Source organism: Vanellus vanellus (genome assembly GCF_965231255.1).
Source record: "Vanellus vanellus genome assembly, chromosome: 6".
In the NCBI taxonomy this organism is placed as follows: domain Eukaryota; kingdom Metazoa; phylum Chordata; class Aves; order Charadriiformes; family Charadriidae; genus Vanellus; species Vanellus vanellus.
The window spans coordinates 22,302,200-22,374,288 of record NC_138911.1 but is presented as its reverse complement, the minus strand read 5'-3'; the positions used below and the strand labels follow the sequence as shown (position 1 = coordinate 22,374,288).

The 72,089-nt window shown below is 44.1% G+C and overlaps 1 protein-coding gene across 3 annotated transcripts; it reads left to right on the top strand.

The window, feature by feature from the left end:
- Positions 1–15,006: 15,006 nt before the first annotated feature.
- Positions 15,007–65,497, top strand: PAMR1 (peptidase domain containing associated with muscle regeneration 1; the record flags this gene model as incomplete). Of its 3 annotated transcripts, none has more annotated exons than XM_082484968.1 (11): positions 15,007–15,151; positions 15,675–15,803; positions 21,907–22,021; positions 27,106–27,323; positions 34,470–34,577; positions 54,713–54,883; positions 57,521–57,733; positions 59,351–59,417; positions 61,557–61,789; positions 63,197–63,492; positions 64,961–65,497. In XM_082484968.1, exons 1-11 carry the CDS (start codon positions 15,022–15,024, stop codon positions 65,495–65,497), a joined length of 2,217 nt encoding a protein of 738 aa, XP_082341094.1. In that variant the 5' UTR covers positions 15,007–15,021. The 3 variants fall into 3 exon arrangements, 2 of the variants coding, with proteins under 2 accessions (XP_082341094.1, XP_082341093.1); XM_082484967.1 differs by having other exon boundaries at positions 54,683–54,883; XR_014269300.1 differs by lacking the exons at positions 15,007–15,151; positions 15,675–15,803; positions 21,907–22,021; ... (4 more) ...; positions 63,197–63,492; positions 64,961–65,497 and having other exon boundaries at positions 57,651–57,733; positions 61,557–61,627.
- Positions 65,498–72,089: the final 6,592 nt, after the last annotated feature.

The window sequence follows — 72,089 nt, the reverse complement described above, 5'->3', positions numbered from 1 at the left end:
GCTGGTGAGGTCCCAGTAAAAGCTGTTTGCCTGCCTTCCCTTCCCAAGCAGTCACACCGCTACACCGGCCTGGGCAGTATGAAGCGAGCCCCCTGGACACATGTAGGACTCACTCTCCTCCAGTTCCTGCTCATCTCCTGCTTGCCAAGAGGTACCGTAAGTGAGCGTGTGCGTTCCCGGCACGGCCGAATGAGTCTCTTTCCTTCAGTGTGTTCGGAGGGGTTTGATCTCATGTGCTGTCATGGGAAGCAGAGAGATCTGCAGGGATAGTAATAATAGAAAGAAGGGGCTCTGCTTTATTTATTTTTTTCTTGCCGGCATGGAGTGCATGTGGGGGGAGGTTTGCCCAGGGATGAATTCCAGGCAAACTTAAAGAGAAACAACTGGCTGTATTTGTTTGCCAATGGCCATCAAGAAAAGGGTATGCAATCACTTCGCTTACTACTGCTTTATTTTCTCAACACTCAGTGCTAAGGAAATGATGATAAAAAGAGGCATTTAAGTCTCTGAATTGTAAAGCGTAATTTGTTTAGTTTGGCAAGACAGAGACTTTCCTCTCCAGCCCTAACACCAAGAATGAAGGCAAGAGAGGAAAAAAGTGAAGGAAAAAAAGAAAACAAAAGCCACACATTGTTTCCAATCTGGGCTTTAGCTCTGCCAATATTATTCTTCCGAAGGGGAAGCCTCATTAAAGCAGAATGATCTTTTTTATACTCAAGCCTTGCTCCAGTTTCTGCTGAACCAGCATGTATGGTTTCTTCTTGATAAGGTTAAGCAAAAAGCATTTACTGTTGAGTGCAAATTTGCTGTTGTTGTGGCCACGAGCGTGGGCTGTTTCCACCTGGAGGTGGCTAGAGCTGCTTGCAGCAGCTAGCTGTCAGCATCGCAGGCTGCTTTCTCAGGAGTTGCAGCCCTAAGGACTGTGAGGTGAGGTGCCCTCAAATCACTCACACTTCAAACTGCCACAGATTGCGGCACTCCTTGCAAGGTAAGTACTGCATATCAGGGGAGCTGTTGGGTACGCGGGCCCTCTGATTGCAATGGCCATAAATAATCGGTGTCAAGGATGGTGCTTCAGAGCCCACCTCACCAGGGGCTGGGGCAGAGGGTCTGCCTCTGCAGTGCCCTTCCCTGCTGGCCCCTCAGGGCCAAAGGTGCAGGTGAAAGGTGGTGACAGGGATGTCTGCCCATCAGGCTGGCCACCAGCACCTGCAGCTGTCCTGGGGGACTAACCTCCTGCCAAAGTTTCCCCTTGGGACAGGAGCACAGAGAGCTTCTCCACACTTTTGTCCCACATGCACCAACTTGTCCCCACAGTGGCCTGTCCCTCAGCCATGTGCCACCTTGCACACTGGCCAGGCGAGATGGCGAGGTGGTACCTGCCTTGGTGGTGCAGAAATAGCCCTGCTGGTGGCAAAGCAGCCCTACGCATGGGCTGTGGCTGTCAAATGGCTAGGTGGGAAACAAATCTCTCCTGCTGCAGTGGCAGCACCTCTCTTTCATGGCAAGAAGCCAGTCTGCAGAGTGGGCAAGCGCTGGGCTGCCGGGAGCCCCCTCAGCAGCAGTGATGAGGGGAGGCAGGAGGAAGGACAATGATGGCAATGGGACATGAGGGCTGTGGGGCTGTGAGCTTGGGAGGGAGGATGCTGGTTCCCTCTGATGCCAGCTCCTCACATGTCAGGAACATTCCAAGAAGGGCCTGGGGGACACATGGAAGAGACCTGTCCCACTTGCCCCCTCTCCTTCCTCCCTGTGCCTCCCCTGCCCTGCTGCTGGTGGAGCGGCTGGCGCAGGCATTTGCCCAGCACACATCTGGCAGCATGAGGAGCGGACCAGGAGCTCTGCTCCAGCAGTGGCAGGAGGGGCACTCAGAGACAGGGGAGCGATTCTAAAGTGCGGTGGCCTTATCATGTCAGGGCAGGTTGGAAAATAGCATTTTGCCTCCTCCCCACAGATGTATCCAATTTTTATCCATATTTATCACACCCAGTTGTACAGGGCCTGCCTCAAGAGTTGGGGGCAGGGGTTGGGGACGTCTGGGAATTGATTTTGGAATAAACTTGAAGTGCAAGTGACTCATATTTCCTTAAAAATATATGTGTGTTTGTGTGTGTTTCTGCCTATCTAAACCCTTCCCAGCCTTTCTTCCCCTCCCCCTCCAGCCTGTCTAGAGAAGTGAAGGCCAGATGCACTCAGATGCATCCAGATGCATTCAATCTTAGCAAATGGGTTACTTCAGTTCACATGTTTAGGTTCCTAGCATGGACAATGGGAAAGAGCCTTGCTTTTTATTTTGGACAAAAACTGGGGTTACTCACTCCCAACCCTGAGGTCACCTCAAGGGGCTCCCAGGAGTTCCTGCAAGCCTGACAGTGCCCAGGACTTGGCTCTCCATCAGCTCAGAGGGAGCCCTCACCACTGCAGGGTCATGCAGGTGCTGCTGGCAGCACAAGCTCCCTTGGGGTCACGAATGCTCCTCTCCTTCCTGCAGGAACAGAGACGTGGTGCGGGGCAAATGAGGAGGATGGCTATGGGGCAGGGACAGAGGGCTGGCAGCCTGAGGGCATCTGCAGTCTTTGGTTAGGGCTGGACAATGCAACCTGGACTACAGCAGCTAAGCTGTAAGGAGTAAAATTTGAGGTGGAAGCTCAGGAGTTTTGCTGCTGTCTGTGTGCACTATTTCTATCTGGGCAACAACAACTGCAAGTAAACTGCCAATGTGTTCCAGGTCTCACACCGTTATAGCAAGCAAGCACTCAAGACAGGTCCAGCACCACTCCTCCATGTTTATAACACAAGCACATTCTCATGTTATGTAGTCATGAATTTCAGTACTGTATCTGCTTCTTCTCCACAGATTCCCAAATATCTTTCCCTATTGCAGAAGTCTGGCTTTGCCCCTCAGATCCCATTTGCAAAGGCTGGGCTCTCTAACATCATCGATGCTGTCACTAAGTCAAAAGTGGTACATTCATTACCTGTTCCTGTTCCTTGTCTTGCAGCACAGAGAAAACAAAATCTCTTCCTGATCACACTAGTATAATTTTTCCAGCCGGAATAAACTCCTCTATCCCAGAAAGAAATCAAGGCCTGATGTGGCAGCCCTCAGATTTAACCTTACCCTGGCTATTTTGTACTGTCACAGCCCTTCTTGGATAAAGACACAAGGCCATAGTGCTGATAATAAGATCACAAATGTCAGCTCATAATTACAGAGAAGAAACCAAAGGAAGGGGAGGTTTAGGGCAGACTTCTTCAGGTTGCTTTGGATGCCAAAACCATCCTGGCTAGTGGCACAGATGGCCTGCAATTTAAATCCAGCTATGACAAAAAGATAGAGTGAAAGGAAGCTGTGTGGTGTTTTGAGGGCAAGGGGAAGACGCATGCAGAGAACAAGGTTTAAACTGGAACTGGATCTGAAATGTGGAGGCATGAACACTTGATGCAGCTTTCTGGGCCTGTGGCCCAACCAGCCTGTCCCTAAAGGGAAAGCAGGGGATATGAGGGCATCTTGGTACATGAAAGTGGGGAAAGGAGCAGAGTTTCATCTCAGGATGTGTTGAGGATGTGTCTATTTTGCTGAACAAGGAACAAGGGCTGCTGAAATGTAGGAAGAAAGGGAATGGGAAGTTTCCAATAGGAACAAGCATCCTCTCCTGGAGCTACCTGTCAGTACTCTCCGCAGCAGTGGGTAGAGCAGGCCGGAGAGGGGCTGAAGGGAGTGCAGGTTTACTGAAAGAAGTAAATGGCGGGAATGATACAACCGGTTGGGCATCATAACTGAGGCAATGTTGGCTGAGGGGTAGTGGTATTTACTGAGGCGTTAACAGTTTTAGAAAGACCAAATTGATAGTCCTGTTTTCGGTTAAGGCTGGAAACAGAAAACCCTAGAGCTATTTGTGTTGTGCTGGTTTTGCACTAACAATTCTTCTCTCCTTCAAGCAGTAGTGTTGGGAGCGTATGTATGATTTGTTTGTCATTTGTTTGTTAAGAATAGAAGCTTACAAATGTAAAAAAGGCACTGCTGTAGGAGCACGATGTATGGCCTATCAGGAACAACATCAGGACTATTTATTTCTGAATTTATAGCTACTAAACACTATACAATAAGGGGAAACTTGAAATAGAGACCCTCCTATTTGAAAACATTAGGCAAACTGGTGACTCTCTGTTACAGGGCACTGAGGTACCCATCTGCTGTCCTGACAGGGAGTCATGTCCTGTTTCGCAGGAGCTAAGGTTCGAGATGTTGTGGAGAGGGTGCCACAACTTGTCAAAAGCATGGACTACTACCCACTGTTACTCATTCATGTGGGCACAAATAACACCACAAGCCAGAACCTGGGCAGAATTAAGAATTAAGTCCTGGGGGTGCAAGAGAAAAAAAAAATTGGTGCCCAAGTTATCTTTTCCTCCATGTTACCAGTTAGAGGAAAGGGAGCAGACAGTAATGGACAGATAATGCATATCAACTCCTGGCTACATGGCTGGTGCTGTCATGAGGGTTTTGACATTTATGACAAAAAATATTCTTTGATGAATATGGCCTGTTAGAGTGGGATGGAATCCACCTGTCTAGAAGTAGCAAGGGAATCTTTGGCAGCAGGCTGGCCAACTTGGTGAGACGGGCTTTAAACTGAAGGATTTGGGGGGTGTGGTCCAAGGTGGCAACGCTCATGCCATCTTATCCAATGGGGAAATAAGGCAGGCCAATCAGAGCAGCAACAAATGTTCCTTAGCTGACTCCCAAGAGGAGATCCAGAAGGCCAACCACCTCAAAGGTGTGTATGGCTGCGGTGGATCCTCAGTCCCCTCCAGGGAAACCTGCATTCTTGATTACCTCTCCGAAATGCCTGTACACCAACACACGCAGCATGGGGAATAAGCAGGAAGAACTAGAGAGCTGTGTGCAGTCGCAAGGCCATGATCTCATTGCAATTAAAGAGACATGGTGGGATAGCTTGCATGACTGGAATGCTGTCATGGATGGCTATGTACTTTTTAGGAAAGACAGGCCAGCAGGGTGAGGTGGTGGAGTCGCTCTTTATATGGGAGCACAACTGGAACATATCCAGCTTTGCCTAGGGGTAGATGAAGAATGTATTGAGAGTTTATGGGTAAGAATTAAGGGGCAGACTAATATGGGAGACACTGTTGCGGCTGTTTTTTACAGACCACCAGTTCAGGTAGAGGAAGTTGATGAGGCCTTCTACAGACAGCTGGAAATAGCCTCACGGTCACAGGCCCTGGTTCTCATGGGGGACTTCAAACACCATATTTGCTGAAAAGGAACACAGCCAGGCACACACAGTCCAGGAGGTTTCTACAGAGCATTGATGATAACTTTTTGATATAAGTGGTGGAGAAACCAATGAGGAGAGGTGCACCGCTGGACCTTGTGCTGACAAACAAAAAGGACTAGTTGGGGATGTGAAGGCTGGGGGTAGTCTTGGCTGCAGTGACCATGAGATGGTGGAGTTCAGGATCCTGCATGGAAGAAGCAGGGCAAAAAGTAGAATTACATCCCTGGCCTTCAGGAGAGCTACCTTTGACCTCTTCAAAGACCTGCTTGAAGGAATCCCATGGGCTAAGGCTCTAGAAGGAAGGGGGTGCAAGAGAGCTGGTTAATATTCAAGCACCACTTCTGCCAAGCTCAAGGTCGGGGCATCTCTAGGAGCAAGAAATCAGGGAAAGGAGGCAGAAGACCTGCATGGATGAGTAAGGAACTTCTGGAAAAACTCAAATGGAAGAAGGAAGTTTACAGAAGGTGGTAAAAGGGACTGGCCACACGTGAGGAATATAGGAATGTTGGCAGAGTATGCAGGGATGCAATGAGGAAGGCTAAGGCCCGCTTGGAATTGAACCTGGCAAGGGATGTCAAGGACAATAAGAAGGACTTCTTCAAGTACATCCATAGCAAAAGGAAGACGAGGGAAAATGTGGGCCAGCTGCTGAATGAAGTGAGTGCCCTGGTGACGGAGGATGCAGAGAAGGTGGAGTTACCGAATGCTGCCTTTGCTTCAGTCTTTACTGCTAAGGCTGGCCCTCAGGAATCACAGACCCTGGAGGTAAGAGAGAGAGCCTGGAGAAAGGAAGACTCTCCCCTGATCGAGGAGGATCAAGTTAGAGATCATTCAGGCAAACCTGACACCCACAAATCCATGGACCCTGATGGGATGCACCCACAAGTGCTGAGGGAGCTGGCAGGTGTTATTATGAAGCCATTCTCCATCATCTTTGAAAGGTCACGGGGAATTGAAGAGGTGACTGAGGCCTGGAGGAAAGCTAATGTCACGCCACTCTCCAAAAGGGGCAAGAAGGAGGACCTGGGAAACTACAGGCCTGTCAGCCTCACCTCCATCCCTGGAAAGGTGATGGAAAAGCTCATTCTGGATGTCATGTCTCAGCATGTAGAGGAAAAGAAGGTTATCGGGAGTGGTCAACATGGATTCACCAAGGGGAAATCATGCTTGACCAATCTGATAGCCTTCCATGATGCCATGACTGGCTGCATGGATGAAAGGAGAGCAGCGGACGTTGTCTAACTTGACTTCAGCAAGGCTTTTGACACTGTCTCCCATAACATCCTCATAGGTAAGCTTAGGAAGTGTGGGTTAGATGAGTGTTCAGTGAGGTGGATTGAGAACAGGCTGAATGGCAGAGCTCAGAGGGTTGTGATCACCAGCGCAGAATCCAGTTGGAGGCCTGTAACTAGCAGTGTTCCCCAGGGTTCAGTACTGGGTCCAGTTTTGTTCAACATATTCATCAATGACCTGGATGAGGGGATAGAGTCCACCCACAGCAAGCTTGCTGATGACACAACACTGGGAGGAGTGGCTGACACACCAGAAGGCTGTGCTACCATTCAGCGAGACCTGGACAGGCTGGAGAGTTGAGCAGAGAGAAACCTTACGAAGTTCAACAAGGGCAAGTGTAGGGTACTGCACCTGGGGAGGAATAACCCCATGCTCTGGTACAGGTTAGGGGTTGACCTGCTGGAAAGCAGCTCTGCAGAAAGGGACCTGGGAGTCCTGGTGGACAACAAGTTGACCATGAGCCAGCAATGTGCCCTTGTGGCCAAGAAGGCCAATGGTATCCTGGGGTGCATCAAGAAGAGTGTGGCCAACAGGTCAAGGGAGGTTATCCTCCCCCTCTACTCTGCCCTGGTGAAGCCTCATCTGGAGTACTGTGTCCAGTTCTGGGCTCCCCAGTTCAAGAAAGACAAGGAACTACTGGAGAGAGTCCAGCAGAGGGCTACGAAGATGATCAAGGGAATGGAACGCTTCTTTTATGAGGAAAGACTGAGAAACCTGGGTTTTCAGCCTGGACAAGAGAAGATTAAGAGGGGATCTCATCAATGTTTATAAATATCTAAAGGGTGGGTGTCGAGAGGATGGGACCAGACTCTTTTCAATGGTGCCCAGCGACAGGACAAGGGGCAACAGGCACAAATTTGAACACAATAAATTCCATCTCAACATGAGGAGAAAATTCTTAACTTTGGGGGTGACAGAGCATTGGAACAGGCTACCCAGAGAGGTTGTGGAGTCTCCTTCTCTGGAGGTATTCAAAACCCGCCTGTATGTGCTCCTGTCCAACCTGCTGCAGGTGACCCTGCTTTGGCAGGGGGGTTGGACTAGATGATCTCTGAAGGCCCCTTCTAGCCCTTACCATTCTCTGATCCTGTGATTCTGTCCTTTCCAAGCCCTACCATACTATGACTCTGTGATTCTGTGATCCTGAATCAAAGGAAAATGTCTATTGGCATTTTTTCTTATGTGAAAGATGATTTTGATTTTTAAAAAGGTAGAGATTAAGACAATGGTGGTCTTATCCAGCAGAACACAGTTGTACTTTACACTAGGCAGGTTTTCAATGCACTTCTTAAACAGAATATATTTTCTGTAGTAGTTTAGTCTGCTTTCAACACAATCCTGCATTTGGGACTTAAAAAAGACAGTCAAGTTGATGCACATTTATTAAGTGGACAGATTCAGCTTAGTATAGTAGATTTCCCCCTGTGTTCACCCACTGGTTTCGAATTTTTTAAATATAAATCCTTTTCTTCCCCCCTCCCCACCAGCCTTACCGCCGTGTGAAAGCACACACTGATGGCCAGGAAAGGATGTTATCTGACTCTGTAAGAGAAGCAGTCTAATTATTCAGCAAAGGTCTGCAACCAACAAAGCATGCACACTGAGTAAAACTAAAACAGGGATGTATTTTAGCTCCTCCTATAATTAGGCCAGCTGCTAAAAAGAGTAATAGGTACATAATTTCTAAAGAGAAGCAAGTGATTTTAGAGACAGCATTATCCCTTTCATCCTCTTAACACATCTATTAGGAAAACAGGCACCATTTGCACAATAGGGTATCTGAGGCACAAAGAGGTTAAGAATAAAGACTGGCAGTTTCCTTCATTATTACTGGTTTGGGTTACACCAATTTCCAAGAGCCCCAGTAAAAGCCTCTTAAAGGGAACACCTCTCTTCCCTTCTGAGGTCTATTACTCTGTACCTTACTGAAATCAAATGGAGAAACTTGCTATTCATCACAGTGGAGTCACAGTTTCACCCAACATGTTTCTCATTTCCAGCTGACAAATTCTAGATCTCCTGTGTGGTCAGAGCTCTTCTTGTTAATGTTAATGTCCACACACATGATACCTGTGGGGTGGCTATAGCTTGAACATCTATGCAACGACAGTAGAGCTGAGTAAGAAAGAAGTAATAAAAATAATAATAATAATTATAATAAATTGTAATAAATAATTATAATAATTGTAATAAAACAGTAATAAAAATGAGACAGACCTAAAGAAAATATTAGCTGTTAGTAGGTTTCCCCTCTGTTGGAGCTATTTTTTCTTTAAATGAGAAAGGTTCGTTTCAGAATTATTACATGGCCAAACATTCCCTAATAAGAGCCTTAAGATATTTGCTCCTTCAAACTCAAATGCTTGTTTCTTCTGCAGAAGGCAGTAATTGTTACTGAGCATCATGCTGAAAAATTAAAATGCAATCAAAAAAAATACTGAGCATCATGCTGAAAAATTAAAATGCAATCAAATAAAAAGGGGCATGTTCTTATCCGTGGAACATGAACTGGTTGAATAACCACCTCACTTGTTGCTCAGGGTGGACTCAAAGCATCAGGAGAAATGTTGCGTTGTGCTCTGCAAGGCTCCTGAGCCAAGCAGGTTTTCCCTCTAGCACTTTCCCCAGAGGTTTGCATGCCTTCCCAACACATCCAGTTCTTGCTTGGTTTCCACGTTCTTGAGTTGCTTCCACGTGTGTTTTTTATGTGGGCTTTTCTTCCATCATTAAAATCCCATAAATTAATCCACTGTTTATTTGCCTGTCCAGACACTTGTTTGTTCTTTTCAGCTAAATATTTTGCATGGGTTGTCAAGCAGCTTCTTCCTGTTTCTCCCAAAATCAGGTCAAGCCACTTTCTGGACTTTGTTTGACGTTGGGAGTTGCAGCCACTGCCTGCAAGCCAAACTGCCTGCTTTGGAGGTTTATCAAAGTCAGACCCACAAAGAACCCCACAATTATCTCTGCCACAGCTGGGCAAAGCCTGGCTTCCAGTATTTTACTCAGTCAATAAATTTCTCCCTGATCTTCTCTGCCTCATTCTCTTCTGTTTTGGGGTGATAATGGCCAAGTGTGGGTGTGGCGAGCTGCTAGTGGTTACCATTCCCCAAACACACAAGGGGGAGTGGGGTTATGCCTCTTCCTCCCTGGAGCCCAGGCTGAGCTCAGTAACACAAACAAACGTTCATTACACACGCTAGCAGCTCTGTGCATCACCCTCTTAAATTTCTGAGGGAAAGATACTTATACAAAACAAAAGGGATCCTACCATTATTAGAGGTGCATAAAGTCTCCACACAAATTTCTTTAAAGAATAGCTTCTACAAGACTTCAGAATAATAGATTTCATGATTTCTGGGAAGAAAAACCTAGAGCTTCAAAAAAATCTCAAATCCACAAACTTCTTTGTCAAGGCTATATGTATTATCCAAACTGCAGCACCTGAGAACCTGAAAGGGAATTAAATTGTCAGAAAATCAAAAGACAGTCTATTTTCATTGTCTCAGTTGAGACAAGGGCAAGAAGTGAGTGTACAGCATTTCTAGGTAGCAGGAAATGTATTTTTACAGTTCTTTAAGGGCAAAGATCTGCTGCTCCCATCTTAACACTAAATATTGCCTCAATTTATGCTACAAATACACCCATTTGATTCACCAAGAATAAGCGTGGCAACTGCTTTTTGGCCCTGTTGTGTACACAAGCTCTACATATAAAAATAAATATGCATATGCACACACACATACTCTCTACACACCAACAGATACATGTGTAATTTATGGAAGTGTAGAGTAATTTAGGTTGAAAGGGACCTCTGGAGGTCATCTGGTCCAGCCCCGTTCTCGGAGAATTTTTAACTTGGAAGTTAATGTTGTGTTGCTCGCAGCCTTACCTTGCCAGGTTTTGAATTCCTGCAAGGAGGGAGACATGCCTTAGTCACCCCAGTGCGACTTTGCCTGTGAACATCTGGATCATTTTATACATAGCAATTCCTCTTCGGCAATTTACAACTACAACCCAAATGGATATAGTTATTTTATTAATAAGTTTTAGCAATCTTGAGAGAAATTAAATTTCTAGCTTCAGTTGGGAAACACAAGAATTTGAAAGAACCTTTGCAAAAGCTCCTGAGTGTTGAGTAGTTATTCATTTCTCAGAGTTTGGGGAGTCCTCCTTCAACAAGATGTGAGACCCCCACCCCCATACCCCACAGAAACAGCTATTTTCAGTCATGTATGGTGAGATGTATCAAACTGAGTGTCATTTCTAATAAGATAATTAGGCATGTGTAATCAATTTGCTCTGGAATCTGAATCAGATACAGTTCATAGATAAATGGCTTCATTAAAAAAGAATAATAGCCATAGGTTAAGAAGTCCCAACTTGGCCAAATTGATTGACTGCTGTTCTGGGAATTAGAAGGCATGAGTTTAATTCCTGGCTCTGCTATTGTTTTGCTCTGGAACCTTGAGCAAAGCAACTTCACCTCCCTCATGCTTCAGTTTCCCGTCTGGAAAAAGGACTTTGTAGAGCACGTCAACATCTACAGGCAAAAGGCTATACAACTGCTAAACACTAAGGTTATTTTGATACAACAATTTATTATTGGAATAAAAAATTACAGAACATTACTGAATGACAGAAGCAGCTTTCTTTTTCTTTTTGGAATGATTATGGGGGTTGGGAGGGGGAATAGGGAAATAGAAAGGTTTCAGCACAAACAGCTATAGAATCATAGAATCATAGGGTTGGAAGGGACCTCTGGAGATCATCTAGTCCAACTCCCCTGCCAGAGCAGGGCCACCTTAGAGCAGGTTGCACAGGAACGCGTCCAGGCAGGTTTTGAATGTCTCCAGAGATGGAGACTCCACCACCTCCCTGGGCAGCCTGTTCCAGTGCTCCACCACCCTCAAGGTAAAGAAGTTCCTCCTCATGTTTAGGTGGAACTTCCTATACTCAAGTTTGTGCCCGTTACCTCTTGTCCTGTCACTGGGCACCACCAAAAAGAGCCTGGCCCCATCCTCCTGACACCCAACCTTTAAGTATTTATAAGCATGGATCAGGTCCCCCCTCAACCGTCTTTTTTCCAGACTAAAGAGACCCAATTCCCTCAGTCTTTCTTCATAAGAGAGGTGTTCCAGTCCCCTAATCATCTTGGTAACCCTATGCTGCACCCTCTCCAGCAGTTCCCTGTCCTTCTTGAGCTGGGGAGCCCAGAACTGGACACAGTACTCCAGGTGCGGCCTCACCAAGACAGAGTAGAGGGGGAGGATGACCTCCCTTGACCTGCTGGCCACACTCTTCTTGATGCACCCCAGGATACCATTGGCCTTCTTGGCCACAAGGGCACATTGTTAGCTCATGGTCAACTTGTTGTCCAGCAGGACTCCCAGGTCCCTTTCTGCAGAGCTGCTTTCCAGCAGGTCAACCCCTAACCTGTACCAGAGCATGGGGTTATTCCTCCCCAGGTGCAGCACCCTACACTTGCCCTTATTGAATTCATAAGATTCCTCTCCGCCCAACTCTCCAGCCTGTCCAGGTCTCTCTGTATGGCGGCACAGCCTTCTGGTGTGTCAGCCACCCCTCCCAGCTTTGTATCATCAGCAAACTTGCTGAGGGTGGACTCTATCCCCTCATCCAAGTCGTTGATGAATATATTGAACAGGACTGGACCCAGTACTGACCCCTGGGGAACACCACTCGTCACTGACCTCCAACTAGACTCTGCGTCCCTAACCACAACCCTCTGAGCTCTGTCTTGCAACCAGTTTTCTATCCACCTTACTGTCCATTCATCTAACCTACTCTTCCTAAGCTTCTCTATGAGGATGCTGTGGGAGACCGTGTCTAACGCCTTGCTGAAGTCAAGGTAGACCACATCTACCGCTCTTCCCTCATCTATCCATCCAGTCACACCATCATAGAAGGCTATCAGATTAGTCAGGCATGATTTCCCCTTGGTGAATCCATGCTGAGTACTTCTGATAGCCTTCTCTTCCTCCACATCCCTTGACATGACGGCCAGAACAAGCTGTTCCATCATCTTTCCAGGGATGGAGGTGAGGCTGACCGGCCTGTAGTTCCCCGGGTCCTCCTTCTTGCCCTTTTTGAAGACCGGAGTGACATTGGCTTTCCTCCAGTCCTCAGGCACCTCGCCTGTTCTCCAGGACCTTTCAAAGATGGTGGAGAGTGGCCCAGCAATTACCTCTGCCAGCTCCCTCAGCACTCTCGGGTGCATCCCATCAGGGCCCATGGACTTGTGAATATCTAATTGACCTAACTGGTCCCTCACTTGATCCTCCTCAACCCAGGGGAAGTCTTCCTCTTTCCCCGTTACTTTCTCCAAGGCCTGGGACTCCTGAGGGCTCGGCCGGGTAGTAAAGACCGACACAAAGAAGGCATTCAATAACTTCGCCTTCTCCGCATCCTCCGTCACCATGGCTCCTGTCTCATTCAACAGTGGGCCCACAGCTTCTCTGGTCTTCCTTTTGCCTCCAATATTCTTGAAGAAGCCCTTCCTGTTGAGCTTGACATCCCTTGCCAGGTTTAGTTCCAAGGCGGCCTTGGCTTTCCTTTTTTCATCCCTGCACACTCTGGCAGCATTCTTGTAATCTTCCCAAGGGGTTAGGCCATTCTTCCACTGAGTGTAAACTTCCTTCTTCCACTTGAGCTTGTCCAGAAGCTCGCTGCTCAACCAGGCAGGCCTCCTGCGTCCCTTGGCCGATTTCTTGCTCTTCGGGATGCACCGATCCTGAGCTTGGAGGAAGTGGTCTTTGAATACCAACCAGCTTTCTTGAGCCCCTTTGCCTTCCAGAGCTCTAGTCCACGGGATCTCCCCAAGCAGTTTCCTGAAGAGATCAAAGTTAGCCCTCCTGAAGTCTAAGGTTGTGATTTTGCTTCTTGTTGTTTTGTGTGTAGTGCCCATGATCCTAAACTCTATCTTTTCATGATCGCTACAGCCTAGCTACCTGGTTTCCAAACTCAGAGTGGCAGTGGACTCTCCCCAGTTAGTGCACCAGGCGCATGGAAAACGCTCAGTTCTGAGGAGCACAAAGGGCTAAATTTTATTTCATAGCCAAAGGGAAAAAAATGAAGAACAGCGTGGTGGTCCTTTTTTTATGGAGTCAGTAAATATCATTAGGGGAAAAAAACAAGCTTCCAGGAACCGGGCTTCATGAGGCCACAGAGAATCAAGTGAGACAGAGCAGCAAGGTTCAGTGGTAAGGAGCTCCAGTAATTGGGTTATGAGGCACAATGAAACAAAAAGCAGCAGTGTGAGAAGGGAGCCAGGTACAAACATGGACAGGAGTGTTGCACCTTAGAGATGTATGGCTTGTTGCAATGAAAAGGCAGCCCTGTTACTCGAGTTTAAAACAAAAGGAAAAAGGACATTACCTAACCATAATGAAAATAAAATAAATAAATAAATAAAAAAGGGAAGGAGAGAGGGAAGAAGAAAGAAATATCTCATTATGTTTCCTTCATATCTCATCTTTCTAGTCTAGTCTCTCTCTTTTTACCATCAAACTCCATGAAAGCAGTCATCAGGTCTGACAGCTGGTTTGGAGACATGCTGACAGCACCATGCACTCATTAGATTTCATTTTGTAGAATTTAGAAAGCATGCTGGTCATGAAAGATGGAATCTGCACTTACTGTGGCAGTCCAGAGTCACAATCTGAGGTTGTTTCCTAAAAGAGCACTTCCAGCATAGTGGAAATATGATCATATGAGGTTATGCTAAATAATAAAAAGATATGAATAATGTTACCATATTAAAAATGCAAGACAAAATGAACCTTTAAAAATAATGAAAAATCTTGTTTCCTTTGGTAGTGAAGCCGAGTGTAATACCATGTGCTTCTGAGTGAAAATAGGGAGTGAAACCGGCTAAAACCCAGCCTCAAAATTGGCTTTTTCTGGTGGACACCCTAGTCTTCAATAGCAAATTCACAAACAGAAATACGACCAAAACATGATATTATAGTTCAAATAATCTATACTGTATACAAGGCTGTAAATCACTCCTGCAATCTGAATAAGAGTTTCTCATGTGACATCGTCCTCTGTGGTTTTTTCAAACTATTTTTCTCACCACAGAAGTGGGAAGGCCTTGCAGAGAAAAGACTGAAGTGGACATATTCCTTCCCTCCGGTCTGTTTGCCTCCTCTGGCTGGCACTCCCCAACTGCCTGTGTGTCCTTTAGACACCCAAACTGAGTTGATGTTTCAGCCACACGCCACCATGTTGTTTGGGATTTCCTGGGCTGAAGGCTTTGGCCAGCCTCACGCCATATATGACCTGACAAATCAGGATCCTGTCAATCCTCGGCAGATAATGGATTATCTCTGCATGTCCCCCTCTCTGTTCCCCACTTGCAGAGTACACAGTGATCAATGAAAACTGCCCAGGCGCCGAGTGGAATATCATGTGTCGGGAGTGCTGTGAATACGACCAAATTGAGTGCATCTGCCCAGGACAGAAAGAAAGAGTGGGCTACACCATTCCCTGCTGCAGGAACGAGGAGAATGAGTGTGACTCCTGCTTAATTCACCCAGGTATGCTTAGGGCCACACTGCATTCACACCAGATCTTTGGCCAAGGCATCAGCATGTAATGGTAGCTGCTGGGCAGGGAGTGGTGAAGGCAGGCATGGTGTTGCCCCACATCTCCTCAAGAACTCCCTCTGCCACTCTGGTGACGACAGCAAGACACTTGGCAAAGTGAAAGGTGAGAGCAGGAGGAGACAGGACCAGTTTAGAAGACATAAGAATCACTTGGCATGTGTTGAAGCAGCACCAACATCCACATTCAGACTCCTGAGAGAGGCATTTACAGAAAGAGTAATGACATTTAGAACTTTGGGCAAGTCAGGCTGGGAGTTTGGCTCCAAATCGCAGAGTCTGAGCTGCCTAGGGTTTGGGGGTGGAGGTTGGGTATGGTTCACAGTGGGGAAGCTGTCAGCACCGCAGCAGTCACTAACATCGTTGGCATTTTTTGTGGAAAAGAGAGACAGGCCACTGCTCTCCACAAAGGACAATCCACCTTGGCTTTCCTCTAACACAGTGGCTCTTCTTTCAGGCTGCACCATTTTTGAGAACTGCAAGTCCTGCCGCAACGGCTCCTGGGGAGGGACACTTGACGACTTCTACATCAAAGGGATCTACTGTGCAGAGTGCAGAGCTGGCTGGTACGGAGGTGACTGCATGAGTAAGTGTCCTACATGGGCAGGGAGCCATGTAAGGGACAGGGAGTGGTGGGACACAGCCAGAGTCATGCTGTGCCTTTCCAGCTATTCCTGTACAGTGAGTCTTGCAAAGGGCACAGGCAAGAGAGGGCAAACACAACCAGGCAGTAAGCAGATCTGCACTAGGGAAAACTTCTCTCCTGGTGCTCATCTGCTAGGGACTGGCCTGGGCGCCAAGTCACAGGAACTTACAACTGTACTAAATTTCTGGTTAGTTTTGCTTTATTTTAAAACTTTAACTACTGTGCCTCTGGAAGTCTGTTCTCTGCGTTTCTTGGACATACTTCAGCATAACTGATTCCCCAGAGGCCTTCACCAAAGCATAAACATTTACAAGGGCAGCTGCTATATCAAAGAGCTTCTCCTCTGTCCTTCTTCAACCCCTGGGCTGCAGAACCAGCCCAGAGGAAGTCCCAGTGCTCCCCCCCTCTTTCACATAGCTTCAACGCACTCCAAGGCAGCTCTGGAAAACAGTGTCTTGCAACTGCTAAGAGTGCTGTGATGGACCAGGAGTGTTTCAGGCTCTGGTAGCTATATCTGAAGGTTTTGTTCTCAACAGTGTACAAAAGCTCCTGCTTCTTGGATTTTGTTAAGCTGTTGGTCCCAAAGTTATCTCTCAATAATTAATTCCACAAGCTAATTGGGTACAGTTTAAGACTAGCATTTCCTTTGCCATTTTCCCACTGGTGAAAGTATAGCCTTTCACCAACCCTCTTTCATTTTTTATTGACTGTTTTTTCACATTTCACTGAAAGGGATGAAAGCAGAGTCTGCTTTACCTACTCTGTTCTGTCTGTTATTTTACACACCTTAGTCTTGTCTCCTCTTAGTCATTGGTTTTAAAGGAACACTTGAACCTGCTTTCCCGACACAGCCCATGACCACTCAAGGAGGTGAAAGCAAAAAAAATAAAAACATTGCTTCAAACAGCAGAACATGGGGAATCAACATGTTTCAGCAAAAGGGCTAACTCAACGTTGGTCCTTCAGAAGTTGATAAACTTCCCAAAGCTGAGTCCCTTGCAGGTTATGGTGAGATTTCTTGATAGCACATTAAAGTCCTGTTTGCTCTGGTTTGATGCTAGAGCTCCCCTGGCACTTTCTATAGGAGCAGAGCCAAGAAAGAATCATTATTTCATCTAATCCTTTCCTCCCTCTGTCTGAGTAGATCGTTTACCTACACTGTATTTCATCCTGCTCTGCCTACTTGTTTTTTAAAGCAAATACACCCTCACGCTGTAGTCTATTCAGATATTTTTGCAATACTGAAATTTTGCAGAGCTGTGTTTTTCCTACTACTTGCTCTTTTGAGGGAAGCAGTGTGAACTGAGGACATAGACTCTTTTGTGTGGTTCTTTGGTACTTCAGTGGCAGGGTATGGTGGGGCAGATAGTGCTATTGTCTCTTCCACTCTTACAGAGCACAGGGGATACTTGTGATTCCAGCACATTCTTAAACTCCCCTGCTCCGGCTCTCATGGCTATCTCACTTTTGGCCTTTATGGTAAGCTCAGGCATTCAGAAACTGGATGTCCAGAAAGCAGCCTATAACCATGCCGGGTGCTGGCCTGCAGGCTCACAGCTATGTGGCTTTGGGTCTGGAGGGTGGCCTTTGAACGACAGCATGAATTGGCTGCTGGAGCAGTGGAAGTGCTAACACAACACACTGTGGAGAGTGAAGGGGGAGGCATCTCTCATTGGTACCTGGCATGCAGGACCACATCTGGAACTTTGCAGCCCGCCCTGGGCGCCTTGCCAGCAGCAGAGTGCCAATAAATTCCGGAAACACAAGGGAGCGCAACCACAGTAATTGGGGGATGTAATTGGTCTACTTCATCCTATATTGCAAATGCCGGTGCCCTCTGCTAGCAAGTGCATGGGTGGCCCGCAGGACCTTCCCTAACCAAGCCGGTCGTGTGCAGGGCTGGTGGCCCTGGGGAGCAGTGTTGCCGCAGTGCCCAGAAAGGAGGACTCCTCCGGGCAGCACTGTCCCAAGCTGAAGCTTCTCCCCCAGATTTTACCTCCTCCTGCCCAGCGACGCCCGCGTCTACCTTGCCCGTGCGCCGAGGGCAGCCTACCCGCACACTTCACGTTCCCCGCCCACGCCGGAACGCTTTAGGACGGCTGCCCAGAGCACGGAGCGGTGCGGAGCAGAGAGCCGGGGATGCGGGAAAGCAGCCCGTCCCCGGGCACCCCACAGGGCTCCGGCCGGACCCGCCGCCGCCGCCTAGGGAGCGCCAGGCTTTGTCTCCCTCTCGCGGGGCGCGGGAGGCGTTGCCGCGGAGCACTGACCCCCGGCTTCCTGCTCCCTGGGCCGAATGCGCCGGGGCCGGCCAAGACGGCGAGCTGCTCGGGCGGGCTCCGCCGTAACCGGGCAGGCGTCCCGGCGGCGAGCGGGCACCCCTCCGGCTCCGTCCCTTCACTACCGAACCGCCCTAACAAGCCGCCCCGGGCGCGGCCCAACCCAGCCCGGCCCGGCCCGGCAGGCAGCCCGCTCCCGCGGCGCAGCCTCGGCCGCTCCGCCCTCTCGCTGCACCGTTTCCCTCAGGCGGCACCGCTGCCAGGCGGGCGCTAGGTGGCGCCCGGGGCCCCCGAAGGAGGACGCTCCCCCAGGCCACAGAGCCCAGGCCCGCTCCTGTCAGCCAGGTGGGGAAATGGCCGCGCCTGCAGGCACAAAGGGATCAGTGCCAGGGATGCAGAGGAGCTGCAATTTAGCCTATGGGCAGGATTAGTACCTATTTAATACTCCACTGGGTGGGTGGGGGCAGCTGTGGGGCCGGCCCTGGGTACCCCAAGGGGAGCTGGCAATCGCAAGGGCAGGGTGAGCCCCGGGGGTAATTTCTGGGAGCTGCTGGCAAAAATGGTGATGTTCCTGGAGGGCCGTGGCAAGGAAGAAGTAGCATGGGCCAGCCCTTGGGGCCATACGGTTCATACTGTCTGCTGACATACTCGGATGCATGGGCATGGCTGAAAAATAGCCAAAGGACACCAGATCATTTAGTAAAAAGAGAAATGGTATAGCATAGTCCATAGGAACAAAACACTCTGAATAAAGTTAATTGTGTACTGGGACATTTCCTAATGGGACTGTTTATTGGATTGGACTATTGTGTCCTAAAAGGCACATCAGAATCTAAAGCCAGAAGAAAAATGACTCTGCAGGACCTGTTCCTCTGTACCCTGCACTCCAACAGCCTTTGTCAACCTCCGATTGTCATGTTGCTTTAGAAGACATACTCCACGCAGTCCCTGTGATGAACAACATTACTTGTCTGTTTAGAGACTGCAAACATTAGTGTTTCACGCAATACTGGTGGCCAACAAGCAACAGGTATCAACAAGGCGATAATGAGTTCTTGCTGGAGGTCTCCTCAGGACTTCACCCTCCATCAACCCACAGGTCCCTGTGGGCTACAGCTCAGGGGCCTCCTGAATTGTTTTCCTTTCTGTTAGTAATGAGCCTTAGAACTGTGGCCCTGAAAGCTGCCTTTTTTTCAGGAACAGGAACGGAACAAGGATGTTGACACCCCGCCAATGTGGATTATTTTTTTGTAAATGAGGCAGAATTTGCCAGCATTTGTGTTTAGGATGTAAATTATTTTTGATAGCTTTCCAGGTCCCCTGCAGATTCAGAATGGAAAGAGAAAAGACTCCTTTTGATCAACAGATGATTGAACTCTTGGTCTGGGGAGTCAGCCTAACTTCTGCTAGAAGGGCTGGAGATACAAGAACACAGATCTGATGTGACTGCAAAGGTGCTTTGTGTGGAGAAGGGCAGTAGCAGATCTGAGAACGTTCTTTTGGAGGTGGTCATTGAATGGCTCCTCTTTAGCCTCTGGACCACCTGCTTTGCTGGCCAAGCCTTTTTCCTTGGCACCAGTTTTCAGAGAGTTCAGGCTGTACCACTGCAAACAGAAAAGAGTGTTTAGTATGCCATGCACACAAGTATCTCTTTGCACCAGTTCTTTGGCTTTCCTTTGTTAAAGGCATCAGAAACTCAAAAGCCCTTCAGGACGAACGGGAAACTTTCTTTGACGTGGTCCAATCCCCCTGTCAAACCATCTGAAGATTTCTAGCATCTTTGTCTGTTTTTTTTTGAGGCAGGAGCCAGCAGCAGCACAAGGTCCTGTTTCTTGCTGTGGGAAGCAGCATTATCATGTGCACCACAGCAGATCCTGCCGTACTCACTGAATCCTAATATGGTTGCTGGGCACAGTCATTAATCCTCGCCTTTTACAGAGGGAACTAAGCAAGCCACAGAGGAGAATGAAACACTTTTGAGGAACTCTTCTGAGCAGGATTTCTGTTTCCTTGGGTCCTGCTTAATTAAGGGTAACTGAGGGTAGATGTACAAAGGGTGTTTCATTTGAACAACACTTTCTTAAGAAGAAAGAGGAGTAATTGACCTGAAGTTTTCACATTTCCCCATAGACCAGATGCAGCAAGACTGATTTCCAGACACTAAGATCAATGAGGACCGCAAATTGGTACTTCACCAAATCAGGTCACTGTCACCCTCTTTTCCCAGAGGAAGGAAGGGCCCTGAGGCGAGTGTTAAAACCCACCATTTCAGTAGGAAACATTCATCCTGTATTACTGGTTAAAAGTTTAGGGTTCCACTTTGGAAACAGATGGAAGAAGCAGGGCTTTCTGTTGGACTAAAGAGATAAAAAGAAGCAAGAGAGTTGCTGTGGAGGCCTTTTGGGTCATTTGTCTTTTTACTTATCCTCATTATCTGTGGTGTGCAGCCTGTCAGAGTCCCCTGGTTTGGTGATGCTGTTAGACTCAATTGTAATTTCTGGCTTACGGATACAGCCTCATCCCCCAGTAAAGCAACAGAAAGGTTACCAGGCAATGTAGCCATGTGCATGACTCCATTCATAAAGAGGTAGTCAGGAAAGGAGAAACTAAGGAATTAGTTCTGGTGCATAATGATTTAACTGTGCATTTTGCTAGCACTTGCATTTGTGCATCACAGAAGGCTCTAAAAAAATCATTAAACAACTTCCGTTCTTGTACAGAGGAAAATACCATTAGCCATATTTTATAGCTGGGGGAAAGGGAGAGGTTACCAAAGGTGAGAGAACTCTCTGGGCTAAAAATGTTCAGCATCCAAGATGAGGAATTAGGACAACTATCCCTTGACAGCTGCCTAGGGACAGCTGCAGGATAGTCATGAAAAGATGTTGCTTCCTCAGTGTGTGACCTTGTCTACTGTTTGTTCAGGTCATTGTCCTCAGATGGTTTTCTCAGACTGGGCACAATTGACCAGAGTACTTCATCTTATTCTGTTGATGCTGGGCACTGAAGTATATTTCATGATACGGTGAAAAGCTGAGAGTGACAGAGGCAGAGTGGGATAGGAGGAGGGGAAGAATAGGAATGATCCTGAGAGAGGGATGAGGACTATGTATTATGTATGTGTTACACTGAGTCATTGGCAGAGGAGCTGTGATGGTTATATGTCTCCATTGGAATGGTATCATTAACAGCTAAGTATGATGTAGTGAATCCTGAGGACAAACAGATGTCTCCTCTGGGAATACATCAGCTGTTTTTCCTCCAAGAGTCTCCTTGTGAAGGACTATGATGTTGGGTGCAACACCTCCTCCTCTCATTATTTCGCTCACTTGAGCTAATTCACGTGTTCATTGTACCTTTGGCACTTTCCCACCAGCTTCCTCAGCTTCAGTGATTACACAGGTCAACATGAGATCCATTAAAACTGTTCAGAGCTGGAGTGTCAGCCAGGTGGAGGGGTGGACTAATCAAGAGTGGGGCAAAAGCTGCAAGAAATTATTTCATGGGGCTGTGTTGTAAACCAGGGAGAAGCAATCAACTACAATTTTTCTAGGGGTGCTCTTAGCCTACACAATACTCTAATAGAGTCATAACTCTTTATAGCCATTGTGGGGCTGTCCCATTATTTCATATACTGCCTTGTAAGAAAGTGTGTATCTTCCTAAGCCACACTGTCTTCTCATTCTGGTGTTTTTTCTACATGTGTTTTCTTCAAATGCCTCTTGAAGGTCCCTCACGCAGATTTTTTTTCTTCTTTTGCTCCTCAGGGTGCGGGCAGGTTCTTCGGGCTTCTAAAGGTCAGATTTTGCTGGAGGGTTACCCACTGAATGCACAATGTGAATGGACTATTCATGTTCAAGCTGGATTTAACATTGAATTAAGGTAGGTCATACTGACTTTTAGCCAGCAGTGGTTTCAGGTGGATATTGGGGCATATGGATAATCAAGAGTCAATGAGGGTCAACAGCTGGGAGCCCTGGGACAGTGAAAGTACTGCCACCACTTTGCATTTGGTACCTCAGCTCTGTCCCCTGGTCTAGCTTGTGATGGGCAGCCACTGTGCAAATCATCAATGCTGTGTCCTCAATTCCCATTTAGGACAACTGGATGATAAGGTAAGTTTCTCAGATATAGGACAAAATGTATCTCTCCTGAAGTCTCTTCAAGACCTTGACACCACAGCACCCAATATTTTCTGAAGACTGTACAGGGCTGAACCAACACATTCTTTAAGAAAAGCTGTTGAAACATTTTGATATGATGTTTCACTCCAGGAGAGAGTTGCCCACTGGGACCTGCCTTGCATTTAGCCTACATTTTCCCTCTCTTATTTTTCTTTCACTCGTTTTACCAGCCCTGTCCTCTACCAGCCTCAGTTATTCCTCTTACCATTCCTATGTCTGGAGGATGTAAATGGTTCTCCTGCTAGACACTGCTCCTCAGACCTGTGTATGCTTAGACCAGTTAACCTGCCCCTGCTGACTAAAGCTCACAGTTCTTGACTGGGTATCCTGCATAGTGCAGGAGAGCCACTAGTTGGAGTAATTAGTGCTATTTTCACGTGTGTAGCAGGGAGCTCACGTATGCAGCAGAAACCTTGGCAGGGGACTGTATTCAAAACGCACTAGCTAATGTAATAAAAACAGAAGCTAAAGTATTTCACAAGCTTCAGAGCCCAGGCAAAAGGACTATGCTAGATACACAAACAGATTTCTTCCTATATGTTTGAAGAGACACTTAATATTTAATAAGAGGAAGAGAAATCAATTGAATAGAAAAGAAGAGCTTGTGGCATTCCCACACTAATGCCCTTTTTTCAGACTTGCAAATGCAAGCCTATTGTGTAGTTATGAGCAGCTGCAATTATTGCCTGCATAGCGTTGAAGACTCTTGACTGTAGAAATGTGTAGGAGACACAGGGTAGCAATGCTGTGAGGAGGAGTTTTGTGTTCTTACGATACAACTTTCCACCAATTTCGGCAGGTATGAGCTGTACCTACCGTGTTTTTAAAAGATGTCATTGGCTAGGTGTATGATTTCTAGAGCACAAGCTCAGAGAGGTGGTAACCTGGTATTTTTTACATTTCTGAACAAGGCTTTGTCAATTGTAAGGCTTAAAAAGTGCTTCAGGAGCTACAGGTGTCACCCCACCTTCACTTTTATGGGGGTGGGTGTGAAAGTGAAATGGATCCTGTGCATGTGCATCACTAGTGAATGCATTCATCTCTGGATAAAGAGCTAACAGCCAGGTGACACCAGGGACAAGGTACAAGAAAGGGAGGGAAGGTTGTTTTGACAAAGGACACTAGATTGAACAACAATACTTGCTGTGGCTGTGCTAAGGAGACTCTCATCCGTTTTCAAGGCAGAGGAATGGGGAGTGCTGTAAAGTAAGCTAACAGATGTACTAAGCCGTTGGAGAAATCAGACCTCCATTCTAGACCATGGGGGCCACCCACATGCATGCTAGGAAGATCTTAGTGTTATGTGAGATCTGTACAGTTCACTCCATTTACCTTTGCTGTTACCAGAAGATGCAAAACTTTAACATGAGGGGCATCCTGCAGAGAGTGCCTTTTTCTTTCTCCCCATATCCATCCTTCCTACAGGCAAACAAACACAATACTAGGCATCTCCTTGTTGTGACACAACATTACAGTCCAACTGTGGAAGTCTCCAAGAGGGAAGCCTGAGCTACCAACCTTCTGTTGTCAGCAACTACATTTATCTGAGCTGGGTAGTGCTGGAGAAGCCTAAAGCCCAGTCTGAGCTGAGTTTGATGTCTGGGTGCCTAAAGATCCCAGCAGGTGACACGGCACTTCTGGGAAAAGATCAGGAACTGTCCTGAATGTCCACACTTAATCCTGCAAGCCTGAAAGTCAGGAGGCATAGGAAGAAGCCTCCAGGGCAAATGCAGACCATGAGGACCTATATCTACCTCACACAAGGTAACCCTGGAATCAAAGCTGGCCATTGACATACTTCAGCAGTCAGATACTGTGGGAAACTGGTACATTTAACCTAAAGCTTCTTCTTTAGGCCATTCCTATACAGAAGAGCAGGTACAACTAAGCAGCCCACCAGAACTTTCCTCCTGGGTCTGCTATCCATGCTAAATCGTTGCCTTCACCGCATTTTCGCATAAACATGCGGATACCCACTGTGGGTACTAATTCTGCTTAGAGTTGTAACGCACAGCCAACATTGTGCTGAATCAGCACAACTGCTAACAAAAGAACTCCTTTCTTCATTCTCTGTGCACAAATCCTGTTTGCTCCACTCCAATGGCTTGCAAGGGTGGGGACGGGGACAGTGCGATACAGAAGGGGAGCAAAGTAGTTTGTCTCTGCTTTTATGGGGCAGGGAGAGTTAAACTCTCAGGGGCGCAAATAATCTTCCCTTGCTTTAAGCTGTGCCACGGTCCTTTGGGGGTTGGCTAAGCAGAGCTGTTTTGATAAATGGTGCCCAGATTGTGGTGGTAGTTTGTTTCCTCTGCTTTTTTCCAGCCTTGTTTTTCTTTGGGTTGTGTTGTATAGGCCACTTCAGCCTGAGCCATGTCAGGGATGTCATACCACAGTAGAAGTAGCTCACAACTTTCAATCATTTTCTTTAATGCCTCAGCAGAGATTCAGTTTTAAATATTTTCCTTTGGCTAGAAGCTTTGCTCAGAGGGGCTGGTGAATGTATTCATGCTGCAGACACTGATGAAATCAAGACAATATTTTGCATTCCATTTTGTATCTGATGACCTGTAGCACTAAATTAGTATGCTTAGTTTCATAATATCCAAGAGAATTATGATACAGTTACAGTTTCACAGGTGAGGGAACTGAGGTTCATTACAACGCTTGTACTTGTTACTTAAACAGCAATAGACCTTGTGGTCTGCAAAGGGTCCCATCAGCTGGGCCACAGCCAAGAGGTTTTGAAAAGCTTTGGCAGGTTTCCTGACCTGCCAATTCTGAGTCTTAATCATGAGATCCCATGTCATCAGTACAGTGTATCTGCTTCTATGCTAAGGTAAATAAAATGCAAATCCTCTACGCCTTTCACATCTACCACTATTTTCACAGAGAATTGCTTTCTCTGCTTTTCTCATGCTTTTCTCTACAAAACAGTGTTCTGTGTATGGCTCTTTCATTCTGTGCCTTCCCTCTGTGTATCTCCATATCCTTTGTTCAGCAGCACACCGCTAAACAGAGTTTACCATTACATCTATAAATAGTACTGGTGTACATCTATAAATATTACATGGTGGGCATCCCAAAAACTTCCTTTCTGTACTTACAGACATACTTAATTTTAATCAGAAATGTACCAGTTCAGAGAACCAGTAAATAATTTTAGGATTGAGATAAACTGTAGCCTGATAAGTGTGACAAGGATTAATGGGTTAATTTGTATTGCTGTATAACTTCCATAAGGGTAGATCCCTGGGGTATGATCTGCCAGTGAAAAAATGTTTTGAAGATGTAGTGTATAACGTGATGCCTATGAGGATGTCTCTGGCAAACCTGACAGAACTAGAATTCAACTCATGCATTTTATGCAAAGCTAAGTTGAATTAATCTCTCTCTAATGCATATGAAAAGTAGATGTCATTTTTTTAGTATTCCACATTCCACCAGATGGTTTAACAAATGAGGGGCTCTTCTCCATTTGTGTAGCTTCCTACAACTGCTCTTTCATTTCTCTGTATGTAGTGTACTCCTGATGCTCTAAAACCATATGACCTGAACAAAGGTGACTGAGTGAAGAGGCCTCATGAGTCATCAAAGAAAGGTCATTTCACATAACATGGGGTCTCCTTAACATGGGGGGCTGAGTCCCAAGAAGAGAAGAGCAGGAAATAGGCTCCAGTACTTTCTTGCCTCTCCAGATGGTGAGATCCAGCAGCAGATCCAAAGTTAGTCTCACCTCTTCGGTGTGAAAATGCAGTCTTTGCAAATCTCTAGGCCCACACTGGAATAGGCAATGTGGGAGATTTAGCCGGATCCTGAATACACGTCTGCACCATTAGTTCTAGGGAAGACTGAGTATACAAGTTTCATTTATAAAATATTCTGCCGAACAGTTAGTAGCATGGCCTCTCCCAGGTCCACATCTTCTCATTCTTATCTGCTGTACCAAGGCTGGGCCCAACACCCCTGGCCAGTGCTCATTCTCCAGAGGTACTTGGTGTTTCTCACTCTTTCTCATTCATATTCTGGTGGGATGCTTTGGCTCTGTGCCCCACTGAATTCAAACAGCAACATGTAACATTGCTGTTAACGAACAAGAGCCTTGCCCAGTGGCTGGATCAAAGCTAAGAAAAACAGACATTGTGGGAAAAGGCTTTAAATATTTCCCTTCTGCACTATCTCCTTTCCCTTATTTCTGCCCTCTTAAGAAGGGCAAGTGCCAAACATTGGGGATTTGCTACCATTTTGCTTTCTAATGCAAAACATGCAGTAGTGTTTTGGATTCCCTTTCTCTGCCTATTTCTGCTTCTGTTACATCCCCGAGCTTTCTTTGTACCCCTAATTTCTGACTTCAGAACATCACAATGTAAATGGCTTTTGAGTCTTGGTCTTTGATACTCTTACTTTCAGTACTTATAACTTTATTTAGGGGAAATAGAACTTTTTTTTTAGCAAACAGTCATGATAGAAATATGCCCCCTACAGTGTCTGACCCTAGATGAAAATTCCAACATTGTAATGTGGTTAGGGACCTGATGCACATGAACAGACTGTATGACTTCAATTTAGACTTCACTCTTCTGCACTTGAATATTCTCATGAAGCAACTGTGTAGAGTTGAGCTGGCTTCATGATGCAAAAATTGAGATAAAGTGCAGGGGACTTCATGTGGTTAGGGACTTGTTGATTCATTGAGGCACTAACATAACTAAACATCCAAATAAATCAGAGTCAGGGTGCACAGGTGAGAATATGCAGTCTGACTGTGTGTCCTTATTCCCCAAGATTTTCCATGCTGAGCCTGGAGTTTGACTACATGTGCCAGTATGACTATGTGGAGGTCCGTGATGGGGACAATTTGGACAGCCGAATAATTAAGAAATTCTGTGGAAATGAGAGGCCGCCTCCCATCCGAAGCACTGGGTCTTCACTCCATGTCCTCTTCCAGTCTGATGGATCCAAGAACTTTGATGGATTTCATGCTGTCTTTGAAGAAATTACAGGTAAAATAATCCAAAAGTGGAACATGCCACTCATTAATTCAATTTCACTAATCTCTTTCCCTGTTTTCCTTCATTAAAAGCTTTCGTGCTGTGTTGCCAACAGCAACTTACACAAAGTCAGTGCAGGGAAGATTCAAAAGCCGTCAGATGGCATGCAAATGTGAGGCTTTTCTAACAAAGATTGAATTCCTTCTACCTATGTGAAGAGCAAGGACATCAGCCAATACAGAAAAGCAGCTGTTTTGTAAGACTTTTCTGTTTGAATCTGAGAACTAAGAGCACAGAAGGAAGTAGAGGAAGGGGCATGTGTATCTGCAATTGCAGAATTACTCAGTGCTGTGTGTAGAAGCAGAGTCAGTGTCTCAATTAGCAAAAACCTGATGCAAAGCCTCATAATTAGCTCAGTGAAAATGCCCTGACAAGACTCTTGTGTTGGCTCAGGTATCATACCATTAGGGCTTTTTTTAAAATGTGTGTACAAAGGACAGATTATTTTCTTTAAGAAAAAAAAAAAAGAAAAGAGGCAATTCCCACTCTGATGAACTCGGTGTTATGAATGACAGAAGCAGGGCTCCAGGATTCATCAGTGATTGAGTCCCCCACACTGTTTTCCGTCCTTTCTTTCTGGCTGCAAAATAACATTGAAAGTGTAGCTGGCTCCTCATTTTGCCATTGCGTATGAAGCGTACTCTTCCTGGATCTTCCTTGTTTAGCTATGTAGGGAATTTTCATCAAATCTATCCACAGTACTCCTGGCACGGAAGGTTAATCAGTGTGCTGTTTGCCACAGATAAACCCTGCAGGATCTGTAACTCACCATAACTTGCCTTCCGCACACCCTGGTGACCCACATTTCATGAAGACATGCATGGTATATCTGGCTCAGGAATTTTAGTTAGTTTATATAATCCTTATATAAATACAGAAACCTACAGTGGATCAGCTGTTAACAATGATGAGGGGTGTAACTAGCAATCTGAAATGTGCCTACTGCTGGATGCAGTGCCTATGCCATTTCTTAGCTTGCACTGTTCTTCAAAGGTTACCTTTAGTACCTGTTAGTAACGTAGCAGGAACAGTTAGCTATTGATAGTTTGCCTGGGCTTACAGCAGGAGAGGTGATATAGAACAAATAAATGTGGTGTGGGCTATGTTGCATAAGGGCTGCCTACGCTCAGGCAACTAACATTTTCCATATGGTGCAAGCTGAATTGATTCTGTTTTCTCTGCCCAGCAGGGAATACTTGGTATTCAAATACTGTTGAGCACTTTATTTCCGCTCCATTTTTAGTGGTAATTATTCTGAGGCTGGGTAGCTGCAAGTGTGGTAATCCACACAGAGCACATTGCAAAGGGCTTCTTAGAGTTTGTGAGGAGGTCTTATTGTGTACTTTATTATGAGGCTGTTCTGGCCTAATGTGTAGCTGCAGTGAAAGGCTTTTAAAATACTCCCAGTGTCTTTTTATGTGAAGCATTAACCTGGCCAGCAGGACAGTTTAGGGGAAGAATACGGCGTGCACGGGGCAGTGTAGAATTGAAAGCGGGGGCAGCGCAGGATTGAAAGCTCTGGCAGCACATTGCAAACTGAAGCATTTCCCCTGAAATACACATCACTGTAGAAAAGCTGAGGTCCCCGGACCAGATTGCACAAGGATTGCTACAGCAATTCCCTGTGCTGCAGGTGAGAGCAGCAGCAGCACTTGCGTGTACAGGATATGGACCAGGACATGGAAATGATCTGATGTCCCCAGCACCTTAGTGGTGTAATGGAGAGGACTGAAGAAGCATCTTGTTCTGTCAGAACTAAGTTCCTTCCCTTTCTGTCTTCCCTTCCTCTGAGCTCTGTGCCGGCTTATTAGTCATAGCTTGCTGGAGCAGTGGTGCTAACTGCACAGAGGTCACTGGTTCAAGTGCCAGAAAGGTTTTGATTGACACAAAATAAGCTGCAAAACCTATATCCCTTTTAGGAAAGGTCACTGCATGTGTAGTTATTAAAGGACGAAACCACAGAACCTGCTGTGCTGCCTGGTCTGGAAGCAGATGTTAGGTCCCATCCCATGCCAAGTGTCAAATAGGAACCAGTAATTGGCATGAGTGACTAGAAGTCACTCAACAGGCTTCAGATGAGAAGGATGGGGGGCCAGATGGGGAGGCATCAGGGTCTTAGAGATTATACATATGCTGGACATAGTTAGATGAAAGCCTGTTATTGAATTTCAATAACACTTTACTTTCTGTACTCCCAAGCTAGTGATCTTTGACACAACATAGGGGATTTAGCTGTTTGTAATACTGTCCCATGTTGTTTGACTGAAGTCAGGAAATCAAGACTCCTTTAAAAAGAAAAATATTTAATGCTCTTGAGTATCGGGCATTTTCAAGGAGAGTATCTGGCACTTATCCTTGTTCACTTGACATGCTTACTTTTACAGAATCATGAGACAAACCCAGGGCAAGGACAAAGCTGAAAGTTCACTGTCTTCAAACCAGTGACTACAAAATATTAGTCTATATAGGCTCTTCTGCTTCTCCTTCCCTTTCTCAGCGATATTTTACGTTAGTTGGATACAGTACAATTACCACATATATATTCCTGTTAACAAATGAATTACTGTCCTTAGTCAGACCTTAGTCTTCAATGACACCTGGAAGATATTTTTTGCCCAGACATGTATGAATTGCTGTTACATCACCACATGAAACCTCCAGAGAAATCCAGATGTGGCATCTACACATTTCTTGTCTCTTGCCATCTGGATATAAGAGACTCAAAGATTATTATGCTTCAAGTGAAGTTTTTGCATGTGTCATGGGTTAGGCCAAATCGGCTACTGGGGACCTGAGGGACCCCAGATGGGACCGACAGATGCTCCCCTCTACCCCTCTTCAAAGAGGGAGGCAGAGGAGGAAAAAGCGACTTATGAGTTTAGAAGGAACTAAACTACTTTAATGAAATATTAATAATAAAATAAAAAGAAATAATGAAATATATACAAAACCGTATCAAGCTCCCGAGATGACAATCACATCACTGGCTGGCACTGGGGCAGTCCCAGGCTGGACTCAGTGATGGACGGGAACCGGATTCTGGATCTGCATTCAGGATCGGGATCACAGGGAGACGAACAGAGTCCTCCTCAGACACCAGCCATTGAAGAAAGAGCCCTGACCCTTTGATCCCTCAGCTTTTATACTGAGCATGAGGCAGATGGGATGGAATACCCTGTTGGTCAGTTTTGGGTCACCTGTCCTGTCCGCTCCTCCCTGCAGGTGGGACCCCACTATGCTTTTCCGCTTCTGACCCTCCAACGTGGCAAATAACAAAGTTGGTTGGCCTTGGGTGTTATAGCAATAAGTATAAGCAAGAGCCTCTCTGCATACCATGCCTGGGCATCAGCTGTAAACATTGGTCCTATCGCTCTGAGAGAGTGAACGTAGTCTGCACAATATGCAGTTAATTTCAGTAGTTAGAAGAGGCCCAGCTAAGAAGCGAAGTTACTGAACAAAATTGGTTCTGTTTTGCCTCAAACCAGGACATTCCACCCCTTATTCCATGCCATTTGCATCTTGCTCAGATTACTATTACTTTTATCTATCAAATCTACAGACACAGATATATATATATGGATACATGCAGGTCACTTATCTACAGTTTATGTTTATATACAAAAGTTTAAGTCCGTTTAGTTCATGATTGCAGGATCTCATCTCAGGGCAGGAAAAATGGTATGAAATTCATTGTGGTTTGTGCCCATGGGGTAGCATGTTAATCTTGAAGAGCTTGCTGGATGCCACTTGATGAAGCTAGCTCAGGTTTCATCACCACTGTATTATCCTGAAAAACACTTATTTGAACACTTTTAGTATTATGTAGTGATCAGCATCATACTGCTCAGGATTGAGTATTTTCACCAAGGGTTAAATTCCCTTGGGGTACACATTGAACTTCTCTATCCTTCAGCATCACCCCCCAAGTGCATCCAGGTCCTTGAGCAAAAACAATCCCACGAATGGGTTTGCTTTTGCCTGAAGCAGAAAAAAACCCATACAGTTTTCCCTAACAAATTCCTTTCATGCACCACAGGGACTTTATCTCCTTCTACAGTATGTAAAAGGTCTGATTGAGAAGGACCAGGTCGACTGATGGTTCCCCTGGTGTTAACTAGCCAGGTAGCTTGCTCTAAATGCTTGTCCCAATTTTTAAAGGTTCCACCCCCTATTGCTTTTAGGGTGGTTTTTAACAGTCCATTGTATTGCTCAATCTTCCCAGAAGCTGGTGCATGATAGGGGATATGATATATCCACTCTATGCCATGTTCTTTTGCCCAATTATTTATAATATTGTTTTTAAAATGAGTCCCACTGTCTGACTCAATTCTTTCTGGAGCGCCATGTCACCACAAGACTTGCTTTTCAAGGCCCAGGATGGTATTCCGGGCAGTGGCATGATGTACGGCATAGGTTTCCAACCATCCAGTGCTTGCTTCCACCATTGTAAGCACATAGCGCTTACCCTGGTGAGTTTGAGGGAGTGTGATGTAATCAATTTGCCAAGCTTCCCCATACTTATATTTCAGCCATCATCCCCCATACCACAAAGGTTTTAACCATTTAGCTTGCTTGATTTTGGCACATGTTTCACATTCTTGGATAACCTGCGCAATAGCGTCCGTGGTTAAATCCATCCCTTGGTCACAGGCCCATTTATAAGTTGCATCCCTTCCTTGATGACCTGAAGTGTCATGGGCCCACCGAGCTAATAGTTCACCTTTAGGTTCCCAGTCCAAGTCTGTCTGGAAAATTTTTGCAGCCTGATCCACTTGCTGATTGTTTTGATGTTCCTCAGTGGCCCGACTCACGTACCTTTACGACTAGGTTCACTAGCTGGTCAGCAATGTCTTGCCACAGTTCAGCATCCCAAATAGGTTTACCTCTGCTCTGCCAGTTGCTCTGCTTCCACTGTTTTAACCACCCCCACAGAGCATTTGCCATCATCCATGAGTCAGTATAGAGATAGAGTATTGGCCACTTTTCTCATTCAGCAACATTTAACACCAGCTGGATGGCTTTTACCTCTGCAAATTGACTTGATTCACCTTGTCCTTCAGCAGCTTCTGCGACTTGTTGTGTAGGAATCCACACAGCAGCTTTCCACCTTTGATGTTTTCCTACAATACTCAAGATCTATCAATAAACAGAGCATACTGTTTCTCATTATCTGAGAGTTCATTATATGGTGGAGCTTCCTCAGCACGTGTTACCACCTCCTCTGGTGGCATCCCAAAGTCTTTGCCTTTGAGCCAATTTGCGATCACTTCTACGATTCCTGGACTATCTGGGTTTCCTATTCAAGCTCGCTGCGTGATTAAGGCAACCCACTTACTCCAGGTAGCATCGGTGGCATGATGAGTAGAAGGAACTTTACCCTTGAACATCCAGCCCACTACTAGTAATTGGGGCGCCAGGAGGAGCTGTGCCTCAGTACCAATTACTTCTGAAGCAGCTCTAACTCCTTCATATGCTGCCAAGATTTCTTTCTCAGTCGGAGTATAGTTGGCCTCGGAGCCCTTGTATCGTCGGCTCCAGAATCCTAGGGGTCGACCTCGAGTCTCCCCTGTGTTTTCTGCCAGAGGGTCTAGGTAGGGCCATTGTCCCTGGCTGCGGTATAGAGCACATTTTTAATGTCCCATCCTGTTTGGACTGGTCCAAGGCCTACTGCATGCACAATCTCTTGCTTAATTTTCTTAAAGGCTTGTCGTTACTCAGGGCTCCACAAACTCATTTTTCTTTCAAGTCACTTCATAGAGAGGTTTCACAATCTGGCTATAACCTGGAATATGCATTCTCCAGAAAACCACAACACCTAAAAAGGCTTGTGTTTTGTTTTGCCTCAAACCAGGACAGCAAGGAAAACTGCTGATTTTGTTATCTATCATTCTGGACTGCGGTAGAGTGAATGCTTTAAATGTAATACTACACAACTTCACCATAAATCCCCCAGGGCTGGTTGCTCGTGGTTGCAACACTCAGTGGCTTGGTACAAAGATTCATAATTCTGTTATAACCAAAATAATCAGTGTATTTAGCATGGAAGAACAAAGATGATGTGTAAATGCAGAATTAGAATGCAGACCTTTCTAGCAGTTATGATTTCAAAGTTTGATCTGTAAGTTATCATGCATGCTTGGATAATTCTTTAAGATGGCAAGGAATATGTTTTGTAGTCAATGTGAGCTGAAACTGAACTCAACTTCTGGTATGGCTCCAGATGTGAACTTTGCTGCAGTCTTGTTTTGTTAAGATGGACTTGAAGCAGGGCATCAGATCCTGAACTCCTCAGGTGTTAGAATTACTTAAATTTTGAACTGGATCTAAATCTTGAGATTTTGGCTCTATGTTCTGTTTGCTAAAACCTGCACTCAGTTTGGAAAATAATCTAAGCAGAAATTATTTCTTTCTATTTTTGAGAGTAAATTCTGTTCTATTCACTCATCTCCCCTTAGAGCAGGCACAAAAAAAAAGTGTGTGTTATTGCATAGTGGAATTTGCTGATATTAAATGGTGCGATTACATATTCTGATAATTTATGCTAATATGCAGAGTTTGATGTGTATCACTGCTAGATTTGTAGTGTGCAAGACTTAGGGTCATCATGAGCATTCAGAGCTTCCTGAACCCAACAGCAAATAAGCGCTCCTCAGTGGTAAAGCAACTCCCAAAGTCTGGGATGACAAATCCGAGACCCAAAAAAAGCACCAGAACCATGGATCCCAGAACTTATCCCTAAACTCTGGGATGAGTGGCTGGAGAAATGTATGTTGATATTAAACTTCTTTAATTTAGGCTAAGCTCTAAACACTGTTGGAGCTTGCTGTAAATTATTTTTCTTCCACAAAGCTTTCTCACCACAGTTAAAGGAAAATGGTAAGAGTAAGTGATGAATGCTGGGAAAAGAGATGTCCATCCCTATAAGATCCCCTTTCCGGTAAGTAAGAAAGAAGAGCAGGAGGCTTTTTGACATGCATTAGGCCCTTTCCTGTGTCTTCCTAACTTTTAACCAGAATATGTAATTTACCCCAAGACACAACCATCATGAGGAAGAAAATCCTATGAGAGACCGTGAACGTTCTCGCTTTTCTTTTATAGCTTGTTCTTCATCTCCATGTCTTCATGATGGAACGTGCATTCTAGACAAAAGCGGTACCTACAAATGCGCCTGTCTGGCTGGCTATACAGGGAATCGCTGTGAAAACTGTGAGTACAGGCACTGTGTGTATGACCAGCCTCCAGGGTCATCATTGATGCAGGCCATTAATTGTTAGGAGTGTCATTAATATGTAGGTTAGGTCAGTCACAGTGCCAGAGAATGCATTGAGCTTCTAGTGGCATTTTTAAAGACAGGTTGCTTGCAGTTTGTGAAGATTTCCACTGAATAGTTCTGGAACTTTATGTGTAAAAAGGTAAAACAGAATTGGAGCTGGGAAACCGTACACAAGAAAACTTGTAATCAACTAGCCTTATCAGTCAGAGATATACCTGCCTGCTATTTTCATTGTGTGGATCAGCTGTTCTCTTCTAAAAGCACATACCCCAGCTGAGCCCTGTGCTTGATGCTCTAGCCAGAGCCAGTCCTAGGAAGTTTGTCTTCCCCCACAGGCACCTGAAAGGTAGACTTCTGGCACCATGAATGACAGAGACTGGGGATCAAAACAAATGAAAAAGGGTAGATTCTGTCCATATCTGTGTTGGTGGTCCTTACTATACTTATAGTCATATACTTGGTTTTGTCTGGTCAAGTGAGTTGTAAAATAATTGGGTTCAAATGAGTTCAAATTATGAATGTCTGTTCTAGTGATTTAATTCTTCATGCTTGAGCAAATATCTTCATCTAATAGGGCTTGAAAGAGCAAGAAGGAGCAAGAATTATACACTATATGCTATGATAAAGGCTATATCATCGCTACTAGCTGAAAGGAGCATTGTGCAATATTTGAAGTCCCTGAGCTAGTGCTCCATCTGACCCTGGAGGATTTCAGTAATACTAGTGAAATCCACTTGGGATCATAATTGGCCCAAGAGAGAAAGCATGGCTTACTGTGCCCTGCTTTGGCATTAGTCTGGCTGTAAGGCACACAATACCTTGCCTGCTTCTGGAGTTTTCAATTCTATGCCAGAGCAGCCAATATACACCAAACCCCACCACCTCAAAATCTTTTCCCCATACATGCTGCTGTCAGGAGTGGATTTACCTCCTGTAATTGCTTTTGCTTCATCAGGGGAGTTAAATCATAGCGTCATGGTACCTCCTTGCATGGATCATTTTGAAATAAAAGACTTTCAATTTCTACAGATCCAGAACTAGCTCATAAGACTTGACTTTTCTCCCAGCAAGCCAGAGGAGAGAGAGTTTTACATTTTCTATAAGCCTGAAAATTTTTGGTTCTGAACAGCATGCCACATTCTGCCAGATTGCATAGATTCCTGGTGTATTTTCTGTAGAGAAGTGGTTGCTGAAAATTGAGGGTTCCTGACCTCAGGGCTAATGTAGCTGTCTCTTCTGCTAACAGCCTTTTTCCTGTCAACAGTTGTTTAGCAGGTCATTTAGGGACTGGAAACTCCCGAGCTCTTTGCAATTACTCAGTGAGACTATGTTCTGTTCCTGTCTTTAGGAGAGAGTTAAAAAGAAAAGATTCCTCTCTGGTTCAGAACCAACCTAAATTTCAAATTAATTGGATTTCCAGCAAACCTCAACCGTAGTTTTGGCAGGCTCTACACTACAGTCAAGGCAAGAAATTAGGCTCACATTCTTTTACTACTTTTCTTTTGTAATTCCAGTGTAGAAACTTCACCCATGCAACGCACAGAGCAAACAACAGAGGAGGTAGTCGAAAAATAATAGGATGAGACTTTTGTCTTATTGTAAGCAATGAAGGGTATAGGTAGTAACATAATAAAAGGGGGAGATGCTTAAAATACATATGGTAAGATTATAAACTTCACAGGAATCCTGTAGCTTGATTTGTGAAAGAACAGTTTAGGTGGATAAAATACTGTTACTTTATGATGTTTGTGGCTGTATGCTTGCCTTTTGCTTATGCTAAGAAATGTTTTTTCCAGCACCTATACTGCTGCATTCCATAACATAGATAAAAGTTGACTTTTTTTTTCTTGTATGTGAATAGCAAACCTCACAGTGGAAAATAGCATAGCAAATCTCTGTTCTCTCTGGCTTCAAAGAAGTTTTTTTTAAGATATTTCCTTCAGTTTTGCCAAAACGTATCTTCAGTATTTTCCAGTAGATGGGGGGAAAAAGGCAGAAAATTAAAGTTTTATTTGTTTTTTAATAGAAAAGGAAGAACTGGAAAAAATATCTGTGGCTGTAATTCTTTGAAAATTAGTCATGTAGTTTCCTGAACAACATTGCAGTTTAAATGTTAAAGGGAGATCATGTCATCTCAGAATCTTTTTGTCTGCTTGGTCCTGCAGCAACAGTGCTGTCTTGTGTGGTGGAGCCAAGGGAAATAAATTTATTTCTGCAGAAAACTAAATAATAATAAAATAATAATATATAATTATATATAATAATAATATATATACAATATATAATATATATATAAATAATAAAATAATAATAATAATAAAATGGTCACTTTTGGAATATTGAATATGAGGAAACTATTTGGATACTATGAGGCTGATTCTTTCAGTCTGGTTTTCTTGGAGCAAGTCAGGTGTAACCCCATTAAAACCAATGGATTTATGTTGATGAAAAATCAGTGTAAAAGAGAAGAAAATTAGAGCCCCTTAATGTTAAATGCATGTAGAAAATTTGAGGTGGTGCAACAGAAGGTACCCAGACAGATATGAGGGTTTTAAAGAAATCCAAGGGACATACTTCAGAGGAAGAGAAACTGTGGGATTATCTCATTGAGGAATAAATTAAGGGCAAATTAAACAAATTCAGCATGGAATTCAGAATCAGAAGTCTTCTAGGTCCCTCACCATCCCAATGCATCTGTGTCTTTTTGTCTGTTACCAAGTTTAGTTTTAAAGATGTGCGAATCACTATTGGAATTATGGAAATCACCTTAATGAGATAAACCACAAGGAACCTATTTTTTCCTCTGTTAAACTAAATTCTATCTATTTAACAGGATGATCAACATTGGTAAAGCTGCTTTCCTGGGGTAATATTCCACCCTAATTGCTCTGTCAGTTACAATTTACAATATTAATAAAATAATTGAAGGCCCAGGTTGCTTGTAACTAGCAGTCTCTTTTCTCTTCTACTGTGGCAGCCAGGAAATTGTCATTTTGTTTACAATTTGAGGTGCTAATATATTGATTTAAAGGCTTCAACAGCATGAAGCAACATGCAGGCATGTATCTTTCTAACAGCTATTAATATTTCAGTCAGTCCTGTTTCAGGACAAGAAATATTTTATCTAAATATATCTGATTTTACCCCAGAGACTGTTTTTTTGTTTGTTTGTTTTTTTTAAATCTGTATGAAATTGTAAAGCAAATGCTAACTGATAGTGAGATCTTTTAATCTTTCATCTGCCCTAAAACACAATAAAGACAAGTCCTAGAGACCAGCAACAAATACCTTCTTACACATAAGCATGCTTTGTTATGATGATACAGTAAGTAGAGAAAACTAATCCCTATTTTAAATACTTGGTCTTCTTTCTGATCTTAAACTTAATTTGCAGTATACCTGCATATCCATGCCAGTGTCCCCTTAGCCATGCTGACATGATTAAGGTCAAACTTATCCTTTTCTGTCTCACTTCTGTGCATTTTAATGCAAATAATCCTGCAATCAGAGGCATTAAAAACAAAAACAAACCCAAACCAGATCATCTTGTTCTCTTAGCCTGCAATACCGTGAAACACAGCAGCAACTTCCTCAAAAGATGCACATTAGGGAAAAGTAACAAGCTAACTAGTGGTCCTATCCTCGTGCTCTGCACACTAAAAAGCATCCACTCAGGTATCAGACTGTAAATGACTCTTTACAGCATGACAACTACCTGTTCTTCTCAAACTAAGAAAGGTCTTTTCCAAAGTCTCAATGATGAGTTTGCCTGCTGGAGATGCAGCTGAAGGGAGATGGTACTGTTGGTACCACATGGCAGATGCTCTCCCCCTCTGCTTGTCCTCCTCCTAGGACGCGGTGTTCTGACTTAAGAGTCCTCCCAGGGCTTGCTGGCCCCAAAGCATGAGACCTTGACCTCATCCTGCCCTGAAATTTCCTGTTACCTTTATTTCAAGCAAAGCCAGGCAAACTAGAGTTCCTATACAAATAAAAGGAACTTGTGCTGAATAGGGAATTCAGGGCTTAGATTTGATTTCCATTTTTATTGTGTTTCTGGCTCCTGTCTGCCAAGAAGAAGAGGTTTGTTTGGCATCCTAATGAAGGGTCTAATCCAACTGACTAAACTGTATAAACTAACTCCTTGCTGTAGCCCTTGATGTTGCTTTGATGTTACTGTGTTCCAATAGGCCTCTGAATATAGCTTTCAGGCCCTTCCCCACTGCTGATATAATCCCGTTCCATCCTTTTTGGCCCCATACAACTGTGACTTGGGCTGGTTTTTAGAGGTGCACTCACAGACTTACTGATATTTAAGATAGGGAGAAAGCACGAACACTCCCCCATCCCCTGCCTTGTTCTGCTATGGGAGAAATGAGCCCAACTGTCAGGGCTTGTCATAGGCTAGACAGAGTTTTAATCCCAGGAGAGTCTAGAATGAGGCACTGGGGAAAGGTTCTGGACAATAAACCTAGTTTTCTTACCTAAACACAGAATGTAATGCAGAGTCTTCTAAGGGAGCGCTTGGAAATTTTAAAATTGTGTCAGAAAAACTCTCAGTAATAGGTTTCAAGGAGTGCCATAATCACTGTCTGTAATTACTGATATATATTTTACCATTTGCAGCCCACATGTGTTAGACCATGTCTACGCTGCATGGTTACAGTGGAGAACTTCAGGTATAACCAAATGTCCCTGAGCCCTTACTTGCCACTCTGGCCTGGAAATCGGTCCTATTCCAGTTAGGGAAAACGTTCCAAAAAGAAATAGGACTCTTAATTTCCCTACTCCTAGCCCTGCCATTGGTTCTTTTGGTTGGTTATTGGGTTTTGCTTATTTTTTCCAGTGGAAAATAGCTTATTACAGCTTTTTTAAAGGGACAGAATTCTTCCCCACTTCTGTCAAGGTGGCTTTTTTGGTGTCTATGTCAAAGAGATGAGATTAATGCCATTCTTTCTCCATCACATTTCTACTGTCCTCCCTATATGCTTGCATGTATAGAGTGGGAAATAAGAACCCAACTCCTGCTGCTGCCAAAGCACATATATACCTGGAGCTGCTAAGGAGTAAAGGCTAGTGGCCTTTTTTCACTATCACAATCCAAGGGTTCACCTGCCTTGAGACCCACACACCAGCAAAACCTTTAACTTGAATGTGGCAGTTCTCAGGTTTTGCCGTCCCATTAGGGGTTACAAGCTAAAGCTTAAACCAGCACCACCCTTTAGCCTGTCATACAGCAACCCTGTAGTGTGAACACAGGCAGGCTGCTCTCAGAGGTGGCTTGTTCTCCAGAACCTTCCTGGGACTCCCTCTGAGAGGCAATGTAGTATTGCTGCTTGTGCCTTGAGCACTATTACTTGGTTAAACTGCTCATTATGGGCAAGACTGTTCAGAAGGACAGTTAGTTCAGACAGGGTGAGATAATCCTGCAGTGAAGACATGGTCATACAGGAAACTTCATTGACCCACATGTCTCTGCAAAGCCAGGTAAGATAACAGTACTGCAGTCCTCAGAGAGGTTTTAAATAAGTCACCTTCAGAGTTCAGTTCTGGTGGGATAATGCCCTCTTTTGGTCTCCTGAGCTGATCAGAACATTGTGATGCTGGCTAGACGTTTGCTAGAATGTTATCCTTGCTGCCCCATACTGCCCCACAGTATACTCCTTTCCAGGAGAACTGTGTGTTTATGAGGCAAGATCTGTATTGTTAAATGCTTAGTGCATGAATTTGAAGGGCTTGGCTTAAGATGGAGGTAGAGATTTCTGCTCCCAGTTTTCACTTCAGTGTACTTCCTGGAGGTTTCTACCTTGATTAGAAGGATGCTGGAACTGTTCACACAGCAACTGTCAAACCACCAAATATTATGTCTGGTGCTTTAAGGTAACCTAACATCAATTTGGGGTTGTCTTAATTCACTGAATGATAAACATAAGCTGTTTGGCTCCTGTTACATGAACAGCCAAGGTACCCCATAGGAGGACAGAAACACCTAAGAGAAAAACGAGCTTGATGGCTGAGGATGGAAATTGCTACAAACATCTGAAGCAATGACTAAACAACTGCTGATAGCAAATCAGCCTGCAGAAAACTGGTCCATAGGACTGCTCTTTCCTTCAGCTCTGTCAATATTACTGTTGGATTGGCAAATCATATAATTTCTGGGAGGAAGTTGCTTATATCATCAAACACTGCTGTGTTTGATGTCATAATATTTTTATAGTGTTTTGAAACTCCAGTGAGTAAGTGTAGCTGACAGCAAGACTGAAAGAGACACCACAACTCCTCTTGTCCCTTTGTTATTTTCTCAGTGTGTACTAACTAGCCATCTTTCTAGTTTTTCAGAAAGTGAAACATGTCTGGTAAAAAACATAGTATCCTGCTTAGACCACAGACCCAGGCATTGCTATCATCTACATAAATCAGAAATTGTCTCTTTGTTAACATAATCCATTCAAAGGTAGGCCTGCCACAGGAAAAGAGTTGTATTTCTGAACCACATTAAATGGATTCATAGGGAATCTCCACTTGTCTCAGTCTGCTAACATGCCTTAGAGATAAAACCATCTGCAGAATTCTCCCTGGTGGAAGAATGAATCAGTGTTGCAGGAGGACAGGTTGGACCAAGCTACATTCTAGGTATTCTTGCCACACTGAATGGGACAAAGATACTTTTCCCTGTCATTTCATCACTGAATCATAGAATTGTCTAGGTTCGAATCACGGAATCACGGAGTTTTCAGAGTTGGAAGGGACCTCTAGAGATCATCTAGTCCAACTCCCCTGCTAAAGCAGGATTGCCTAGAGCACATTACTCAGGACTGCATCCAGGCGGGTCTTGAAAATCTCCAGAGAAGGGCACTCCACAACCTCCCTGGGCAGCCTGTGCCAGTGCTCTGTCACCCTCACCGTAAAGAAGTTTTTCCGTGTATTTGAACGGAACTTCCTGTGTTCTAACTTGTGCCCATTACCCCTCGTCCTGTTACTGGGAACCACTGAAAAGAGCCTGGCTCCATCCTCCTTCAACCCATCCTTTAGATACTTGTATGCCATAATAAGGTCTCCCCTCAGCCTTCTCTTCTCCAGGCTAAAGAGTCCCAGCTCTCTCAGCCTTTCCTCATAAGGGAGATGCTCCAAGCCCTTAATCATCTTAGTTGCCCTTTGCTGGACTCGCTCCAGCAGTTCCCTGTCCCTCTTGAACTGGGGAGCCCAAAACTGGACACAGTATTCCAGTTGTGGCCTCACCAGTGCAGAGTAGAGGGGGAGAATGACCTCCCTCGACCTACTGGCCACACTCTTACCTATGCAGCCCAGGATTCCATTGGCCTTTTTGGCAACAAGGGCACATTGCTGGGCCATGGATAATTTACTGTCTACTAGGACCCCCAGATCCTTCTCCTCCGAGCTACTTCCGAGCAGGTCCGCCCCTAACCTATACTGGTGCCTAGCATTCTTGCTCCCCAGGTGCAGGACCTTGCACTTGCTTTTGTTGAACCTCATTAGGTTCTTCTCTGCCCAGCTCTCCAGCCTGTCCAGGTCACGCTGGATGGTATCATGGCCCTCTGGGGTGTCAGCCACCCCACCCAGTTTGGTATCATCAGCGAAGTTGCTGAGAATACACTCTGTCCCCGCATCCAGGTCATTAATGAATATATTAAACTAAATTGGACCAAGTATTGACTCCTGGGGGACACCAGTGGTTACAGGCCTCCAACTAGACTCTGTGCTGCTGATCACAACCCTCTGAGTTCTGTCCCGCAGCCAACTCTCAATCCACCTCACTGTCACCTCATCTAGCCCATACTTCCTCAGCTTCCTGATGAGGATGTTATGGGAGACAGTGTCAAAAGCCTTGCTAAAGTCAAGGTAGATGCCATCTATGACTCTCCCCTCATCCAGCCAGCCTGTTATAACATCATAGAAAGCTATCAGATTGGTCAAGCACGATTTACCAAGGGTAAATCCATGTTGACCACTTCCAATAACTTCCTGTTCCTCAATGTGTTTGGAGATGACATCCAGAATGAGTCGCTCCATTACCTTCCCAGGGACAGAGGTGAGACTAACCGGTCTGTAGTTCCCTGAGTCCTCCTTCTTGCCTTTTTTGAAGATCGGAGTGATGTCAGCCTTCCTCCAGTCCTCAGGCACCTCTCCTGTTCTCCATGACCCTTCAAAGACGATGGAGAGTGGTCTAGCAATAACATCTGCCAGCTCTCTCAGCAAGGAAGGGACCTTTAAGATTATCAAGTCCAACCATCAAACTAATACTGCAAAGTCCACCACTAAACCATGTCCCTAAGTACCACATCTACCCGTCTTTTAAATACCTCCAGGGATGGTGACTCCACCACTTCCCTGGGCAGCTCCACCACTTCCCTGGGCAGTTCCAATGCTTAACAATCCTTTCTGTTAAGAACTTTTTCCTAATATCCGTCCTAAACCTATCTTGGCATAACTTGAGGCCATTTCCTCTTGTCTTATCACTTGTTACTAGTGAGAAGAGGTTGACCCCCACCTCGCTACAACCTCCTTTCAGGTAGTTGTAGAGAGCGATAAGGTCTCCTCTGAGCCTCCTTTTCTCCAGACTAAACAACACCAGTTCCCTCACCCGCCCCTCATAAGACGTGTTCTCCAGACCCCTCACCAGCTTCGTTGCCCTTCTCTGGACACGCTCCAGCACCTCAATGTCTTTCTTGTAGTGAGGGACCCAAAACTGAATACAGTACTCAAGTTGGGGCCTTAACTGTACTGAGTGCAGGTGGACGATCACTTCCCTAGTCCTGCTCACCACACTATTCCTGATACAGGCCGCTTAGGAGACTAAGTCTTCCAGACAAGTGTGCTCTAATGTATGGCATAAATCAGCTCTTCAGCACAGAATAACTGTGTGCAGGGCAAAAAAACAGTCTGTATCTCTGGCACACTTTAGGCTTACCCCCACCTTTTGCAAAGGGCACAGATATACAGTTATAAGTTGCTGATAGAGATGTTTTCTGCCTCCTAGCTGAGGGGGAGAAGATGTATCTTTTGGTTTCTTTGGAACTAGAAGAAATGAGAGAGGAGATTATAGATTTGAGGTCTCTGCCTCTAACCACTCCTTTTCCTCTCTGAAGGCTACTGATCGTTCGTAGCTTCTAGGGTGCAAGCATACAGACTGCATGTTCTTGCAGCACTTTGGGGTAACCTTAAAACTACTTTGAAAGTTTTCTGGGATAACTAGCATGATGACAATTCTCCCCTCCCCCTTCCCCCCCCCCCCCCCCCCAAGTTCACTCAAAGGCTTTGTTCCTCCATGAGTATTTTACACTCAAACATCTCTGAGGCAACTACCTTACACACTTCCCTTTGTTGCACTCATGGGCATGATTTCACTGTCTTGCATGCTGTTTGCAGCTGATACAGATCACTACCAAAGCAGAATGGTCCCAAGCGGTAGGAATTATGACACAAACAACCAGGCAGTATCCCACTTGCTCTTTCTTATGGCTCCCATACTCCTCTTAGTTTTCTTCAAGAGCTCAGGAACTGCATTTCACAGCCAACCAAATCACCCTGCTACTTCCTTAGTACTTGCTTTTTAATTCCCTTCATTTTCTTATTCCCTACACTCTCATCTCAATGCTTGGTAATTTCCATCTCTTTTTCTTAAACAGGCAATGCCTGAATGTAACAGGAATGTAACAGGAGCCAATGTCTGAAATCCAGCTCAGATCCCTGCAAAAGACTGAATAAACTATTCTGTCAGCTATGCTAGGGTGAATCTATATCATTAAATGGCGTTTTCCTGTTGCAGTTAATGTACATTCACAAACACTGTTTCAAAGCAATATGCATTTCTTTAGAGTGTCTTTCTCATCCAGCGTTGCCTGGGCTTGTCCATGTTTAGCTGGAAAGCTGACATCTCCATAATGAAACACCTCAAGATGGTTTACTCTCATTTGTAATTTGGTAAAATAATGAGCATATCAGCTTCTCTGTTGCCCTACAATCTTTCCCCTGAGCACATAGCACTTTCCTCTGTAGTGTGGTATTGTGATGTTTTCCAAGCGACACACTGGGGAACTCATTCTAAATATTAGTTCTTGCTACTGATTGAGAAAGTGAATGTTGAGGATCGTTAGGATTTCACTCACTCCAGTATCCCATGCACAAACAGGTCCAGTTGTATAATTAAATAGGCCATCCAAGTACCGGAAAGATTGTATCCAGAGACACAGCTTTCTAAGGGCTAAGAACAATGCTGATAAAGATCAAGTGGCTAATTGTAAGCAACAACCTCCAAATTGCCTCCGGATGAATAAATCACAGTGGGTGATCCAAACATATTTTCACATGGATACGGTCTCATTCACAGAAGCAGGGAGCTGGAAAACATCAGGGGTGAGTTCCAATTGGCTGGAAGGGAATGAAAAGATTTGTATTTCAGTAGAGATTACGTCATAGTTTTGTGTAATTATTCCTAGCTGGTGGAACCACTGCAAAAGTGAAAAGGCCCAGAGAGCAGAACTGAAAATCTACTATTGCTGGTACTTAGGGTTGGATCAGCTGCTCTTGTTATGATTTCCTTTGACATTTCCAGAATTAATGTGAGGACTGGCAAAATGCAACAATGAGAGGAGATTTGAACTTCCAGGACTCTTTCATCAGGGATAAATTAAGGCCAAAAATCTTTGTGGAGAATTGTCTCTCCCAACATTTCTGCATGAGCTGTGGCTGGAATTGGGCATGGAGCTGAGAGAATGTGGAGAGGCATGAAGGAGGGTGGGGAGTTTACTCTCTTTTGAAACAAAAGTGAGTGAGGGCAGAGATAGTTTATCCAAAATCCTTCTCTGCTGGCGATCTGAATGGAAAGCTACTGCAATGCAGGGGGGCGCTTTTGTGGAATAATCCTTGTTACTCCTCCAGGACTTGTATTTGATACTAAAGGCCAGTTCCTAAGTGACATTTAGGCACCTGTTTGCTCTTTTAGCTACTGAAATCACCATGACATGGGCACCTTTGTGGAGCTGGCTATTAGTATCTTAGCCTTGCCGGCTAAAGTGCCTGTGATAGAGATTGGAGGTATCTCTGACACCCCTGCCTAAAGCCTCACCCACTCGTTGCTGAGTCTGTGGTGACAGGCATGACCAAGCAGAGCAGTGCTGCTTGGGTGTGTGGCTGTAGCTGTTCAGAGCATCCTTGTTCTTTGAGGTCCAAGAGTCTCCTTATTCCAGAAAACACTGCCATCACTGTGAACACCTTTTTATCACAGTGGTTTCCTCGTCCTTTTCTGTACAGGATCTCCTGCATTGTTTGCATATATTTGTTCTCTGCTTTGAGAGTCTTGCTTTAAAAAAAAATGATTTTCAATCCAAACCTTAGCACACTTGGCTTTCTTGTTCACTTACCTCTAATCTCTGGTTATAAAAGTTGCAACCACACTCCTTTTTCACCTAAAATGCAGAGCCTGCCAGCTCCAAAAAGTAAAAGTTCTGAGGGGCAACAAAAAAGATAAGCAAGCGTGCTAGACATCACGAGTCCACTCAGACATGGCCTGTGTAAACACACACCACCCCTGGAAAGCATTTCCTTTGGAGAGTCCTGATCAAGACCACCTGTCTTCCAAAGTGGTTCAGCTCCCAGCAGTGTGTTCCTGTTGTGGGGAAGAATGATCATCACATAGCAAAGCTAATGCAATCGAGCCTCTCCTGCTCTCATTCACATCCAGCTCTTGCCAGGTTCTGGAGGAGAACAGCTGGGCTGCTTGTCAGCATGTGGCTTCCTAGTCAGCAGCACTCTCCAGCGTAGGAGAGGTGGGAATTTCAGAGAGGTGGTGGCAAAGTTAATGTCCTTATGGTGCATCCCGGAGTATTTTCTATCATTTATTCAGGAGAACTTGAGCTGAGAGTTGATCTTGAGAGCAGAATCAGAAGATGCCAGGATGTTTCCTGAGTGTAAGTACCATCACTGTGACTTGAGGTCCTTGTAGGAACAGAGCCTGTGCTGAAATTATTGCAGCCTCAGGGACAGTGTCAGTAATGTCACAGAGAAAAGGACATTCCCGCCACAACTTACACAGCTTGCTCTATGAGGTGCTGCAGGACCTCATGCATTCAATATTGCTATCAGCAGACTTATGATGTGCCCATCATGCAGAGAATCTTGAAGGCAGACAGGAGCCAGACAAGAATGCTGGGACTCCTAAAGCATAAGTCGGTAGTCAGGGCTTCTGCCTCATAGTGTGTGTGACGTGATACATAAAGGTCTGGCAGCCCTGCACAGAGGAGAGTGCAGAGCCACGCCACCTCAGGATGGCAGCCCTATGCTGGTGGGCTATTTCATCAAATCCTTTGCCAAACTCATATGCTTGCTTGAAAGCCCTGCTCACTGCTTATGAGAAGAAATAAAAAAGGAGTTCTCCTGAGCACTCTGAGCCACAGCCTACAGAAATCCCTCACCTCATTCCCTCCTAGAGGACACAGCCATTACAAAAACATTTTGACAGCCAATGCCTGTACGCTTTTGGCTAAAGTCAGTCTCTGTGGGCTTATGTGTTAGGCATTAACTGTCTCTGGTCTGCTATGCCAAGCTGCAGAGGGACAATGTCTCAGGACAGCCACCTGAGTCCTCTTCCACATCAGTTCTTTTCTGCAAAGCCTGTGAGATCCTGGGGCTTTCTCACCTTGTGGATACATACTGTGGAGAGGAGGGATAAGTGTAGGAATAAATGGTATCAGAGATTACATGGACTGACAGAGCTCATGGGCCAAGATTAGGAAATAAGCTCTGTTATGAGTGAAGACAACAAATTCTGTAAGTCTGAATTCAGAAAAGCTCTTTACTTACGGGGCTTTGCAAAGGGCATTGCAATACCCAGCAGCAACTTCTAAGCTCTTAATGGCTGGTTGCCTCCTTAACTCCTGTGCTTTTCGTTCAGGCACACTGAACTATGTGCTCCCACATGGCTCCATCACCTTTGTACAAAACACTGCTGCTGAGAGTAATGTGTGGATTTCCTAATGGTATAATTATTTAATGCTGATTTCTGCACAAAGCTAGGCCAGTTTAAATGTAAACGTAGTAAGAATATCAGGAGATGACAGGAGTGTTCCTAGCTCTGCCACACACTCACTGTTTTCCTTCAGATAAATCACTTGATATGTCCTTGCTATAACTTCCTCAGCAGTAAAATTGAGACAGACACTAATTTTATAAAAACTTTTGAAATACCAAGATTATAAGCTTTAAGAACTGTTATATAATGATACTCAGGTAGTCATGTAGTCAGACTTGCCCTCAAAACAAAAGTTAAACCAAGAAAAAGAATTTGGTCAAATCAGAAACTTGCAGGCCAAAAGTCAAACCTGGTGGGATTTACCCCTATTGACTTTAGCAGGCTTGGCCATAGGCAGCAATTGCAAATACCATTGAGCTGCATGAAGTGCATGCAGGTAGAGCTGGCTGGCAGTTTTCTGTTAGAATGGTTTCATAGCAGTAAACTTTCAAAGAAATTTATATTTTCTGCTGGAATTTTAAAAAAATATTATTTCTTAATCAGAGAGGGAAAAAAAGTCACTTCTACATACTCTGCATATTTTGCTCCCTCCAGCAACAGCATCTTGGAGCTGTGATTTCTGGGTCTTCCAGATTCTCTGACTCCGGAGCACTTGCCAACCACTGCCATGAAGCCAGGAAACCCCAAAGCTCAGGATCCAAAGTCCTGATGCTGATGTTCCCTGAGCAGTGTTTCTCTGGCTCGGAGGCTGCTTTGGCATGCTGGGTCATGATAGCATTCACTGGAGAAAAGAATGTCATTTAGGCTTTCTCCTGAAGAAATGTCCTCTTTCTGAGGATAGTTACTCAAATTTCTTCAGTCACTGTCAGGCTTTCTCTGACAGTCATTAGGCTGGTTTGGCAAGGATGGTGGCACCTGGGGTCCCAAAGCAAGTCCGTGGCACTCTTTTTCATTGCAGAAGACATATGCTAGGATTCATAACAGCAGAAGCTGCGCTACTCCCCTACTTGTTACCAAGTGCAGGCAAGTGTTTAGCCTCCACTGAGCATGCCAGCACAACTTATGCAAAAGCAGTATTACAAGTACATAGAAAAATGTTCCCCAGAGCCACTACTAGATAGTCAAAATGTGCTATATACATTAGCATGGGTCAGCCTGAAAGCCAAACTCTGACTAGGGATTATGCAACAAGATAAATTTCTTTAGCAGTAGCAGTATTAAAAAATCCTGTAAGCAAATTAAGAACAAAACTCCACACAATTAAAAGCTGTTGCACCTAATATTTCAGGGGGGACAAGAATGGAAATGTAAACCTTTTATTTGTACCAGCAATGAGAAATGAGATTTATTTCAGGCATGCAATATATTATTGAAAGGTTATGCAGAATTTAGATATAATATATGATCTGTGTGAGGGGGTATATATTATTTAAGGAGGAAACGGGTGAAAGGAAGGCAGCAGAAAAAAATGGTGTTCATTTAATGAAGGGACCCTGGGACAAAAGCAAATGATAACTCCATCAGGCAGGATTTGAAGGAGATTGAAGAGAGAAAAGTTTAGCTCGAGAGATGATCTAATTTTTGTCACTGGTGATAAAATAAGCATGGAAACTATTTCTAAGTGACAGATAATTCAGATCTGAGGAATGTCTGTTACATATAATTTAAAAGGGAGAGGAATTTGCACTGTTATTATTAATAATGGAACATTTTACTTAAAAATTCAGGAACTTACTGTTCCTCCAGTCTAGTTTTTCTCAGATTGCAGAATGTGGAATGTGGAGCCATTTTAATGTTCCATATGTGAAATGTGGAGCCATTTTAATGTTCCATATGGGACAGAAATACTGTTTTCTTTTTTCCAAGATACCAAAGTAAGAGGCAAGAATCTCTGAGTTTATAATATAGACACTTGAGACAGCTCTGTTTTTTATTCTCTCTGTAACAATTGGGCTATCACAATTGAGCATTTCTGCCAGAGGTGCCTGTAGCCACCTTGTCTTATACCTTCCTACTTTAGTCTCTTATGGACTGTACAGAATTGTATCAGGCCAAAACTTGCCTTAGACCCTAAAGTGACAAGGGTTACCTATATGCCTGTATAGATTAACTGTGGGACTTACCAGGAACAACATTGCGTAGCAAAATATGGAAAAATTAAAACAAAAAAAATATCTCAGCTTATAATTGCTAGTGCTGTCCTGTTCTCTCCAAAGTCTGTTCCAGGTTTTTTTTTTTTAGCAGGAGTTTCAATTTTCAAATGATGATACTCATATCATTTCCACTTTCATCCTACTACGCCTTTCAAACATTTGTCAAGAAGACTTTTATAGAGGTTTTCTTGAATAACAGTTCTCCTTTTCTTAATTTTATCTTGCCTGAATATATCTCTTTGTCCTCCTTTAAATATTTTACTGTATCCTTTCTGGTTTTAGCTTTTAGATTATTGTAGTTTTTAGCTTTTGTATGACCAGGGTGGTCATTTTAGCTCTTAGTCACTCTCAAGATTACATCTCCCTAACATTGGTTTCACCTTTCCCTGAAATATGTTCAGTTTTTATATTGTATTCTAAATATAAATTCACCAGAATCTTTGTAGGTGTGATGACACCATGGCATGAGACTGGGATCAGCCTGGCCCTCATGGAGTCTCCGAGTTGCTCAGACTTTTTTGGGCAGACCTTGAATGAATGTCTTTCATATTTGGCTGTCCATTACCACCTCATAGTAGAAATTTGCAGCCACCTACTCAATTTTCTGAGTTCCTGGTGGCTTTGGTCTTCTGTTTGTGGAGAGAGCACTGCAACCTGAAATCTTGACACTCTTAGTTCCATTTCGGCAGGGTTGTCTCAAACCTTACAGTTTGGAGTGAGTATTGCTGACTTCATGGTACCTTTAAGAGATAATTCTGTCTGAAGCTCTCTACCTTGTCTTTTGCTTCTTCCTCTGTCTGCTTTGCTAAGTGAACTGAGAGAAAACGTAAGGTATTAATCTTGTGAAAAGCTAGGCGGTGACTGCTATTCAGAGGGCATTGCACTAACACTAGGGAAATGCTGATAATGCCTTTAAGTAGGGTGAGACCTATGAATACCAGTTCTTTAATGACTGCTGTGTCAGTAAAACAGTCGTCCCATGGGTTATAAAGACACATTTTCCTACTCCTTCCTCTCTCATTTTACTGTGAACAAGTAATGCTATAGCCAAACACAGCACAGATGACACGTCTAAGACACCTTAAACGTAGGAAGCCAGAGTCACATTTATTTCGTGTGGAGCAGTGCAGTCTAACTAGTGGCCTAAGAACGGTTCAAGCCCATGGAGTGCTACTGGCTAGCCCACCAGCTGCTGCCCAAGGAAGTGCTGGCCAAATGGCTCACAGCCCCATCTCTGCTGTAAGTGGTCAGGCTAGACCAGGCACAGGTATGTCTGGGGGTGGGTATCAGGCAGGATGGGCATGGCTGTGGGTGGGTGAGGGCTGTGAGGGAGATCCAGCCCACGTGACTGTGAAACCTGGACCATGCAGAGAAGGAGGACTGATATTCAGAAATACTCAGTAGATGGCAGATATCAAATATCTTAGAGAGCTTAGAAACTGAAGAGAATTGGGTCAGCTCACGTGACTGGATTTTATGGCTAGTGTGTGTATCCAGAGGGTGAGGGCAAAGCTAGGTACGAATGACATTTACAAAATGTTCTTTTCCTTTCTTTTTGACTTCTGACAAACGTCCCTTGGAGAGTTGGATATAGTCTTACACCAGGAGAGAATGTTGAAAAACTTCAATAAAATATCTTAAACAAAGGAGGCTGTCCTAAAATTCAATGGAATATACTGCACATTCTGAAAGATGTAAGAACCAGTCAAATTAAGACTCTTGATGGGAAGCTATCCACAAAAATATAAGAGAGAATTGGATGAAGCATACAGGGGGTAGGATTCCCTTCACAATAACTGTTCAAAGCTCCATTGCCTGAAGTATTTGCAAGTAAAGGGAAAAGTTGCAGAAGAGATGCCTGAAACATATTAGGTGAAAGGGATAAAAGGCAAGTCAAACTGAAGAGGGGAAAAAAAGCTACAGAGCTCAAACCTAAGCAGTAGAGGCAGGTACTGGAGTAACTGTATGTGACTTTCAGGCTAGATAATATAGCTGAAACCAGACAGTTCAGCTGTGGTACTGACATGCAGGGAATATCTCAAGATTCAAAACCACATTTAATTTGTAGAGAGAAAGAATGAACTTACAAAATGATCCAAAGAAAAACCAAAATGAGTGGCTGTGCCTCTAGTGGCAAAGTTTAAAGAATAGGACAGACCAGGAGTGAATATCCTGTGTTACAAGAGAATAGACAACCAGTAGATAAAGGCATAGGTAACAAAAGGGACACGTCTATTAATAAAACTTGGCTGTTTTGGCATCAGAGAAACCCCATGGTGACTCTGTGACACAAATGGGTATGAGCTAATGCTTATAACATCCCTGGGAGGAAAGGGGTGCTCTCATTTGTTAGATACAGCAGATGAAGCAACTTACCCATGGCCACAGTTTAACAGCTATGATTAGATCTTATGACCTTCTGCCTCCATATCCTCTACTGTAGGCCATAGTTCAAGTACTAAATGAATTAGTGCATGAGACACTGAATTTGCAATCATAAATAAAACCACAGTTGTTCCAGCTGGGTCACACAGGCACAGAGAATATAAAGAAAGTCTGGCAACCAGAGCAAATCAGAAGGAATAGAAACTAAATATCTTAATCACTTAGGAGACTGAACAAGAACAAGAACAAGAACAAATACTTACAGTTTGTGGAAAAGAAAGTAAGTGTAGCTTGGTGACATTTTTTCCAGGATGGACCTAGAACACAAAAGCACCAAAACATTTATTCTGCAGAGCTAAAATGGACCACAAGCAAAACAGAAAACCTGATAAAAAGGAGAACTCTGAGTGGTGCACAGATGTTTCTAATCATCTTCCTTTCTCATTTGACAAGCTGAGTGTGACTTTGCATTGAAAAAGAGAAATATAAATGTTGTGAAATTAATTGCTGTTCACAGAAAGGTATGGAAGGAGTGACTGGGAACACAAAGATCATGACTGGGAAGACAAGTGTTCTGAAAATTTAAAACACCTAGAATATCTATGCTCCCATTATTTCCCTTTCATTTATGTATGTGCTTGTGTATACACATATGCACCTATATATTCATGTATATGTATGTATGCTTATATTTCACTTGAGAAATGTCAAGGGCTAGGAATAAATTTTGTTGAATTTTTGTCATTATTCTTTCACTAAAGATGACACTGATGCAGAACACTTGCAGCCAAGAGGAAATGTGGAGCTCCTCTAACTGGATGTGTTTTGATTTGAAGCAGTGAGTCTAGGCCCTTCTCTAATGCTTAAATGTTAGACAGTTTTTCTTTCAAAGACATGGGTTTATTAGTGCACAAATGATTCTGCCAAGTCATTGTTTGATGATTATAGTAATCTGTAAAATGAGGGGGATTTCTGTGGAGCCTTTTTCTTGCAAATGCTGTTGCTTTAGGGATGTTACTCAAGAATCTCTTCCTTATATGAATAATTGGATGGTCCACAATCCATATAAATAGATGCATTCATGTGTCTTCTGTGTAAGGATTTACAGGGCTGAGGCTTTAGAAAAGCTTTTCTTCTGGAAGTGTAAAGATCAAAGTTTGGCTGTAAGTTAGCAAGCAACTAGCTACAAGGCAAAACAGAAAAAGTCAAATTCTAAAAGCATAAATTAGGCATGATTTCTTCAGCATTCATCTTTCTGTCTTCAGTGGAAGATAGGTAAAAGATTCATAGGCATATCGGAATCTTGCACTGTATCCTTTCCTATGCAGTTTTCCACAGTAAATGGCCAGGCAAAGCCTAAGACACACAGAGAGATGAAAGCCTGTGTTTCCCACGTTGTTGTAATTTCTATATACAGAAATACATCCATATATTTTCTACATACAGAAAATTGGTGACTTGCAGAAGGTGAATAGGGCATGGACATTCTCTGTCTCTCACAGCAGAGAAAGTAGAGCATTAAATGAAATTATCAGATGGCAGGCTAAAAACCAAACTAAAGAAGGCAGTATATTTTTCACACAACACTTAGTCTGTAGAACTCATTGCCACAGGATATTGTGGACATCAAGTGTGTAGATGAGTTTAGAAAATACTTAGATGAATTAATGTTAAAAAAAAATCACCAAGTTATGTTATATCAAAAATACCATTGTAGTTCATCTAGTCCTTGAGCCCCAGATTGCTGAATGCTGCCAGAATATGCCAGGGAAGTATTCTATATGCTTGTTCTGGTTTTATATTCCTTGCATCAAATCTACTGTTTACCACTGTTGAAGACAGGTTTCTGTGCTGGATGGACCTTTGTTCTGATTTAGTATGCCTGGTTTGATGCTTCCAGAGAAACTTTCCTTATGATGTTTAATCTAATATTTACTATTTGCAGTAATTAAATAGACCATTGTCTGTAAGTATTTTCCCAATAGAGCAAACCCTGTGGAAAGGGTAAATATCACAGTTTGGTAAATATGAAGGTTCCTTCTTAATGTCATTATGATAATGTTGATCTACACAAATAATGATGCTTTAATATTTCAGTGAGGTTATCTGAAAAAACTATATAAAGATTGAAAGAAGAATTTGAAAGAATTTCAATATAAGGCTTTTAAGGATCTAAATTTTTTCTTGACCAAGCACGGTAGTTCATTAAAAACCCCTGTTAAGATGGAAAGTGCCTCAAGTACTAGTATTTTGAGCAAGTGAGCCCTAATGATACAAACATCTATGCACATGATCACTTAATACTTCTGAGTAATCCTATTGAACCGAATGGATCTAGATATGTTTTGAAAAGTGGGGTATATGTAAGTGTGTGTAGAACTGACATCTAAACAACTTTCTAAAGATCAGCATATACCTGTCTTGTAATTTTGACTCCTGTGCCCATTTTAATTGGTTTTTCAATGTTCTAAATAAAGAATCATCCTAACACAGTCCTGTTTTTGTAATAAAGTGGATTTTTTTGAAATATCTGAACTGTCAGTGGTGATGTGTAGGACTCCAGGTGCTCCTGCTCATGGTATTGTGGAAGGAGATGACTTTAAATACGGGGCCCAGGTTTACTTCAAGTGCAACGCAGGTTACAGCTTAAAAGGCAGCCGTGTTGCCTACTGTCAGCTTGATGGGATTTGGTCAACACATCATCCTGAATGTGGTAAGGTCACTTTAAGTTTTGATTCTTATCAAATGTTTCGGCCAATGTATTCACATGAAACTAGAATATCCAAATCTGACTTGAAATTTGGTAGATCTGTGGCTTAACATGATGTTCTTTTGTCTTCACATCTTTAAGAAGCAGTAGGGATTCTTATTTTATTCTGCTGGACCCCAAGCCTACAAGAATTGCTTATATAAAGCTCTGGCTGCAACATCAAATGACTGAAAAATAATTTCCTCAAAGACTTTAGGCATGCTTCCTTCTTACACACAGACTGAAAATGTCTAGGATCAAAACCAAGTGAGGGACATATTGTGCAACAATGAATAGCGACTTCCATTAGTATGTACCTCTGATACCTTCTCTGCAGAAGTCTGGTGCACTCTGTTGAAGTGATTAGGGGCTTACTGCCTGAAGACTAGACTCTTATTTGAACAGAATTTCCATCCTAGAGAAAAATTGATAAAAGAGAAACTTTCATTCATTCCGGCTGTGCAAGTTGGCATGCCTACCATTCACATTGACTCAGCTGTGAAATTCCAAGTCCCTTCTTCTCATCCAAAGAGACTTTTTCTTTAGCTGTTTTGTATTACACAATTTATTACCATATTCCAGAATAATTTGTATCAATTGGAAAAGTGCTTTCACAAGTGTATTATGGCAAACTATGTAAATTTGGGAGGGAGTATTGTGAAACAGCTGTATATAAGTTCATCTGAAAGAGCAAGCAATAGGCATTCTTCTACCTAGACAGAATGTCTCCAGTTGCAGTAAATGTAATATCCGGACTGTGCCAACATCCCCGCTGCATGATGTCCCTGGCTAAAGGTCTATTCAAAGATCTGTCTCTAGACTGGGCAGTTACTGAAGTGCTAGGTGGTGTAATTTGGGTCTCTCCTTCCCAGATGTTTTCTCTTTGTTTTTATCCATCAAAAAAGTCATAACCCTGAGTTTAGGGAAGAAGAGAATTACTGGTCAAGTTACTGATAGACACAGGATTAAATAAGAGAAGACTTTCATTGACGTATTTGGCCAAGCTGAGGTACATTTGGAAATATGCACTCTGCTCATCAGATGATGCCTTTAGGCTAGATATCGGTGCAGAAAGCATTATATTCTGGGTGATTCCCTGTAGTCTTTCGCTCCTATCAAGTTAACAGTCACGCGTGGTTCGCATGTGAGAGAGCTTGCGAGGTACAGAAAAGAAAAATGGAGCCAAATTAAAATGACACAGAGCTCTGCTTCTCCCTTTCTCCTGGTTGAGAGGAAGTTCAGATGAATATCACTCATGTGGAAAAGTGTTTAAGTACATATATAACCTTCAGCATATGCTAAAATCCAGTGTTGATAAAGAAAGCACTGAAATATATGCTTAGCTTATATTATATGCTCAATGACAAGAACATATGCTCTCATTGAACTTGTACTGTTACAGTTAGCTATGTACTTACATGCTTTGCTGAGTTGGGCTCTGTCTCGTGACATGAGGATATGGGAACAGGACAGGGCCATACATATGCACTGTTACTGTGTTGATTTCACAGGGATTTAAATACATGTTTAAGTGCTTTTATGTTGGTGCTTTTGTGAAGTGAGGCTCAGCAGGCAGCTGAGTCTGAAGCAATGACATGAAGAGATCATTTCTGGTGAACTGATACGTCTCAGTCTTCTCAGCCCTCCATAAGCAGAGCAGCACCAACACTAGTTATCTAAACTAGACGTTCACTGGTTATCATGCAATGAGACATCAGACAGAGGAATAAAACAGAATTGCATGTTATTGTCAGCCCGACAAGAAAACAGAGATGAAATCCAAAGGAGGGGAAAAAAAGTACCTTTTCAGATGTTAAATAGAAAGAGCAGAGGAGTGAACAATACAGTGAAAATAATTTATTAGCATCACAAAGGGAATACTGTCACCCGGATTTAGGCCGAAAATTTAAGTTTATTGAGAGAAAAAACACAACAACAATTAAAAAGAAGGGGGAAATATTGGGAAGGAGGAATTAAAAGAGGTTTTAAAGGCAGATCCTAGCATGAGTAAGCTTTCCATATTAAATTTTTAGTATCAGTAAATATATATTTGTATGTTCTCTTTCAATTCCCTTAATTTCCTGGGTTATTGAGATCTCTTTCTCAATGCTAAGAAACTAAAATGCAACCAAACATAGAAGCAAAATTAAATAATCTAGTTTTATTATCCAAGTCCAGTGAAGTATTGAAAGTACAGAAAAGGGAAAAGAATCCCAGGGGCCTGTTTCCTGCAAATAGTTTAAGTGCATCCTTTTATGCTCTTGAAGTAGCCCTGTTAATGGTAATGGGACATTAACATCATCTAAAATCAAGGTTCTTTTTCAGGATCGTCACATACGATTTAAGGTCTTTTTAACAGTTTGAGAATCTCATGCTTCAGTGAAGACTAAAGTGTGTATTATAAACAGACATAGTATATTATAATTTCTTATTTAATATTTGATATTTTCAGACAGAGATCCCAGATGGGTCTTAAAAAGGCATATTTAATAAAGTATAGATTGTGTAGTACCATCTGAATGAAATGCCAAGCAATCTGATGAGTGAAAATAATGCTGTGAACTTAATAAAATGGTTACTATTTTTTTCCCCTATCATTAGTTCTGGATGAAAAAAACTGCTCAGATCCTGGTGGCCCACTCAATGGCTACAGAAGAGTAGTAGAAGATACTGGGCTCTTGAATGGACGCTATGCAAAAATTGGCACAGTCATTGCTTTCTTTTGTAACAACTCATATGTTCTTAGTGGGAATGAACAGAGGACCTGCCAAGATGATGGAGAATGGTCAGGGAAACAGCCAATCTGCATAAAAGGTAGTTTACAGTCTTTTTTACCACAACTCACAAAAGCTGCTATGGTTTTACTGGAGTTTGTTTTATATAATTTGCACTTGCCAAACAATCATTTTTGCTAAGAATAAACTGTCTGCCTGACACCTGATACTGAGATTGGTAGTTTGTGAGCTTTACTGGCTGCTGAACTCAGCCAGAGAAGATGCCAGTGATTCCAGAAGATGTTTCCATCTTTAAAATGGAAAGGAATGTTCCCTAAGACCCTTATTACCCTCATTCTAGGATCAAACCCATGTAAGATCAAAATCAAAGAAGATGAGGAGGGAACTGAAATCGAAGAAAATAATTGTCTATTCAGAGTTGCTGTCATAGGGCCCAGCTCTCCTCTCACAATCTTTTTAAGTCAATGGGACCAGTCATGAGTGTAAAAGGCCAAGCCTGCAGACTGCAGCCTTGGAGGTTTGGTTCAGAAAACCACTTGAGGACATGCTTAAACTATCTGTATTCATCAAAACACTGAAACACATCTTTAAATACTTTGCTAGAAAGGGAATTATGCTGTTGACCTGGAGCTACTCTAAGCATGTCTGAAACCCTGAATGAATGAATGAATTTGGGCGGGGGAACTGCCAAATTCATTTTCCCAAAGCAATTGTTTGACACATATTTTAATGGAGTTTTTTTAAGTTTTAGTAAAGATAATATAAGGAAATTTGTCTGTCCCCTGGGGAATTTGCTTTATTCTGTTATTTTAGATGGAAATATTCTCTCTGTGAAGCATATAATCATCTGTGGAAAGCATCTTCATTGGCGATAATCATTTTTGGAAAGCATCTTTATTGATGTTAACTTTGATAGTGACATAAAGGTTAACATATACAGTAATCACGAAGAGCTAGATATTGTTAAATCCCACAGAACACAAGTGCTCACATACACAGATAAAATCCACCCTGCAAGATTCCTTTGCTTCCACTGTGTGCTGCAGGAAGGAAATCCTGGCAGAGTTATTTGAACTGAGAAACCTGAATATTTTATCTTACTCTTAAAGTAAATAAACTGAATATGCAAAATTAGAAATCCTGGATCTCCCTTCTGTTATTTTGTGCATATTCAGGTAACTCTGAGGTGTTCCTTTGAATCAGTCTCCAGCTCCTTCCAATGGGTGCACAAGCAAACAGATTCTTAGAAATCTGTAGCATCCTGCAGCCTTTCTCTGTATGCCAAGTTACTGGGATTAGTTGTGTGTGGCTACACAGATGGAAATTAAGTATTTTTTATATAAATCCATTATTGCAAAAGTTTGCTCAGATTCCAAACCATCAGCTGTAGTGGTGTAAATCTGGCATTCAGACACACTGATGGACAAATCTTCCTCCATGGTTGAAAGTTCCAGTGTAGAAGACACTCAGTTGCTTCCACTCTTGTAAATGCAATAGATCTGGCAATCTGTGGGGAAGTTTTATTCCAAGGCTCAAAGATTTAGGGCCTATCTTTATTTTAATGCATGTAATTTACTGCCTCTTTTCTTAATCCAGTCACTATAGCTAGTGAGAGGAAAGAGTGGAAATGTGTATGAACCATAACACTTAAGCTGTGAATGCGGAAAAGTACTGTGCAACATTATATTTTTTCTAGCCTGCAGAGAGCCAAAGATCTCTGACCTGGTGAGACAGAAAGTGCTTCCAATGCAGGTTCAGTCAAGGTGAGAATGCAATATCTCAACTACAGTTTAAAGAAAAAATGTGATTGCTTTTCCCCTCCTCTCCTTTCCACCCTGTGTGTTTAGCCTGCCTGAGCAGCCATTCCTACAACTCCACTGATAACCAAGCAATGAGAGCTGCCGGGAGGGGAAGTCTGAGTAAGCACAGATTTGCAAGTTGCTGGAGGCAGCCAGGGAGACATGCACAGTTAGGGATATGCGAACGATTGGACGATGCCAGAATTAGGCTCGCAAGCTTGTGACAGGCTATGAGAACAGTCTGTGAACAGCTCCTTGAGGCTAATGATGTGTCTTAAAATACGAACATGTGCCATCTTACTGAAGAAATGAGTGGGGAGAGCACAAGGAGAGAAGGGGGTGTAGCAATGTAATCTTCTCCCACTAAGTTTCACCATCAAAACCAATATAGCACAATTGACATAAAGTTGGGTTTGAGGTGGGCATATGGGAGAGGAGGAAATAGAGTAGGAGGGGAAAAGGAATGAAAGATTGGACCCTATTGGGGCTTACCCTTCTGCTGATTTCTGGAAATAAACCCAATCTGAATTAGTTATGCTGCAAGGTTCAGGTTCATTTTTGTCCAAGTAGAATTTCTCATTTCAGGGTATTTTTTTCTTCAGTATATGATTCATTTATTTTTAGATGCAGTGCAAGGACTGTCCTCATCTTTGGTCTTAAGAACAGCCATACCAGGTCAGAATAAAGGTCCCGCTCAAGCCAGATCCTGTCTCTGGCAATGACCAGTAGCAGATGCCTAGAGAAGACTTTGGGAACAAGGCAAGCACATACTTCCCAAATACTCTCCCACTCTCCAGCTCTGTGATGTATGATTGTAGAGATGGCCCTGAGAAGGCATTAGGAGGCTTTACTCGCCATCAAGGGATTTTTCTTGCTTAAATTTCTCAATTCACTTTTGAACACAGGTCTTTTTATGCTAAATGTTTCAGATATTAACACTAGCTGTATGACAGTGCATACATGCCACCAGCTCCATAGCATCATGATGGCATCTCATGTTCATGGGTGTTTTTTATCCCTTGAAGTAGGATCTCCATTTCATAGATTAATAGTGAAGTAAAATGTGGATTATGCAATATTGCAAGATCACATGTGAGTAGCGAATGGGACCCTGGCAGTCTAAACATGACCACAGCAGCTCTCATCCTTCTTCCAAAATACATGAAACTTGCCATTGCTCTTGTTCTTAATAACTATTTTCCTTGAGTGCTGTTATGTATTGCCTCACAGATTCTATTGACAGAGGCAGTCTGTGTCTCTCTGTGATCAAAAATGGAATTACCACATGAAAAAAAACATTCTTATGGCTTTTCTGGATGCAGGCAGTACCAAATATCTCAAAGGAAATTAATTTCCTGCTGAATTTTTCAGACATAAATAGTTTTTTCTGTAGATATGCTTTTAAGCATTACAGCAAGGGACATGTTCTAAGTGATGAAGATTTAAGTATGACTGTAGTCAAGCTTATGGTCCATATCTAGGCTGGTGCATATATTTATTTTTTTAATTATGTGCCATGTTTCAGCTAATCAGTACAATTACTAAATGGAAGCTAAGTTATTATTGCAATTATGAAAACTCTGTGGTGAGGCAATTATCTCTGTTAATTGCTAAATCAAGCAACTTTATCAACATGATTTAATCTGAATCAATTCCTAATATTGCCTATTAAAATGTTCACGAAAGAAAAGATGTGCCTAACTCCTCTCTAGTGAGAATTAATTATGGCAATGCCAACTTCCAGTGTAATTTCTTTATTTAAAACCATGGTAACTCAGTTCTTTTGTGAATGGCAAAAACTGTTCCACATTCAGATGCAACTGGTTGCAATCCAGAAACTGTAAAATGAAAAAAAAAGAGACACAAATAGAAAATTTATAAACATATTTGTATATGTGTACATGTATGTGTAAATAAAATAGCTATGATGTAAATAAGGGTATTGCTAAACTATGTTGGAATGATATTTTTGCCTTATTCTTTCACAAGCAAGTTTCATATGCTTTTAAATGATACTTAACACAGCTGGCCATAAAGCTACGGTAATGACCGCTTTTATAATATTGTTATTATTACCTTGTGGTTTTTTGTGCCTTGAAACAGGGAAACGCCTTTGCATCAACTTTACTCATCTGCATTCAGCAAGCAAAAGCTTGAAATCTATCCAACCAAGAAGCCAGCACTTCCATTTGGAGACCTGCCCTCAGGGTACCAGCATCTGCACACTCAGCTTCAGTATGAGTGCATTTCTCCTTTCTACCGACGCCTAGGTAGCAGCAGGAGGACTTGTCTGAAGACAGGAAAATGGAGTGGGAGAGCCCCTGTGTGTATTCCAAGTGAGTTTCCAAGAGGAAAAAAATGCACACCTTTGGGTGGGTGGGGGAACAGGGTGTGTATTCATCTTAGATAATTAGGGAGCCAGCCCCAGCGGTATAGGCTGCCTATGCTTCCAGCTAGGAGATAGAAGCAATAAAGCTTGGAGGTTATATGGCTCTTTCTATCCACCAGTAGAACTTGTGCAGTTCATGGTACAGGGATCAAACTTTAAGCACCGTAATTTGCCATCATTTTTTCTACTCTTTTACTGAGCAAAAGGTGTAGTGAGTTTGTCTCCTGATTTGAAAATGTTTTCCTACTATCACTTCATGTTTTCCTGTATTATTTACTGCAAATGTGATTTTTCTTTCATGTCTATACTTTGGTACACAGCTGACAAAACCATCAAAGTTTAAGCAATAGAATGGAGAATCCACATTTTAAAGAGGCTCTTCCTTTAATATGTCCTGCTAAGGAAGGGTTCATAATGCAAACTGTAAGTCCAGAAAAAATCTTACCCAGAGCTAGTGCACAGAGTAAGTGAGGGTAGGAACATCACAAGATTTGGTACAACCCACTACTGACACCAGGCAAACTGTGAAAAGTAGATCCTAACATCAAGCAAATTCTTACGAGTTCTTGTTTGTGGTTTTGCTTTGAGATAATCTCATGTATTGAAAAGTATTTTGTTCAATCCTTTTCACTGTGGGCATGCACACACTATATCCCAGGAAAAAGAAAATGTCCTAAGGGAAATTAAAAAATGTGACGACATGATGTAACTCTTTCAACTAAAGTAAACCTTTCCTAATACAGTAGATTTTACCCCAGGTCCAAGCCTGCGTATTATATTCCTAGAACAGGGCAGAGCATTTTCTTTTCCCCAGGATGGCTGTTGATTTAGATGCATTTGCTTCAAGGTTCTTGTTGTTCTCATAGGCATGAACTCATCTGTGCTAAGGTCAGTTCTAGGAGATGACCTCACAATTACTCTGTGACTGCCTAGGGTGAGTTTTAGTGCACTGCTGGCTTTATGTTGTTTTATTATAAGCAAGAATCAGGGGTGTTCTTTCAATTTCTTTATTCAGTCATCTCATTATAGTGCGGTTTGATAAGGTTGTCATGAAAATTCACCTGCTACTAAATCGACTAAATCGACTAAATCGTACTAAATCGACATTCCTACTTCAGCCAGGAATTCAGATAATAATGGAAAATTTAAAAGTTTTTTTTTTAAAGCTATATAAAATACTTTTTTATAGTATAATTTTGCAGGTTGGAGCCAGAGGTTAATTAGAAAGCTGTCCCTCATGCTAACCATTGCAGTTTGTTTTCTTTTGGCACATCCTAAGCAGGAATCAAGAGTGATATTCAGATTCTTTGGTGGGGAAAAGGTGTTACCTCATTCTTGGTTCATGTTTCCTCAGTCTGTGGTAAAGCAGAAAACATCACCCTTCAGAAGACGGTGACCTCTACCAGGTGGCCCTGGCAAGCGGCAATCTATAGGACTGCCAACAGGGTAAAGGACAACAGTCTCCGGAAAGGGGCCTGGATCCTTATCTGCAGCGGGGCCCTGGTGAATGAGCGCACCGTGGTGGTGGCAGCTCACTGTGTTACTGACCTGGGCAAGACCATTGTGCTGAAGACAGCAGAGCTCAAGGTGGTTCTGGGGAAGTTCTACAGAGATGATGACAGGGATGAAAAGACCATCCAGAACCTGCGGGTGAGTACATCTGCTGGGAGTGGAAAATGATGAGCACAGACAGATGCTGATCACATCTGTCCTGTATGAGGAGAAAAAGTTTATCCTTTAAGCAATATATTGTTTTACACACTGTTATTTGAAATGCATCTCTAGAGACTCAACTGACAAAACTGTCACGGCTCAAGGAGGGCACATGCTGTAGTTCATTAAATTTTGCTGACACTGTCCAAGTCATATGCTCACCTCCTAACACAGATCACTAAGAAAATAGCTCAGGTTCCATGGGCCATAATGTCTTGAGTGATATTGCCAGAAAAAAAAGTAGAAGAGATGCCAGCTACTGTCAAAAGTGATTAGCATAATTTATGAGGGAAACACTTGTGCTCTAGATCCTGATTTGCTGTCATGAGCGCATTTCACATCTCAACCCCAAGGCTGTACAGCTCTAAACTCAAAAGTTTATGTCTAGCTCCAGCTTCAAAAATAGCACCTCAGATTCATCAGAGTGGTTTGTTCTTTTCAAGTAGAACTAGAAAGGCTGAAGTAAAAATGAGGATAAATACAGTAATTTTGGCTCTATGTGTCTCTTTCGGGGGGGGGGGGGGGATATATGTGAGTTAATTAATGGATTTTATCCAAGAAATCATAGTTAATTTGATCCTGTCCTGACACTCCCCCTCGCCCCTCCTTTTTAGTTTCCATTTCAGCTTTTTCAGACTTTTCCTGTTAAGAAATATATTATTTTTTACAATACTTCTGCAGCATTCTGGAACACACTTCCTATTTTTTGCCTATTTATTAGTTCTCTATTGTTCAACCTCATTTGAAAACGTATACCGCTTTGCCTGGACTGCTTGTTTTTCATTTTCTCTCTTTATTCTTTCTTCTAACTTTGCAGATGAGTTGTTTACTTATATTTGTGAAGCATTTTTGCTACATAGTATGCTTTATCAAAGACATAGTGCTGCTTCTTCAGCTAATGTGTTCTTGTAGTGTTTCATCAAGGTAACTAGCACTAAATGTTTGGCCCCAACATCATGTAATGTATTGCTAGTGTTCCTTTTTGGTGGGAAGATGGCTGCATTTCAATAAGAAGATAACATTTTAATTCAAAGCCCTTCCCCTCCCCCCCCAGCCTTCACATTCCGCAGGCTAAAGATGACATAGCAGGTAAAATCTTTTCAGTAAACAGTGGAAAAACTTGAACTGCACAATAACTCCCCATTTTTCTGAAAATGTCCTGACCGCTTTTCATTAGGAAGAGTTCCATGCAATAAAACCTGTCCTGAAACCCAAGACAAAAAAAAAGTCAGAAGATGCTTGATCTCTTTGCATGTTTCTGATTTGAGTGAGCACTATGGTGAAAGAACAGTTTGAGAGTGTAGTGTAGTGTAAACTAACATGTATTACAGTAGTATGAAAAGAGTGCTGCTGAACTGCCATTGCTATTAACTCTACAATTCTTCCTACTCTGTTTCCTCCCCAGATTTCTGCTATCATAGTGCATCCCAATCATGACCCTATATTACTTGATTCTGACATAGCTATCATAAAACTCTTAGACAAAGCCAGAATCAGCAGTCGTGTTCAACCCATTTGTTTGTCATCGTCTCAAGACTTGACTTCATCCACAGAGGATTTAAAAATAATGGTTACTGGATGGAAGCTATTGGCTGACATTAAAGATCCCGGATACAAGAATGACACAATCCGCATGGGAGCTGTTCGGATGGTGGATTCACTGTTGTGTGAGCAACAGTATGAGGATAATGGAATACAAGTCAGCATCACTGACAGCATGTTCTGTGCCAAACAAGACCACACAGCCTTTTCTAATATCTGCCCTGCTGAGACTGGCGGGATTGCAGCCATAACTTTGCCAGGAAAAGCATCTCCTGAGCTAAGGTGGCACCTGATGGGATTAGTGAGCTGGGGTTATGATAAAACTTGCAGATTAGAACTCTACAGTGGCTACACCAAAGCTCTTCTCTTCAAAGACTGGATTGAGAAGAACCTGAAATAAAAAGCTGTATCTGCAAATGGCAATTTATAACTCTCATAAATATCTCTCTCAGTCTCTGCTGCTTTAGGCTTCTCATCCCAGTGATGAGCCACGTCTGGGACAAGATTAAGGCAGACAGCCTGGTACTTTGTCCTAGGATCAGATGTTCCATCAGGCTACTTTTACTTAACCCATGACAGTGGGTCTTAGTGCATGAGAAGTTTTGCCATATTTAGCCTGTCTCTCCTGGTGAGAGTATGATGCTCTGCTCCTGAGTCTGACATACAGAAACAGGACAGCAAATTCTGACTGAGATTAATCTGTAGTGTGGAGTCCCCTAGAGAAATCGACGGCTAGCCTCTCCCAAAGATCTGTGTGACTGAGCAGATAAGGAGGCTGGAAAGACTAGCCTGAGTTCATAACAATGAATGAGCTTGTTACGGTATGTGCTGTCTGTATCGCCATAGTACAATGTAATCTTTTCCCCTTCCAAGTACTTTACACATTTAAATAAACCATGGTTTGTTTTTTTTTTTTTTTTTTAACCTACATACCTATGTCTGATGTCATTTAGATTCCTTGTTGCTTTATCTGTGTCACACTCTAAGGACTCTCTACTGCCCTTGTCTGTTTGCGTGTGACTCTCACTTGGGACTCTTCAGGCACACTGAAAGGCAGAACTAGCATAAAATTCAATTACTACATAAACAAGAATTTTTTTTTTCTTAGTACATCCAGTGCTGCTGTTGTTGTCCATGAACCATTGCCATGAAATGTACAGGGGAGTTCTCTCCCACCTTGTATTCTGAACAGATGAAAACCTGAAACATACTTTAAAAAATAATTTTGCATGTGGATTATTTCAAAGACCTAGGAAAACCTCAGAAAAACTTCTGGTTTCCATCAGTTCACATATTTTTGTGGCAGAACAACTCCTCTGTATCTCTTTGGGGTTAAGAATAACATCTAGGTCTCACACTTAGCAGAGGCTTTTCTTGACTAGACAGTTTGACATCAAAGTATAAGATTCTCCCACTGGGCATGTTGTCCGGTGAAGAGACTTCGGTCTCCTCATGGTCCTTAATCACTGCCCTTTCACTAAACCATTCTCTGTTCAGCTGTGGCTAAAGGCTAGAGATAAGCCCTAGAAAAAGTTGGGGAGGAGGGACAGGGGAACATCTCCCATTGGCGATGACTCCTACTTAAGTCATCTATGACACCCTGGAATTTGTAGGACCTCCAAATTATTACAGTGCCCAAAACAGCTCACAGCAATAGTTGGATGTGAAGGCTGGGGATCTGATGGAAAGGACTTAGTACTCTCATGAAGAAGGACTCAGATCCTGCAGTTGTGTTCTGCCTAGCGTATTGCATGGCTATGGCAATTGTAAGCTAACAAGTCTGATTTCAGTTTCTGGTTCTCTCATGCTTTTTAAGAGTTTCTTAGCACTCAGTAGTTTCCACCTACTTTTGAATCTGCAAATTGCTGCTAAAAGGGCAACTAGTACTGGATGTCATTCCATGTAATTTATTTTTTGCTTTCCTGGGCCAACTTAATGTGTTATGCTTTTGCACTTTTCTTATTTTCACTGGCAATAGGACCAGGTAATGTTGCTTGAATCAAAAATTTTAAGGGCTACAACCAAAATATACTGCTTCTCTTTATCTTGTTCTTCTGTTTTCTCCTGCCAGGAGATTATGCATGGCTGAAAAACTGCATGGCAACAATAGCAACAAAAATTCTGAATTAAATGTGAAAAATAAGATGTGTTTCATTCCTCTCCTGGGAGGAACACATAGCATTGAATGTGTGGTACTCCCTAAGTGACAGAGGGGTTAGACGAAATTAAGTGACAGTTTTGGAGAAGGACAACCTTGCAAAAAGTCAACATGTGTTTCTTTCTAACATTATCAATGAAGAACAAAATGAGAAAGGAATAGAATTGTTTATTGAAGCCTGGCTTTCCTAGTCAGAGCTCTTCCATGATCACATTAAATGAGAGTCTCTACACTCTAATGGTAAGAGAAATTCTTTTCTGAAATAGAAATCATAAAGGTCTGTGAGCTGTTTTTTTTTCTCAGTTATGGTATTGTGACTGTATTGCTCTCCACAGCATTATTGTTCTCCACTGCTACAACTGAGAGAGAAGAGGCCCTAAAAGGTTTTTTTCTCCCTCTAGGACTTGTCCAGTAGAGATCTGCAAAAGTCTGCATTAATTCCACCTTTAGCCCTCACTCTTCTTTTACTAAAGATGAGCCATGCTGATCTTCTAACTCCTCCTCAGTGCTGAATCCTGTCAGCTATCAGCTATGCTCTAACTCCTCCTCAGTGTTGAATCCTGTCCCCATTTGGCTTCAAACCCCTTACAGACGTGGCAACAAATAGCTGAAAGTTTCTGAACCTGGGCAGCAACAATACAGCTGTTCACTGGCTGTATATCACACAAAAGTGTATTCTTGAAGAGAAACGAAGGAATTAATAGGATGAAAATCACAGGAAGTGGTTGCTACAGCTGTGCGTGCACAGCAGAATTCAACCCTCCTTCTTTTTGCAGTCATGGTGCTCAGAAAGCAAGAAAAAAAAACAGAAGCAAGAAAACAGCCAGGCTTCTCTCAACCCCAGGATTCAGATTTTAGCATAGCTCTTTACAGAAAGAGGAATTAGCTGTAGTGTTTGGTTCTACTTCTGGACCTCAAAGATGTTTGAATCCTAGATTCAATTCTGTCTAAATGCAAACATAATGTTTTATTTCTATTATTGTATAACATATGTATTCATATGTACAGGTGGGCAGTCATATCAACATATCCAAACACCCGTACCATGCCTAGCATTCGTAGAAATTACAAATCAGTTTGTCCATCCTGTCTGGCAGGCTGACCCACGGTAGTTCTGTACTTACAGCCTAAGCACAAGGGTTAACATCTAATGCCAATAATAAGGAAAAACAGGGGATGAATGTTTGAAAAAAACAACCTGTGAGCTGGCATCACTAATCCCTTTGATAGCTAGGATCTCTTTTTAAGATGCAAAACTATTTCAAACATCTCTTTCTAAACAGGTGAGGATCTATGCCACTTGTTGGAGAAAGGGTGTGAAATAGCACAACATGGATAGCAACACATCTTCCTTCTGAGGAAAAGAGCTGTGCATTCTGGAAGGGCCGTAAAGATATTGCTATGAAAAAAAAAAAAAAAAAGGAGAGTAAACCAATCTCTGCATTCTTACTCACTCCAATAGATTTATACTTCTCCCTTTGTATATTTTTGGGGCTCGGGGTGCATTACATTACTTCCAAAAACCAGGGGGCTTAGCTGAAAAATAGCACTGTAAGGAAATGGGCATACTGAAAGTACACGTTCTTCTCAGGCATACCTTCAGTGACTCTAATGGAATTTCCCTGGTAACTTGTTTCCCTTGAAAACCTAAGCCCATGGTAAGATTACAAGAAAAAAATATGTATTTGATTAGGACTAGGGAATGCATTCTAAGCTGCATCCTGCCATTTTCAAGGACAGGTACTGGAATCAGCTTGGTGGCAGGAAAGGCAGAGTGGGGGACTGGGAGCAGTGGGCAGGATCAGGCAGCCTTTGCTCAGATGTGTATCCCCTGCAGTCTCACAGCTCCTTGTCGTGGCAGGGAGCTTCCCGCGTGGCTGCTGGCTTTCCGTGCCACCTCCTTGGTCCAGAGGGAACAGGCTACGGCAGAAATATTTGTTCCCTGTGAAACAGGGCATCAGACTTGGATGGAAAGACAGCACTGAGGTTGGGAGGCAGCGCCTCACCTGGGGGACACTGAAGTGAAGGTGCACAGCAGTGTCTTGACATGGCATGAACAGCCCCTGCCCCAGCAAAGGAGCGAGGAGTGTGGTTACCAAAGGGGTTGAGAGCTGCGTGCCCTATGCTGCAAACATGGCCGGGCTGCAGCTTGCAGGCCAGGCAGTGGGCCGCCAGGCCAGCCTGTGGCTGGTAGCAGGATCTGGAAAACTCCAGCATAAACCGTGCTGTGGTTTCCAAGAGCGATGAGGTGAGGAGGAGGGGTCACACCGTTACATCCCTGTGCCCTCCTGTGAGCCGAGCTGCTGGGAGTGGCCGTCCGACCCTCCCCGCTCTGGAGAGGGGCCTGCCAGGGCCCTCCGCCCGCTTGCCCGACGGCTCCTGCCCCATCACGGCCGGGGCCGCCACAGCGGGACTCACCGCACCCCAGCAGCTGCCGCGAGCACCCCCGCTGCGGCCCCGCCGGCGGGAGGCCCCGCCCGCACCTCAGCCTCCCCCGGCCCCCAGGCCCGCCAGGCCGCGGCCGCGCGTGGCGACCGCCGGCGGGGCGGTGCTGAGGGGCGCGGCGGAGGCGGGCGGTGCGGCGGAGGCGGGCGGTGCAGGTAGGGACGCGGCGCGGGACGAAAGGCGGTCGAGGGCGGTGCGAACGGGCAGAGGGCGCGGGGAAGCGCTGCGGCCACCCGCGGGACGGCGGCCTCTTGCCAGGGCTGCGGCGGCGCATGGCTGGGCCAGGCCCGGCGCGCCCGGGCTCAGCTCGGCTGTCAGGCTGAACCGCGGCCGGGCCTGACCGCCCCCGCCGGGGTCCTGCCGCGCCGGCAGGTGGGGCCTCCGCCGCGGCGCCGCCCCCGCCTTCACGGCAGGGGGCAGCACCGCGCCGCTGCCGGGCCGAGACCGGGCGCCGCGCCCTCTGTGCGACCGGGCCGCGCCCTGCTCGTCCCTGAGGGCGGGCGGCTCTGCTCGTCGCCCGCCACGGCCTTTCAGTCCTGCCGCGACCGACAGTCAGCCCCGGGACGCCCCGGCGAGACAGGACGGCTTTCACGAAGGGCTGAACGGGCCCGGGCACGGCGAGGGGCGGCCGGCCAGCGCCGTGCCGAACCGTGCAGCCACGGGAGGCGGCCGCGGCGGCGTGGCGGGGCAGGTGCCTCGGCTGCGGGGGGCGCGGCCCGTCAGGCAGGGAGGCGGTGGCGTGTCCCTTGGCAGTGCCGGCTGCGAAACTCTTCTCCCGCCGGAGTGCCGGCCCGCTCGACAGAGGACATGAGGGGCGTGAGGTCGCAGCCGGACACCCACGGTGTGTGTGTGTGTGTGTGTGTGTGGGGAGGGGGGGCGGGGAGAATTCGGTCCTTCCCGTCGCTCCCGGCCGGCTCCCCGGAGTCCCGGCGGGCCGTCACGCTGCGGAGGGCCGGGCCTGCCCCGGGGAGGCGGTGGCGGTCTGAGGCGAGCGGGGCAGGTCGCGGTCGGCAGAGTCCGGCCCTCCCCCTGTGAGGGGCTCGCCGTCCCCCCCTCCCCCCCGCTTCTGTCAAGGAGCGGTTGGGGGGATTTATAGGAGTAACAACGGCTCGTGATGTCAGCCCGTGCCTAAAATAGAGAGGGATAGACTGCAAATCCACGGCTCGAGGGCTAAAACCTTCCAATCCAGCCTCAGCCAACACCGCGCCGATGTGAAGTCACCCCCACCTTTCTCACACACACACACACACACACACACACACACACAGGCACCTCACGGAGAGGGGAGGGATCGCAGCCCAGGTGCCAGCGCCTCCTCGCCCCGCCGGCCACTGCTGAGCGGCCGCGGGGCAGCAGCGCCGATCCCCGGGGTGCGGAGAGCCCTCGCTGGGGCGGTGGCGGCGGCGGGGTGGGGGAGAGCCGAGGAGCGGAGCTGCCGGATCCTCACCCTGCGGAGCCCCCAGGATTACAAGGAATTGCCTGCTCCTTCCCAGACGCGAGCGAGGGTTATCCCAAAGAGCCAACCTTCTTCACGCTCTGCTGTCCAAAATAATCCCTTGGACTCTTGAGAAGACAGGGGGGCTTTCGGGACCATGGCATCTACAGAAGGGTGAGGGGGACCGTCTCTTGGGAGGGAGGAACGGGAGGATGGGCGGTGGTGGTCCGGCATTGTGCTTTTGGTAACAGTTTCCTGTCATCTGCTTCATTGTTAATCCTTGCCCCTTGCCATTGCCTAACCAAATAGTTAGGGAGTGAGAGGAACCGAGAAGCAGAGGAGCCCCAGTTAGAAGAGGGAGAGAGAGAGGCAGCGAGGGAAGCCAGAATTTCAATTATGAGCCACTGGAAAGGTTTTGGATTTCCTCACATCACTACTTTATTTAACCCCTGGAGGGCAGATCAAGCTTAAACCACCTGCCTGAAAGAATAGTCCAAGTGAATGGTTAACTCGGAGGTGGACGGGGGAGCAGCCTCCTAAATATAATAATAGTAATCAATAGTTCATAAAGAATTGAGGAGCAGTCCCCCCACTTGCCCCTTAAAAAGGCAACAAATCCAGCTTCTTGAGGGGTTTTCCAATTTTGCAGTTTTGTGCCAAATGCATTACAGTGCTAGCAAGAGAAATGCTGGGAAGGACGAAGGGTTATACAAGAGGCTTTAAAGAAAAGCAACCACAGTTCAGCCCTGGTAGCATCCCTTGGAAGGAAACCTTTCTCCCTACCTGTGACGGGATTTCAAGGATCACTTCATTCCTCTGATGGGGCTGGGGGCTTGTTCAGTTTATAGAGTAACTGGTAGCAGGAAAGAAAAGAAAACGTTTCTTTGATCTCTGGTTGCCCTCTTATAATACTAGCTAGTATTAGACTGCATCTGGTGTGAGCCTCCCCTTTAT